At 42.3% G+C, this 72,089-nt stretch overlaps 2 protein-coding genes across 2 annotated transcripts; both read left to right on the top strand.

Moving 5' to 3' along the window:
* Positions 1-44,721: 44,721 nt before the first annotated feature.
* Positions 44,722-70,631, top strand: LOC310870458 (RNA-binding Raly-like protein; the record flags this gene model as incomplete). The annotated part of the gene is made up of 7 exons (XM_083781687.1): positions 44,722-44,977; positions 60,270-60,345; positions 60,986-61,033; positions 65,357-65,550; positions 66,052-66,165; positions 66,421-66,578; positions 70,599-70,631. The coding sequence occupies 7 exons, from the start codon at positions 44,722-44,724 to the stop codon at positions 70,629-70,631; spliced, it is 879 nt and encodes a 292-aa protein (XP_083637813.1).
* LOC310870459 (14 kDa phosphohistidine phosphatase-like) lies at positions 47,297-47,680 on the top strand (the record flags this gene model as incomplete). The annotated part of the gene is made up of 1 exon (XM_083781688.1): positions 47,297-47,680. The coding sequence occupies one exon, from the start codon at positions 47,297-47,299 to the stop codon at positions 47,678-47,680; it is 384 nt and encodes a 127-aa protein (XP_083637814.1).
* Positions 70,632-72,089: the final 1,458 nt, after the last annotated feature.

Genomic DNA, 72,089 nt, shown 5'->3' with positions numbered 1-72,089 from the left:
TGGCCTTCTCCTACCAAAACACAGCGTTTGCACACATCTCCATGCACAACACCAACAGGCGACAGCATGCTGCCTGTCCAGACATAACACACTACCTTGCATCCATGCAACTGTCATATCTACTGTACAATTTGCATTTGCATGAAATACCATGTTATTGCACAACATTTCATGGTGATGCAAATCACATTTTTGGCCACTCCCCTTTCCCCTGTGTGGGCGCACGCGCACACGCACACGCACACGCACACACACACACACACACACACACACACACACACACACACACACACACACGTAAAGGACAGTATTGTATAGTCCAGTCCAGTCCAGTCCAGTCCAGTACAGTACAGAACACTGGCCACCTTACACAATGCTGCTGATGGCTCACCTATATGCACAAAGGTCTATGTTGTTCTACATATATCTGGTGATTTTCTAATGCCGTCTTTAACTTTTACTTTAACTGCACCATTCCATTGCCATTTTGTCTAACCACGCACCGTGTATATATTTGACTCTACTCAGAAATATCTGACCGGTTTTCCTTGTTCTTTTTGGGAGCTTAATTGTACAAAAATCATGTAAACCTGTTACATGACAATACTAAAGTAGTTGAAGTTGAAATGGGGGCTATCTTGTTCGATAAACTGTTTGGGATACTTGTATGGTGTGTTCTTGGTTTAAATTTAACCCAGCATAATTGTATACAGTGCTGACCAGTCTAAGAGCTCTAAAGCAGATGTAACAGATGTTCACCAGATGCCATGAAAACATGCTCGGAGGAATTCACTTTCAGTTTAACAGGCTGTTTGTAACATGCCTTCCAGCTTAGCCTCTGGAACTGACTGTGTGCACACGCGTTCGTGCGTGCGTGCGTGCGTGCGTGCGTGCGTGCGTGCGCATGAACAAGCATGAACATATAGCGGTAATGCATTGTGTGTGCGTATCCTTGTGTATGCACAACGTGTATTACAGAATGCGCTGGTGAGAAGAACTGAGAAACAACAAAAAGCAAAAACTCTCTGTTTTCATGAGGAAAAGGAAAACACATTTCAATATTCTAAACTGTAAAATCCTGTGTGTTCATTTCATTGAGAGTACATAACCTACCTGTCCATGGGGTTAAATTTGCAGTCTCAATCAGAATTACATTAAGTCTCTGATTGAAACTGCAAATTTAACCCCATGGACAGGTAGGTTATGTGATGAAATTAACACTCAGGATTTTACAGTTTATACCCTTGACTGAGATGGTATTCTCCTCTCTACTCTCTAACCTCAATGGAAGGCAGCTGCAAAGAACATCGTTATTCAAGATTTAATTTGAAGACATGGAGAGGAGGAAGAAAGTGATGGGTTTCGGAGGCAGTCTTTTTTTAAGCCATTGGTGCAATCTTTTACAGAATAACAACTTCCATGCCTACTTCAAGCCTTTTCATACCACCGTCTCTGCATATGCCTTTTCATCGCACTGTATATGCAAGATTTTATCGTGGCATCTAAATTCTCTGTTCAAAATGGCATGTTCGAAATTGGCCAGGAAAAGAACAGTGAAAAGGGGAAATTCAAGAGAAATCTGGGCTGAAGAAATGCATTCATCCTCTGTTCACCTTCCAATGAGCACTGGCCTCGGAATGTGCCTAAAATTCCAAGAGAGTAGCTCTGGTGAAGAGTGGCAGTTTGAAACTCCACTACAACACAAATCCCAGCTAGTTTGAAGCAACATTTCCTCAAACTTCAGATAGCTACAAAGATTTATGGCTACAGTGGAGACCTTGTTTGAAAGCAAACAAAAATTGTAAATGACAGGTAACTCAAGAAAATACCCCTCTCAGACTCTCTAGCAACCAGTAACTGAAATACAGCTTTGTGAGGGGCAACTGACACCACTGATAACATTCAGTTCAAGCCAAGGGTCAAGAGTCTTGTGTACAGTAAGAGCAACTTATTTATGGTTTCTTCAGACATTGTAGCAGCATAAGTAATAATAGTAATAGTCTGTTCGGCGGTCCGGCCTGGCAGAGACAAACATAAAAAAGTCAGTACTCTAATAAGAGGAAATACAAATACATACAACATTCAGTATATATACACAACATACTGTATATACAAGTAAGACGCGCAAACGCGGGAAGCGAACGCAGCTCGTAAATTGCAATAACAACAATTAGAATAAATTACATACTTTTTTTTTCTTTTTAGTTAGTAATTTTTTTAAGTTTTCTACTGTGTGTGTGGTTGTTTGTGTGTGTGTGTGTGTGTGTGTGTGCTACAGCTGCACCCTCTGGTGGCGGGCGGGTGGTGTCACAGCGGGACAGACACACAGACGGACACACACACAGACATGATCTGCAGGGTCTCATAGTTAGTGCTCACTGCGTTCGCAACAACAGCATCTGTATGTTAGCTGTAGTTATATAGTTTTGTATGGTTTATGATGACCTTACGAAGCCACCTTGTCTTATTGTGTTCTCCAAGTTCTCCTTCTACCATGCTAAGATTCAATCCTGTGCCTCTAACGCAAGGAAGCTCTTGTCTTTTTCACTTTCTCCTCTCCCCCTTAAACCCCCCCCCCCCCATCCCTCTCAGCTGAAGCTTTTGTCACCTACTTTGAGAAGAAGGTTGATGACATCAGAAGCTCCTATTCCCGTCTTCCCACTAATCAAGTGTTCTACTCACCCAATGCTAACCCCAACATATCTCCCGTCTTCCCACTAATCAAGTGTCTGACTCACCCAATGCTAACCCCAACATATCATGCCTGTCCTCCATCTCTCCTCTCTCTCTCTCCAGATGAGGTCCTAAAACTAGTGACCTCCACTCCACCAACCACTTGAACCCATCCCTTCCCCAATCTTCCAGAGCAGACCATTGCACCTGATCTGCTCACTTTCATTACCTCCATCATCAACACATCTGTAACTTGTAGGCTGTGTCCCATGATCTGCCTTCGAGTCAACCAGAGTCATGGTTGACTCAAGATACCAACCCTTAAGGCCTAAAAAGAAAAAAAAGTGGTTTCCGATTGGCTGTCATTTTTGGGCTGAGTAGGTAGGGAATTTATTTATTTTTTATTTTTTTTCATAGGAAGGATGGGTAGCAAGGATTAAAAAAAAAGAAGAAATCCTACGGCAATGATGGATAGGCTTCTACATATTTCATATTTTGGCTACAGTATGTGAAATAACTGTGGCAGTTTTAATGGTTAATACAACTTTACATTGTTTTCATTACACAGTGACATACCTGGAGTAGAGGCAGCAGGTTTAGAAAATAGGGTTGCTGATATTTTCTGCTGCCCTGCGGTTGGCTTTGGCAATTTTTTTGGTGGCATTTTAATGTGCGGTGGCAGTGGCACCACAACACACACGCAACAGAAACACAACCATATCGGCGTGTGTTATTCAATGTGTGTTTATGTTTCCCATTGAACCGGGTCTGCATGTCACGTTAAAACATGTTCCCCTAAATATTTCTGTCGGAGGCAGCGTGGTTTAGTTGAGAGAGTTGCGACATCTCCGTTCACTGCTTATTCGTGGGGCTGCATGCGTCATTGATCAGTCCATTGTCGTCACTCTCTGTCTTTAAACAGCTCTAGTCTAGAGGCTGCGCTCCGCTCAGGGGGGCAGTCAGCCAGATATTTCGTGAAGCCTCATTTGAAATCGGTAGTTCATATAATGGCCTGTTGTGGCGCTGGACTGGACCCAAAAAGCCCCATAGCTCCATAGAGGCCCATGTATTTTGGCCCAACTTCACCTAGACTGTATTACCTTAATAAACATGGTCATGAATACTTTCTTCTTCCAGTCACTAGTTTAAAGTCTCATTTCTAATGTCATAATATTCTTTTTGGAAAATTATGGTCCCATTAATTAAAATAATGACCATAAAGTCGCGTATGTTCTGAGGGGCGTGGCTACCGTTACCGTCTATGATCGGGATTCCCCTCCCACTCAAGAGTCTTCTCCTCCCACTCGAGTCAAAATAAAAACCAACGGAGAAGAAGGGGGGAAGCCCCGCCTCGTTGTCTGGGCAGCCAATGGCCAGCTGGTCCAAAACGGAGCCAGCCAATGGCCAGCTGGTACCAAACGGATCTAGAAAGATGGCGACTTACAGTGCAGGAATAACAGGCTTCATTTTACGTTCATGTTAGACCCGGTGAACGCTTTGTCCATATTTTTTACAGTCTATGGCTCCGCTCCGCGGTCAGAGCTGAGCAACATGGCGGCGCACAGAGCGCTGTGTTGACAGTGTTGTTACAAACGATAGTGGTTCCTACGTGGATTTTATTTTTTATAACGTAGGATGAGGTTGCTTGTCCCGATGGTCTCATCAAAGAGAATTTTAATGATCAAAGACCTTTTTGGTCTTGACTCGGTCGTATTCTGAGCTTTTTTTTTTTTTTCACCAAATGCCAATAAAATAATATGGGTCGCGCATATTTAATAGAGTCGGGCGGCAACCGGAAACCAAAGTTTTTTTTTTTAGGCCTAACTCCTCAGACGTCAAGAACTACAGACCGGTATCGCTTGACACAGGCCTGTAATAATTACATAACTATAACCATTTCCATAGACAACGCCTTTAAAGCCTTATATGTCCCACTTGGGACGAAGAGGATTAATAGACCCTGGTGACTCAATGGCCAAGAACCTCAAAAGCAACCAAATGTAGCGACGTAGCATCCCAGACTCTTCTCCCTGCTGGCTCTCAAACTGTGTAACAAACTCCCCATTGCATTCAGACTCACTGCCAATCTTCTACTTTAATCTGAAGACTCACCTCTTCAGACTCTACCTTAGCCTGTAGCACTTAGCACTGACAACCATGCATTCTTATGCAAAGGTTTAAATGTCTTTTTCTTTTTTTTGTGACCAACTTTCTTTTTTTTCCTTTTTTTATGTCATTTGTTGACCTGGCATCCTATAGGGGGAAGGGCATAGTGACGCGTTTAGTAGGATTTTGGCTTATTTGGGTCATCACTTTGATTGTTTTGGGGTCTCGCACTTTGTTTTGGGGTCTCGCACTTTGTTTTGGGGTCTCGCACTTTGATTGTTTCAGGGTCTCACACTTTGATTGTTTCGTAGGCCACACCCTACATCATAAGACAAGCCCTAACATGGAACCCACAGGGCAAGCGGAAAAGGGGTCGCCCCAGAAACACCTGGCGCAGAGACCTGGAGGCAGACACCAAGACCATGAAGACGACCTGGAACCAGCTGGAGAGAACAGCTCAAGACAGAGATGCTTGTTGACGGCCTATGCCCCAGAAGGGGCAGTAGGCGTAAGTGTGAAGTGTAAGTGAAGAGCATCTAGTAAATGTCTAAATTGTAATATAGAGTGCACATACAGTAACAACTTGGATTCTGGCTCCCCTGCAGCTATTGGGGTTCTGGGATTTAGGGGAAGCTAATTCTTCTAACCACATGCAAAGAGGGAAAGGTTGACATGTATTGTTGCACCAACATTTCATGCCATGCACACATATACAGTACATACTACATAGTCATTAAGACACAAGACACAGGTGGTGATCAATGAGGGTCTTTCTCGGCCCCACCCCTCTCACATTGTTTATATTGTGTTTAGGATCCAAGATGGCCGCAGCACCAGGAGGGGGTGGGGTGGAGGTGAGCGGTTCGACATATGCCCTTACTGGGCTGCATTCAAGACACTTGCCTTGTGTCTGACACCTGACTTGTGTCTGAACACAGCTTTGATGGATGTGTTCTGCCCCCCTCCCCCCCATCAAACAAAATGTTTTGTCAAACCATATGGGCTTCCATTGTAAATGCATTGGAGCGGGCATTATACACAGACACAAGACAGACACAGTGAACGCAGCTCAGTAAGGCCACCCCCTCCTGGTGGGAGACAGGTGGGGCCGAGAAAGGCACTTATTAACAATCGATCAAGGAGGTGGTAATTTAACAGTCAATAGAAAATGAAATGTACATTTGGGCCGGTGCCCGGACCACTACACCTAGGCTCAATGTAGCCTGACAGCGTGTCGTGGGTTCGAGTCCCGAAGGCCTTTGCTACATGCCACTCCCCAGCTCTCTCTCACCATTTCCTGTCAACCTATCAATAAAGGAAAAGACCCAGAAGAGCTCTTCCAAAATAAATCAATGCAAATGGCAATTTTCTTCAAGCATAGCATTGTAGTCATTGTACTGTATAATATACAGAAAAAGTGACGGCATGACTTACAGGCATGTTGACAGACTTTTTAGTTAGTTGAATGCTACCCGTCTTGTCATGGCATTTGCCCCTCACACCCTGATGAAAGCTTTGACTGTCATAAGCAAAACTTTAAAGTCCCTTTGCTACATGAAGTATTATGAAAGATTACTTCTTATGATCAAACAAATAAGGATATAACACATTCTTTTGCAGAGCTATTTTTGTACAACTCCTGCTCAGTGCAGCGCAGTATTTAAATTGTTTCTGCTGTCAGGCCTTCAACTGCCGTTGACTGAAATGTTTGCCCTTCCTCCTCTCAATGACATCAGCAAGATTAAGCTTCCCCTCGCTTTAAAATAAATAAATAAATATAAACGAACGAACATGGACCTCTCACCTCAACACGGGACAAAATGATCTGCAGTATCTGTGGAAGACTGTTTCCCAGGGATAGTTTTCTCACATGAGGAGCCACGCTAAAAGGAAATAACTGTGTACTCATCCGGATCGACAGGAGACTCCATCACTTTCTGACTTATTTTATGTTTATTTCTAGAACTCTTCTAGTCCTCTGGGTGTAATTCTCTTTTTGGCTGGCTAGCAATACCATTCAGCCACAGCCTTTTTGCAACAAAAGAATATATGTTAATGATGTTTAGAAGATTTATAACACTTTCCTGGGGTCTTTATGTGTGTAATATATTTTAGCAGTGCCCATGATGTCACAGACAATGGGCTCACTTCCTTCCTGGACTACAATTCCCATAATGCTTTGGTGCACTGCTCCTCCTTGTGGATAGGGGGAGGGGCTGTCTTACTGAGACAACATTTAGTCCAGGAAGGAACCAGTGTGTGACATCATGGACGATGATAAAATCAAAAATATCTAAAACCACATACTGTATTACACACATAAAGACCCCAGGAAAGTGTTCTAAATCTTCTAAACATCATTAACATATATGTTTTTGCAAAAAGTGTCCCTTTAAGTTGCTGCTGGGTATCAGACAAGCTCAATCTAAGAGTCTTGATATAATGTTGTGTCCTGGTCCACATATATATGCTGATTTATTTATTTTTGTTATTTATGGGTCCATTCGGTTCCATTTGAACACATTTAAATGAACACTATGGATTTTACTGTGCACTGTAAGGTCACAGAGGTCCTCTAATCAGTTGCACCGAAGCTGTGGAACAGCCTGCCACTCAACATCGGACGTGCCCCTTCCATCTTTGTTTTTACAATTTACAATTAAGGCATTTAGCAGAAGCTCCTATCCAGAGAGACTTGCAATAAGCAAGGTAATTACATACACATGATGCAGAGAGACACAGGTAAACCAAAAACCTATACTTTCAACAATATACTATCAAACATAATAATCTGTACATTGAAACTATATGTCTGCATGATAGTCATCTCTCCATATCTTGGTCAGTCACTAGTATCAATCAAGACTCAAAACACATCTCTTTGCACTAGTGACTAGCATTTAAAACCACACACTGTATGTCTCGATTTATTGTTGTCATGTTGTGTATCGAGTCAATGGTTTATGTCGACTTTTTTGCACATTTTTGCACATTGCTCAACACCTTAACCTTAAATTAAATGTGTCCTCTATTGATGTACTTACTGAGTACCTTCAGTTTGAGTATTAGAAATCAGTGCATATGCCATGCTTGATGTACGTCTGTCCATTTTAATGACAAGGTTGAGGCTTTTTAATCCATTACAACATACTAAGCCAAATGTGAAAAATTGTATATTAGGAAAACATTAGTAACTTATTTTAGCTTCCATAATTTCGGCATCATCTCCACTGCATTTCCTCACATGCATGGGAGTATTCAGCCTTTAGTTCTTGCTCTATTTTCTTCAGTTAAGAAATATCCACTGATTATCTAACTCAAAAAGGTGAACATTATTCCCAGAAGACTGCAAAGAACTGCGATGGTAAACTCACTGGTTACTTCCGTCATCATCTCTGGAGTGGGTTGGACATAAATGTGTTTAAAGTATCGGGCAAGGATTTTACATATTTGATTCACAATGGCATTCCACAGCATCTTTTAGATGTGCTTATGTACTATGTACTTATGAACTAACCAATTAACATTGGCTAGTATGGGTCTGTCTCGGGATGGTTATCCCATAGCTTAGAGGGATTTATCTGCTCTGTTGACCGATTTGAAACATATTTGAGAAATGGGATCCTTGGCATACTGTCAGCAAGCATGAGTAATATGCCACTGTTCTGACTAGTGACTTGTAGCCTATGAGAGATTAGCTGCAGCCTGCGGATCACATAAGCAGGATCACAGGTGGTTTTCTGACGAGGACATATAGTCTTCATTTTGTCTGCCGTTTGAACTCTTCTCTCCTTAATGTTCTTTGCTATTACCAACAAATTCATACCGTAGCTAAGGTTTCTAGCCGACATTAACTGAAAATTATGTCCAGTTGCATTATTTTTGACAATGTTGCACTAGGCGGGAGGAGCAACATGTCTTTCAGGAAGAAATGTTGAGCAAATAGAATAAAACATATTTATCAATGCATGCGTGTACCGTTATTTCTGCCGCAGATCTTACTGTGTACCAGGCTGTTCAAATGCTGCTGTTATGTTGTCTCCAAGCATAGCTGTAATAGCCCACAGAACGTGACATTTAATTTTATCTTTTGACCAACGTTTTAAATCCACAAGTCAGAGGTCAACAGAAGTGGACTCTGACCTGAGAATGCATGCTATCAATCAAGTGAAATAAATGGACTAACTAAGAACTAGGTGTTTCAACTGGATGGATATAGCAGGACGTAGCAATGCACCCTTCTGAACGACAAGGCTGGCTTCTCAACGCGGGCACTGGCTTGTAGCAGCTTGCTCGGGCATGCCCCACTAGCCTCAAGGCCTGGCGCAACCAAGCACGCCGTCCAGGTTTCATACTGATAGGGAGGGAAGTTGTTATAATCCATTTAGAAATGGGATACTAGAATATTTAAATGATTGATTGAAACATAGCTAGCTTAGTTTGACAAGATGAGAACGTGATACAAATATAATAGTTATATATACTAATATACTAGTTTTTAGGAAGCTCCAAATAGACACTTTGCACAGCAGCCATTCTGTTCAACACAGCTGAAGGTAACAACATAAAATGTGAGTGGATGATGGCACACAGTCACACCTACAGTGCAACACACCTTCCTACTCCTACTAATAAAGTATATAGTGACAGTAGAGCACACATGTCTGCCAGGAGGCATGCTCTAATAATGTATGCAGTTCAATTTCTACCTACAGAAATGAAATAGTATCGTGGCATATCAACAGTTGTACACTGTCTCCATCTTCCTCCCTCTCTCATACACATTCATGTCTATCTCCCCAAGGAAGGGATATAATGCGGGATTCTGATTACATTATCACAGTACAGTACAACCAGAGTAGACAGGCCATATGGAGACAAGTCTTTGGACACGTTACTCATCAAAAATAGTGGGGCATATGTTGTCATCACTAGGACAACCAACAACTATAAAGTTAAAATGTTACAACCTAGTTACTACAGTGTAGCATGTGTATGCAATCCTCCCAGCTCCAATGTCAGTAAGATCCCACATGTACTTCTGAACACATTTCTCAGTCATATTTCTCTTTTATCTGCAAAGTCTAATTGTACAATTGTATAATATATATAGCATCAGGCCAAGGTTTTGATTTAAAACATATTAAATAATTTAGGTTAGCCTGCTGCCAGTGTGCGAAAAAAAATATGACAGAAGTATGAGACACACACGGCACTAGTTTTGGATCCAAAATGAGAGCGAGTCAGAAGGATCTTACAGTGTTTAAATGATCCAGTTACAACACTTGGAATGGAATGTTTACATCTGAAACGGTAGTCTGTATGTTTCTGAACCAATCAGAAGGTTCCATGCCCTTGGGCTATGGGAAGGCATCTCATGCACGACGGAGAAAGAGAGGGGCAGTGTTAAGTATGTTTAATTGTTTAGGTTACTGCATTGCTCATTTCTGACCTAAAAATGTTTTCAGATAATTTATGATTAGCACGAGTAAAGCACCGTCTGTCCGTCATCTTGAGTTAGATAGAAGAAAGCAGCAGCCCGGGAGTTTCTCCCTAATTAAAATCAGGTGCTAGTGGAGGAACTATGGGAATCTAACAGGTGAATTAAATCAAGGTTCATTCATATTCATAAAGGTCTATCTGTGTCATCAGTGATGGCACAGATAGACCTTTATGAATATGACTCATCACGCAGCACCTTTGGGTTTACACTAGGATGTCATTAAAATCGAATTTGTTGGCATCTAATGTCTAATGTCCTTAAAATGTCCCTGGGTATGAACTGAGAGAGTGAAAAACATATTTCACCACATCTTTAAAAACACACACCAATAGTGGAGGAAACCATGCAAGGAACCAACCTGCTCATTGTGAGCGGTTAGGGATCAGTGTCTTGCTCAAGGACACTTTGACACACAGCCAGGGGTAGCCAGGGGTCAAACCTGGAACCTTCAGATTCCAAGACGGCTGCTCTACCTCCTGAGCCACTGCCTGCATGATGACTGATATAGGAGATTGACAGGTCAGGGCCAAGACACACAGACAGACAGACAGATAGATAGACAGACAGACAGGCACACACGCACGCAGGCCGAATTAATGTATTTGTGTTCTCTGGTCAAAATGCCATTCCCTCGTTGATACAATTTATTTCATTAGTTTGTCCTAACGTATGTGTATGGGAATTGGGAAATGCAATGTATTTCTGTGTAGGTTTAGTGCTCGTCTTATCCTCCACGCTAATTACCTCCTGTGTAATATTACATATCAAAAAGTATAATTAAATACTGTATAAGGTTTATAAATATTTTTAAATAATAGAAACTTTGTGTCCGACATCTTTGTCACCGTCCTATAGTATTACTAGCAGGCCTAATGTCCAGTGAGTAGAAGGCTGACAATACCACGTATAGCCTTTTCACACATGTGCACAGCGTTGAAACAATGTCATCACATGCACCACACACACAACAATGGAGGGAGGGGAGTTTGGTGGAGATTTGCACTCCAATGATCACCCCATTCTAGTTTGTTTGACAAAGTGATATTTACAGTTACTGTGTTACGAGGCATATTTCATTTAAGCACGGCTGAGGTGTGCTTTATTGTGCTTTGAGCATGACTGCAAAACCTATTGCGACCGAGCACAATGCTTGGCCGGAACTATCCATTGTAGAATTTAAAGACAAATCATCAGTTGTGTGTGGAGTTGAGATTTATGGCAGAAGAGAGGCAGAGGGGAGGTATCGGGCAGCCACTTTCTCATTTTTGACAGCAATGACTTCTCAGCAGAGTGGCATGCGATTAGCACAAGGCCTACCACTATAGTATACAGTAAAGTAGCTGCTTTTACCTTACTGCCAATTTCATATACTAACTAGACCTAGGCCAACGGTTCTCAGCAGGAAACCGGTGGATTGTGCAGTCCGGGTAGGGAATGAGGCATTACCCCAGGTGAAGGAGTTCAAGTATCTCGGTGTCTTGTTCACGAGTGAGGGGAGGACGGAGAAGGAGATCAGCCGGAGAATCGGAGCGGCAGGGGCGGTATTGCAGTCGCTGTACCGCACCGTTGTGACGAAAAGAGTTGAGCCAGAAGGCAAAGCTCTCTGTCTACCGAGCAATCTTCGTTCCTACTCTCACCTATGGTCATGAAGTGTGGGTCATGACCGAAAGAATAAGGTCACGAATACAAGCGGCCGAAATGAGTTTTCTTCGACGGGTGTCTGGCATCTCCCTTAGAGATAGGGTGAGAAGTTCAGTCACACGAGAGAGACTCGGAGTAGAACCGCTGCTCCTTCGCCTGGAAAGGAGTCAGCTGAGGTGGTTCGGGCAACTGGTTAGGATGCCTCTCGGGCGCCTCCCTAGGGAGGTCCTCGATGCACGTCCCACTGGGACGAGACCCCGGGGCAGACCAAGGTACAGTTGGAGGAAATACATCGACTCACTGGCCTTGGAACGTCTCAGAATCCCCCAGGAGGAAGTCACTAATGTTGCTCTGGAGAGGGAAGTCTGGAGCTCTCTGGTGGAGCTGTTGCCCCCACGACCCGACTAAGGATAAGCGGTTGAAGATGGATGGATGGATGGATGGACTAGACCCCAACTGGCCATATTCACACAGGGCACGTTTGCTCTGACGTCATACTTGGGCGATGGGATTTACCCCTGTGTGAATATGGTCAATGTAAGCTATGTATGAGTAAATTGACTTGGTAGGGAATATGGCTTTATCAATGGGATCTGTCAGGTCTTCCACGTGTTACAGATGATTGCTGGCCTTTTGTAACCTTTTTATTTATTTGTTTCCTGTATTGCCTGAGTGCCTGATTATGTTATTTATACGAGTATGCACACAGACATAAGTCATTTCATGAGAAACGAAAATGAAAAATGCAATAGACAGGATGATGCAAAACCATTACCCATCTGCTGATGCTGGCGGTACAGACAAGATAAATGTATGTGTCTCACTCGGTCGCCAGACCTTCAGATTAGACTACAAACTCCTACCCTCAGCCACCTCCACGCATGCAGGGTACAGCTGCTGAGTTATTAATGCGTTTTTAATAATGCTGTCGTCTCCCTCCCCGATCACACTCTTCTGCATGGCAGCCTAGAGGAAGAATGATGCAGTCACCTTCCATCCACATTTCATACAGAGCCGTCACTCTGGGTCTGCATCAGGTCAGTCCAACAGAACACGCTTAATAATTCAAGCCATGGCCGCAGGGCAGGTAGGAGTAGGACTCACCCGTCTTGCGTGCACATATTATGCGTATACACAGTACAGCAGGCCAAGGCCAAGGACCCCTTAACTGAGAGAGAGCTGAAGCAAGGACCCCCACTATATACTTACTGTTTAAACATTTTCATAGATTTCATATAGATGGCTTCATAGACTATTTTGACAGCACAATCATAAGTGACATTTAACCACTTAAACCCATAATAAACTTGACCTTTGGTTATGTACAGTACTTGAAAGTCTGTTCATTTTCACACACAGATCTACTGTGTGTGTATAAATGTATATCTACTATTTTTGGCAAATAATCCCCCTCTATCACACTAAGATTTGGCGAACCCCATGTAATAACTCTGGGACCCCCTTGGAATCACACAAAGAAGAATGTGCCGAATGTAGGAGGTGTGCTAGATCAGCGTTGATCCAAAAATGACCTGACATGGCAACTAAAAGATGAATGAGTTTCTGTGGGACCTAACGAATGTACAAAGAAAACACACTAGTCTCTCCCTAACTGAACTTTACTTCACTTAGAAGGCTGTAGAGAAAGGAGACAGAAGAGTAAAACACCATTAGTATTGGCATAAAGGTGTGCAGTGTGCACGTCTGCATTAAGAGAAGCAAAATGAGCGAGGTACCCTCGCTGGGGGACAAAGTTGTTTCAGAAGTCAAACGTTCATAGACACAGCCGGTGTCTATGAATAACCCTGCCAACAGTTCATGTCATACTTCCACTCAGAATGGATGCGATCATTTGAGATTGTTCTTTCCCCCCCCCCCCCCCCCCAAGTAAGAGCGTTCACTGTGCAGATACCTTTCTTTGAGCAATACAGACATCTTGAAATGGTATGACAGATTGACAGGTATTCCTGTGGGTGCCATTATACACGGGAGAACTTTGCATATCAAGCAAGCAACCTAATAGTTTGACATTTGGATTAAACTGCAGCCCCCTTCTTGTTCTCCCTCTCTCTGGAGTAATAGACATACTGTCATTTAAGAGTCCCAGGGGTGTGGAGAGCGAGTTCCATTCTCCCGACTATATCGATTGACTGACTGCGCCTACCTGATTTACATCGACATGCACGGTGGGATCCAAATGAAAGTAAGCATGTTTACCAAATGCAAACCCAGGGGACACGTTGCTCCAGCCTCCTTAAGACAACTGTGAAATAAAATGCTGATTTCACTGGATTTTGTACTCATTAAAAGGTCTGTAAGGAGGCTTACTTGGCTAGTTTCTTCCTATGCTCCTTTGAGGAAGAGGTCATTAGGAAAAATATTAGATATTCTCCTGTGATTGAATCTAGCCATAGCATCTTCATAAAACGATGTTAGAGGACATTCTCAAAAGATTGAATAATGCTATCTCATTAGCCATAAGATTAAATGCAGTTACAGTATACTCAACACTGCATTCCAACTGAAGTACCATGCGTTTGTTCTTCTTAAGCATTGGGCCATGATATTGAGGGAGCTCTAGCACAGCTATATTGGAACAGAAATGTCATCAAAGTGACATTGAGCAACTTGTATGCTCTATAAAATATTATAGTCTAGTTATGTTACAATTTGAATTGAGGTCTAGGTTGACAGGCCAATGGCCCAACATTATTAATAGGTCTCATTACAGCCATTCTGGGTCACACAATGTCACACCTTACGAAGTGTTTTAAAATAACATACACACACACTAAGCTTAAGAGTCTTCAGGTTAAACAGTTGGCACAGAAAGCTATGTGAGGACGTCAATTTGTTATCACTCCTTTTTTAAAGAATGACTTAGCAACATTGCAAAGTTGAGACAAGGCCATTTGTTAAGGCCTTGATTTCCATTGATTTTCAGCTAACAAGGAGCCCCAGAGCTCTATACAATATAGTTAATATACAAAAGTTGCAAAATGTATAACTGCAGTAGTTTCTTAGGCAAGATCAACTCAAGTTCATCACTCGGACTCTTGAAGAATAGCATTTCATGGCAATAATGACTCAGGCACCATCAGCCATGTGTTAGCACAGAGGATAAAAAAACAAGGTGAGTCACTGAGTTTGCCAGGTTAATTTCACAGTGTGATAGCGAGCCTCACAACATATGGACGGCCATATTGGGTAGCAAAGGGAGCAGATGGACCAAAACCCCACATAGTCAACTCATATTCCAGTCAAATTACCGTCCTCATCTGAAGAGACCAGATGTCTGGATTTAACAGGCCAACCGGGCCATATTATTTGGATAAGGTGCGGTCAGACAGGAAACAACATTCCTAACCATGCCCAGGGTGAAAGAAAACTTTGAATCCATAATGAGATTTACCAAAAGTTAAACAATACATTTCAAATGTGTGTTGTACTTAATCAATTGAAAACCCTACTTGTATATGCTGTTCATGTACATCTACAGTATGTCACACACACACACACACACACACACACACACACACACACACACCTCTCTTCTTCAAAACGATGCACTCCGTTATGGCCAAAGCTGCCTCCATAAAGGGCGTTCTGACTGAGGCAGAGCTTTCAAGCTGGGTGTGCTAAATTCCACATTTCTTCAGTGCCGTTTTGAGTTAGTCTTTGTATCTCCGCTTTTGCCCTCTTGCGGATCGCTGGCCATGATGTAACTGACCATAGAGCAGTTGGCGTGGAAGCCTGTCCTCTGGCATCCAGATGGTGTGGCCAACCCATCGCAATGTGGCCTCCAAAAACAATCAAAATGCATAATATTGAACTTTTGGACAACTGATTATATCGAACGATATCGATACGGCTATTGCAATACCAGTTTCCACAAGTGGGGTTCACCACTGGGGACTACGGATAGAAATTAGCATCTCTGCTAAATCCGGTGTATTTACGCTACATGTTTATGTAATGTTCATTAAATGTGCTCTGTCCCGTCCAAATAAACCAAAAAGGTTAGTACACCCGTTATGCTGGGTGCAGATACAGATTTCTAAAAACAGAACACTGCTTTGTTATGACCTGATTTATAAGGCCTACTGAACATTACGCTCTGTTTCCAAGGGCTGCGTTTAACCCATTGATACCTGGTGCAACCTATACGTTGTTCTACCCTTGATGCCGGCGCGCGCTCTGTGTCTCATCAGCTATTGCTATACATGTAGCAACATAACTATTTAAAAAAAAATCAAAATGTGAAGGTTTTCAGAAACCTTAGGTCAGGCCCTAGAAGTCGTTCCCAGATTCGGCCTCAGGCATCAATGGGTTAAACAAGTGCAGTATGTCAGATTGCAATAGGCTTTTGTGAGCCTTCTCTCAGAAATATAGTGCTTGTCCGACTCCACACTATGTATTTGGGGAGAAGTACAACATTTTGGGACATCCCATCCTCAGGTGGCTTATTAAATTGGTATTAAACAACTGTGTCTTGCTCCCTCCGCGCATGACTGAAGCTCAACAGCCATTGCAAATGGCAAAATCTGTTGTCACTTTCAGAGACATGAAATCATTACACACCGTTGTCTCCCGTTATGTGGTAGGTTAACACAAGCTGTTTTCCATTGTGATTGGCACATAATCAATGCGTCATCATATTGGTGCAAATCATTTTCATATCTGTCCAGTACCGATAATGTATTTGTAACCACAAGAATCTTCGAAAATTATTACAATAATTTGATCAAAATTGGGATGCTATGGTTAAAGTGGTTAAGGAATTAATTACTGGCCCATACTAATATGATGACTGGGTGCTAATCAATAACCTCTTCTGGAGTGATACATTAGAATATGAATTCCTATTGGTCAGGAAATGGATGAGGTGATGGGGCTGATGTGATTACGTTGTTGATGTTTGGGGCACTGTGTGATACGAGAGATGATGGAGCCTAGAATCACTGTCTGACCAGAGGGGAGTCCAGGCTTTAGTTCCACTGTGGAACACAACAGATGCAGGGAAATGTCAGCATGTAACTGCATTAAAAGGATATGCGCTCTCACACACACACGCACACGCACATGCACACGCAAACGCACACGCACACGCGCACACACGCACAAAATGACCATTATTATTTTTAAGTAAGCAGCACAAATGGTGCTTTCATGAATCTCCCAGAAACCCAAATTACATTGGTTTGCAGTTACTTCTGTGAAAAATGGCAGCAGGTATAAAAAGCAGCCTGCGAAATAAGGGATGAGAAACTAGAAACGTGGGAGAGGGAGCGCTCTCAAAAGCTGTAATTTTGATTCCATTAAAATGTACCTACCTAAAAGACTGCCACAGCATTGGCCTCTTTATAGCAACACAAAGCTTTGATGATCGCCATACAAAGTTAGTTTACACACCCCTCAACCACTTTCACAACTTCCCTCATCTAAATAGTATGTAATGGCTGCAATCTGCATACTGTAAGAATCGTGTGCCCCCCCCTGCCTCTAGAGAAAGGGGGACATCGTAGGCGAGTCAACCGCCCCCTTCTCCATTAACATTGCATTACGTGTGCTGTCTCTCCTCTGTATTTATAGCTCCATTCTGACTCAGATCAAAGTTCAGAACACTTCCAGCCAGTCAGATGTGATGAGGAAGTGACTCAGGCCTTCTACCTGCCTACACACACTCCCAACTCCAGCCATACACACACACATACTGTTATAGCCAACCGGTGCCCGCGCACCTGCCCAATTCACCGTGGAGAATGTGCCCTTTTTTTATGCCTACACATTCTCTAGTTTACTTCTCTCTTGCAGAACCAAACCACAGTTGCTCTCATTCAATACAAAGTCTAGGCTAGGTCCAGTGTTTCCCCTATATGCATAATTGTGTGGCGGGCCACCACCCAATTATGACCAGCCACCACAGTGTGATTTTTAGTAAGCGGCTGCAAATAAGCGAAAAGAGGTGAATAACTGCAAAAGACCACAAACAAATGCACGCGTGTGCACGGGTCCGAAACATGCTTGAAAAAAAAAAAAAAAAAGCTCCCCCCCACACAACACTGAGGTTGTTTACCGGTAGTTGTCCAACCATTTCCCTCCCGATAAGTCTGGTTTTAGGATAACAACTATCCCATGTATGCCACTCCCTAAAAGTTTGATCTTGCAAGGTTTTTTTATGATTTTTTAAAGGATTAATCAATAATCATTATTATAGGACTTACTAATCATTATATTTATTTTCAATATTTATAACTAATATATAAAGTGCATCCACCTTGTCTTGCTTAGCTTCTTTGGTTCCCGTTACTGTCCAGCCTAAGGAATAGACTATTTTCTTCTTTCGTTATTTTTTGGTTTTATTCTGGTTTGTAAGTTTGGAGTTCTTTTCGGGAGGTATAGGGCCCTAATGTAACGCCCCACGCATTACATTAGGGAATCCCAAAAGTCTGTGGACTCTATCCCAATACTATCCTTGCTATCATCCATGAATTGACACCTGACCTGAAGATAAGATAAGACAGGACTTAGGGACGATAACCAGGAACCCTCAATGATTGTTTATAGAATTTACAGTATCATGTTCAATATAGGGGTCCTGCGTGATACACACAGAACAATGGTGGTTCTTCAGAGTGAGGTGCTACAGTACTGTGGCACTGCTTTTGATTGATTTAGTTTATTAGTCAGAAATCAGACATTTTTGCAAAAAGAATAACACAAAAAAGTCCTGGGGACTTGTTTCCATTGTGCTGCCATAGAAAGAACCCCTATGTTGATATTTGGGGTTTCTCTATTGGTTCTTATACCTTGAATATCTTGAATTCTATATACATGTAGCATCTTTTGACAAAGGCGCTGTATAGCACCAAGGTGCTATAAAGCATCAAAAGAGGTTCCCCTATCATGTCGAGCCAAAGACCACCATTTACCACCATTTTTCTTTAGGCTGTATGTTGGACCAGAATTACAAGTGATTGCCAAGCATGGGGGAAAAAAATGAACTACAACCACCCTGTAGTACCCAGTCCTCCCCTCCTGGGGTACAAACACATGGCTGGAGCCTGTGGGGAGTCAGATAGTGGGAGCCAAAATGAGCTGTGTGCCAGCTACTGTTTGACCATCCATACGGTGCTCAGGATACCTGCCAAGGAATTATCATGTGCACAGAGCAGAGGGAAGTGGATGGAGATTAATGGATAAGGCAGTGTTTGGTCATATTTGTCTGGAATGGCTACGGCTCTGTGGCGTGCCAGCATAAGTGAGCAAGTATGTGTGTGCATGCGCACGTGCGTGTGTTTGTATATGGGGGTGTGTGTAAGCAAAGATGATTGACTAGATCTCTTTTCAACACTTAGCTGGTATCTCTGCCACGGCTGATGTCTTCCTGGATGAATGGATTGCAACTCATCATTCCACCATGGTTCCAAGAATCGCACACCTCTCCTATAGGGGAGAGGGTTTGTGATTGATTGATTGATTGAATACTTTAACAGATTGCGAACAGTAAAACATGCAAGACATGCAAAATAATACAAATCATCATCAATACCAGGAGCAATACAGAAGGGGGGGGTACTCTCTGGTGGCAAGCTATATCTAGGTGCTGCTGTGAATTGCGGACAGGTGTCCTTTTATGGTGCTTTTGAATGCAGATAGGGAGTTTGATGTCTGGTGGTAGGTCGTTCCACATTTTGGTGGCAGAATAGTAGAATGCAGTCATACCCATGTATGTTTGTGCCAAATTTGGGGGGTCCGAGACCAGTCGAGCTCCGGCTGGCGTTGTGCCCGTGGGTGTCTCTCACTCTAGTGAAGTAGTTTGACAACTACAAATGGGCACTGAGAATATTGAAGACTACTAGACACATTGCAAGTTGCTGTACTCTGTCTGTCTATAGTTATTACATTGAGGTGCTAGAGTACCAAGAGGTGCATGCATCACTGGATGAGAGTGCTCCAGCTAGGGACCTCGGTGCAATCTTATTGATAAACGAGGAGATCCTGTCAAAAATCTTGACTTTCTTGATTACTTTTGTTGCCATTTCTTCACCGGAAAGAAAAAGAAAAAAAGAAAAAGAGAAATACAACCCTGATAGGTTACCTCTTCTTTACTTGTGATTCATTGTCACCTACTCTGACTGTAAAGTCAGGCCTTTACGGTCAGCAACCTTACTGAGGTTAATTCTGGACTCAAAAAGAATAGATTCGGTTTTACCCAGCCATCAGATCAGATAAGAGAGACAGAGAGAAGAGTCAAATGCTGATTTTGTCGAGCTCTGATCTTCAGGCCTAGAGCACAAGCATGACAGGGCAGTTTCATAGCCAAAATAACCACATTACTGACATTAGCCATATAAGCCCTATATTCAAAATTTGGAAATATTTAAAAAAAATATGGTGGGATCTACAAGATCCCACCATGTTACATCGTGACACAGTGTGGATCGGCAATTTTTTAAACCTTTTATAGTTTTCGCCTAAAGGACATGCACAAAATAGGGACGCCAGGGTTATAGTGGTTAAGTTCCAACCAACTGGCAGCTCTGTATTGATCTCCATTTCACCCATTAGTACAACCAAAATATACATTTTACATTTCATTTTGGTGACTTTTTACATCACTTGGACAAAAGGCACTGACGGAAGCAGCCACAGGCTTGATCCCCGTGAGACACAGCCATGCCAGGTGTGAGTGAATGAGTGAGTGAGCGAGGGCTCCGTCCGAGTTGCATACCACATTCAGAATGGCACATTACAGTACTCGACAATGGAAGTAAATGAGACTATGTTGAGTCAACAACAGCATCCACACCTACAAATGTTGACGTGAAAAAGGTATTTTGGGTACCGAACACTTTTTTTAAAGTAGCCGTTGCAATTGTGAAATGATCACATTAATGAACTGCATGGTCTATTTCTCCCTAAAATGTTATCAGCAGATGTCAGGGGCAGCCAGGGTCATGAAACTGCCTGGTCGTGAAACTGCCTGGACCGTATATATAATATATCTGCCTGTGCTCCAGGACTGCAGCCCCGCCTTCTACCAACGTTCAAATCAGCCTCAGCATGCTTTCTCAGGGCCCGCTTTAGAAGCTGTTGCTGATTCAGTTATTATTATTATTTGCCTGTAAGGTCAGAAAACAACAGCATTTTCATTAATCACGCGAGTTCCAGTATCATCTTTCATCTCATGTTGTTGTAGACCTATACTATCGTCTATTAAATTAATAATGAGTGTGTTTGATGTAGGTAAGCCAAAGACCAAGCGCTGCCAATAGTATTGATAATTAGGGATCCCGATACACTTTTTTCTTTCCCCATTCGATCCCGATACCACAATTTCTGTGTTAGCCGATACCAGTGTTGTGATCTCGTGTTGTGATTAGAACTATCTAGCTACTGTATATATATATATATATATATATATCTCGTGTTGTGTTTATAGCAGACTCCTCCTCACTCAAATGTGCACTTTGGGCAACTCGAAAGCAAACTCCACCGATACTTTTCCGATACCGATACAGTATCGGGACATCTCTCTCTGTTGATAATGCTTGATGACTGGACTGGTAAATTTTTGTAGCATGCACCTGGCGGCCCTGGCCATTGAAAATACAAGTGACGCACAGCATCATAGAACTTGCCAATGTATCTAGCAAAACATCCCTGTGAAAGAGAACAGACGGGGCCTCGGTGGTACGTGTATACTGTATAGGCAAGGCAGTAGCCTTGTATCTGTCTGTCAGCTCCTTGAATACTTCACTGATCCATACAGACCCTGTGCATGCCTGACAGACGCTGCAGCAACAACAAAAGACATGTTTTTTTCTTTTCTGACAGAATGTTTTTCTGTCTTACTGGCCGTGATCCCCCACAGCTGTCACCCCCAAGTAACACTGGTAGATCAAATGAAACATAATGATGAGACAGCATATCCCACCGGCTTACAGAGCCATCTTGAACATTTATTTCACCCATTCTGACCTGAGATCAGATTCATAACGAGGTTTCCGCCGGACACACACTGGTCTGATGAACCCATTCTGACCTGAGATCAGATTCTAAAAATGTCAGTCGTTCTTCGATTTTTTTCAAAAATAGCAGACCTACAAGCTCGTATCGCGCCACTCGGTGGCGCGATATGAGCTTGTAGATCTGCTATTTTTCAATAGCTAAAGCATAACATGATGCTGACACCAAAATGGGTGCCCGTTCAGAATGGGTTAAGGGCAGTTGGCCAAATGTTTCAGCCCATATTTGAGCAGTGATAGGGCCATTTACCACTACCACGACCACGTACCTCAATAAGACCTTCATCTTTGGTGAAAATGTTGATATTCACACCAGTTACACTTTTAAATAGATTTAGGCCTTTGCAATGATGATAGTTGTAATTGTGATAGCTTTTAAAGCTATAGGATTTGCAGTACAGTATAGGCCTATGCCCTATGTGTCTTGTCTTAATCTGAAACCAGGTGTTGTTGTATTTAATTTAAATGAGATTTAAATAGAGTGTGAGTAACAGTGTAGGCTACAGTATGACTCAGAGTATGAGGAATAAAATGACAATGAAGAATTTGTGATAGGCCAGTGATTCAAGTGGGGTCATCAGGCTGATTGTTGAATTTGTTGTGAGGAGTTTGGCTATAGCCATTACATGCAGTAACTGCATTGCAGTTAAAATAACTATAGAACGTATCCTACAATAATTGTACTTTGAAAATTGTCGAAATGGGAGGCTGATCCCCTGAAGGTTTGTCCTAAACAGTAAAGGAATTCTAGACCAAATTGGACCATATCAAGTTTTACACTTAATACAGGTTCTTATTTATGGGTCGCATACGCAGATGCACGTACGCCAATGGCGTGATGAGATGATAGGAACGATATGCATTTCGCATTTTCGCCTAATGTCATGTAAAATAGTTGGTTCATTTTATTGTGCGGTGCATTTCCTATCCGCGGGTTATTTGCAACAGTCGCCGGCGTTCACAGATCAGACTCAGCTCATTTCGCCAACTAAAAGGAGCAGCACGGGGCAAAGGAAATCAATAACATTACCAGAAAAGGCTCCTTCCTTCCTGTTCATTTCCATCACAACACAGTGTCGCATGTGCATGTGGTGGTGGCGTTGAAAGCTGAATTCCAAAACTCTGGTCAGTCACATGACTCAAGCACCCGGCAGCAGCGACCGAGAGAGGGACGCAGAGCCTCGATAGACAACAAGCCCATACACCACCACACGCTTTATATACGCCCGATTCATTTTTAATTGAAACCTTTTACTCCCGCGCGGTGAGTACCTTTTCCATGACATTTTCCTATTTTTATTCTCTTTTTCTTTCTTGTCTTGGTGTCCCGACATGGGAAATGTTTTTTTCTCGTTTTCCTGCATGCCATGCAATGATTTGAATCTTGGATGCTGACAGAGTATTGGTGCTCTACACACCGGTCCGGCGACCATCCACACAGACTATTATACGTGCTTGCGGTCGGAGCCACTGTTTTTTTTCTCTGTCCTCGAAGAAGCAGCAGCTTCTCCGGGGCGCTGTGGGCACACTTTGTTATCCACTCTTGCTTGTTTTCTGCTTTTCTTTAATCATGTCTCATTTTTGTGTGATTTTTGTTTCGGTGGGTATCTGGGATGTCAGTGTTTCTCAGCTCCGGTGTTGGAGACTCTCTGTCACTGAGCGCGCAAAGATAACAGTTTTGATTTTCATTCTTGAGGATTTTGTTTTTCTAATAGGTGAGAATTGAACTTTGCATTAAGTTTATGTTGCTCTTGTTTTGTTTCTTTCCTTCTTCCTTTCCCCTTTCCATTCAAGTATTTAGAATCACACATCTTTGACAGAGCAGGATTTGGCACCAAACGCCAAATATTTACATTTTAGACACATATTTAGATTAATTCCAACAATCATAAGCAAATACATAGTCCCTAAATTAAATTAATTTAGTAATTACTAAATTACTTTTCATCGTGGAGTCCTTAAATGACACTTAACTTTTTGTGATTTAGGCATGCTGACCAAGGCTTTGACAAGTTCAAACAAGGCTTTCATGCATTCTGTTCATTGGTATTGTAAAGATAAAAGTACAGTGTCTGCTTATTGAACGGTGTATCCCCTCCCTGTTTCCCTTGCTGTACACGTGTGGTGTATATGTGTGGTTTTGCTTGGGATTGTGGCTGGTGGAGAATTGGAGATAAGGCAGTGCTAGAAAACTTGAATGAAGTGCAGCAGCAAAAGGATATCTCTTTAAGGCCTAACAAATTCTGCAACAATTCAATATGCAAATCGCTCCATGCAGGTCCCTTAATAATAGATTTGATTAATGACGTGACCTTGACCAGCAGAACAGGCAGCCAACACACCCATGGGGCTATCCGCCAGCTGATATCCAACAACAACACCAAAAACTGCCAATAAACATTAGACATTACCCTTTTGAAATGACGTTCCCACACACACGTACATCCATATCCATCACATATCCACAACTTTTTTTAGACCGATTTTAAGATATATTGCACTGATACAGTTTTGATTAACTTTCTCCACCCGCTCCAGGGAAAAAAAAACACACCCTTTCAATCATGCTGGAGAGATATGGATGGGGAGCATTTGAGAGCTATTCCAGCCTTCAGATTTGCAGGTCAGGGAACAGGTGGGAGTAGCAGAGCATGAAATGTGCCTGCTACGCAAACAATACTTATCTCTCACTGGGCATGGTGTGGGAATAATAGCCACCATGCCAAAGTCAGCCTATATAAAAGCATGCACTGATGACCACGGCCCAGAGGGAGAGAGCATCTATATCTGTCTGTGTCCTATCTACTTTAAGGGTTCTGAGCCGGCGTGGTCAGTGGTCACTGACCCACTGATACACCCAGCAGGTGTGTGTGTATGTTGTGAAGCGATCCATGAATTAGACAGTTAATCTTCTGTGAGATATTATTGATGGAGGACAAAGATGTTTTGAGAGCCATTCCACATGTCAGAGTGTGCAGGTCAGGGGAACCGAGTGGAGGACTTCTCCCTCTCGCTGTGGGACAGAGAAGTAGAAGAATACTAGAGAAAGAGAGGATTGAAGATGTATAAAGTATAGGTTTTACTGTGTACTGCATGTTATCTGCAGCATATGAGTTTACTTGCAGAGCAGTTCTACAGGGCTACAGCATCTTGCATTGCATCTAATGAATGTGAATGTGTAATGAAAATGACAACACCCATTGCGTAGAATACTGGTTCTTAACGTTTTAATTTCAAGGACTCCAGTTTGATATTGTCGCTGTCGGGCTAAGTCAAGACCTTGTATGTCCAAAACCGTTACTGTTACATATCAGGAAATGGTAAATAGAAAATATATTATATATTATATATATATATATATAACGTGTGTTCCAGTTGATCCCACTGACAGACCTATTGCAGATCTACAGGCTCACAACGTGTGAAGGGTTGTGCGAGCTTGCAGTTCAGCTGTTCTGCAACACTAATACAACAAATTACTTTATGAAAAGAAATACATTAAATGATTAAATATGGAGATACAAGGTTTCTGTCAAACAGCGATAATGGTATGCATTTAGCCAGGGACCCTAGTTTCAAAATGTTATCTCTTGTACCTCCATCTGCACTTACACTATAACATCTGTGTTCATTTGGTTCCATTTGTACTCTCATCATTACAAAGAGCAGCAAGTAAGTTATACAGTATTAATCCTTTAGTTACGGACCCCCTGCAACCTATAGCCCGGTAGACAATCCCGGTCGCGTGAATTCACATTATCATGTGTCTTCTGCAGACCGGTCTGGCCCCAAGCGCTGAGTGGGCCAATCAGCATCTGCGCTCTCAGGGCCCTGTTGATTGACTGATTGGCTCATCCACTTTTTGGTTTCTGCATAGCGTTCACCCGGCGCTTGGGGCCAGACCGGTCTGCAGAAGACAAAACCTGCAACCCCCTCTAGGACCCCTGGGGGTCCCCGGACTCCTCGTTATGAACAAGTCTCTATAAGATCCCAAATTCGTGAGGCTAGCACACTTATTTTGCCTGCTGCATAAGTGAGGAGGTGAATTAATCAAAACAGTACTTTAGAGGCACAATCCTGACTTGCCAGACAGTCAATAGTAAACCATAGCCTTGATAAACAACAGCATTCATTTTCACCGTATTCTCATTTCTCAGTAATGGTTATGAGACATGCTGTTAGCCTGGCGCAGGAAATGCATCTCAGCACCACGGCCAGCTCCATTTATTCTCTATTCAAAGAGATTTCAGCACCATGGACAGCAGCCAATACTTTATTATTACTCTAGCAGCACCTGGACAGAGTCGTTCTTTGCCTGGAACACCATAGTGGCTTAATGATAATCTACTAAACCAGCTGTTCTCAACCTGTGGGCCAGGGCCCACTGGTGGGCCATGAGGATACTGCAAGTGGGCCCCCAACTAATTGGCAAACACTAAGATTAAAAAATCATCATGACGTCAAATACACACTATGTCTATTTGCTCAGACACTATGACGTAAAATTCTCCATTCATTGTCAATTGGAATTTAATGTTTGTGTAGGACAAAGTTTGTGGACACCAAAAGCTGGATATAGGAGGGGCTAGCGCCCCTCAAAAAGAAAAGCCATGGTATTTATTGTTTACAGCCTAGGAAAAAAGAATTGTTTTCATTGTTATACCGATAAATAGGGACCTGCATTTTCCATTGATCCAAGTCAAATCGTATCTATCTTACCATTAACACGGCAGCTGATTGGCAAACGCTTTTGAGATTTTCAAGTGGGCCCTGATCCAGAAAATAGAACCACTGAAATAGAACCCCCCCCCACACACACACACACACACACACACACACACACACACGCGCGCACGCATACCTTAAGCCTGATTCATGCTTTGCGTCGCTCACTGAAAGTAGCCGGTCTATAAGCTTACTTTAGAGGACTGTAAGTAATTTAATTTGGACAAAGCAATGATATTAAGTGGGTTTAGAGATATTGAATGGAAATAACCTCAACCTTTTATTCAAAACCCTTTTATTCCCTATACGTTGCTATTTAAAAGCTAAAGGGGAAATTTAGATGGATAACATTGTATAGAAAAGTACATGGAGTATATTGTAATTTGTAAAGTCCTGTGTTAACTCCAAGAGTGTACACATGGAACCAAATAGACCTGTAGGTTAATGATCACTGAAGATTTGTAGTATATCAAAAAGAAAATGAATACTGTGACATGTGATCTTACAAAATGACTGAGAACGAGATTGATTTTGGCACAATGAGCAGCCAGCACTTTATTAGTGCAGGAGCTTTATGGAGTAAGCTGATCTTTGCCCTCTCTTCCTCACATGCACTTCCTTATTCACTTCTTTACTCCTCATTAAAAGACCCAAAGTAAGACTTCAATCTAACCAGAATATACTGTATACAGGGTATGTGTTGTGTTCAATTCATTTATACTTCATCATGTGACTGTCACTATGTGGCCACATTAACAGAGGAAAATACATAGTTTTTGAGTGGTGCAACCACTCCAAAGAACAGCAATGTCTGTGTGTCTGTGTTCTCCTATCTATGTGTCCGTGTGTCTGTGTTCTCCTATCTATGTGTCCGTGTGTCTGTGTTCACCTATCTATGTGTCCGTGTGTCTGTGTTCACCTATCTATGTGGCGTTAATGAGCACCAGTATATGACTATTAGTACCAGTAGGGGGCGCTGTTGTTCCATAAAGAGAGAGAGGGATAGTGCGGCACTGTTGCCTGCTAATGAGAAAGAGAGAGGAAGGGGGGGGGGGGGGGGAGTTGCACCAGTTCACATGGGTGTGATTTTTTCAATAAAGTTGACTTTCATGCACGCTTTTTATTTATTTTATAATTTATCATAGTCACTCTGCAAACCTTGAAGAAAACCTTTTCACATGACATAAATTAGTTATGTTATGTTGTTACATTCTGTACATGTTCTGCTGTACCAATACCAGTAAGACGCCCTGAGGGCGGGAAGAAACCTCACCCTTGCGCTGAGTGCAAGGTCGCGCTGAAACTACAAGTCTGGGAATGCCCATATGTGGACCTTTTATTTATTTTATTGACGTTTTCGGGCCGGGTATGCATGGGGAAAATGTGTGCTAATTAGTAAGGCCAGGCAGGGCCTCGGGCCAGCCCGGTGAAAGCTGCTATAAGCAATAATATGTCAAAATATTAATGACCTTTTTACCTGGTCGCAGTGACTAACCAATCAGGAAGCAGACAGGCAAATCGACCAATGACAAAGCTTCTAGGAAAAGAAGCAGATTGCGGCCCCTAGATGTGTCAGAGAGACTACATTTCTTTTTGGGAGCGTAAAAATAAAAAGGTCATTAAAATGTTGACATATGCCCAGGCCGTAGCGTAACGGTCTGGGCACCGGACTGGTAATCCAGTCGCAGTGTGCCGCGGGTTCGACTCCCGGACCCGACACAGCCTTTACTGCATGTCATTCCCCCATCTCTCTCCCGTTTCCTGTCAGCCTACTGTCTGTCCCTTCAAAAATCAATAAAAGGCGTAAGCCGCAAAAAAAAAAAAAAAAAAAAAAAAAAAAATGTTGACATATTATTGCTTATAGCAGCTTTAAGGCTATAGCCAGGATAATAAGCCAGACACGAAGTTGCCTTGGCAAAAAAAAAAGACTTATTAGCCAGGCTAGTTAGGGACTTAGGGCCCAAGTAGGGCCTGTTGAGAACTCTAGTTTTCGCCATTCTGCCGGGAGCTAATAACTTTGGGGCGGGCCCGTCTAGAGTTTAAATGGACTCTAGACATCAAATCTGTGCCTGTGTTGCTGGACCAATGATGACGAAATGACCATATTTCTCACGTCATCATTTAGAGCTAGTCATACACATACACACCACGTACTCTGGTCCCAGCAGATCAGGCACAATTTGCTATTTTATTTTTTACTGATTATGTATATAGTATACGTATGACTAGCTCTAAATGATGACGTAAGAAATATGGTCATTTCGTCATCATTGGTCCAGCAACACAGGCACAGATTTGATGTTTTTCTGCGTAAGCCTCGAATGGCGGAACAGCTGTCACGACGAAGGAGACCGGGCGAAAATATTACTTGCGCGCTCTGCTTGCGCAAGTAATTAAGGTTGTTTTCCACTGCCTGCTACACTAAATGGAAACGAGACACAATTAGTATCACTGGTAACAGAGCATGAAACAGTACAGGATGTAACATTACACCAAATATTTATTTTGTCAGTATTAGGCTGCTATGAAAAAGTTCTATTCAGTCCAAACTTATATTCTGTTGACTTGAGAATAACAAAACAAAAATTCCTGTAGACTGCACAGACTCCCCACACCATGACACCTAATACCCCATATCACTGCACTAAAGTGACATTGTGCCTCAATCTCCAACATTCTGGTGCTGTAAACCCGAGCCATATTTTGTTATCAACTAATTACTCACAGCTCTAGTGACCCAGTTACTTTAGCCTAGTGGAACGGAAGCTATATTTGGCACCCACACAAGAAAGGAATTAAAGAAATGGAGGAATAGGTTTGTGCCAGGAGATATACAGCATGAAAGCATGGCATATGTTCTACTGAATGTCCTAGAGGAAAGGTCTGGTCTCAGCAGTAGGTAGTGGTTCCCCCCCATGGTTTCCTTCAAAGGTAGTTGGCAAGAACTTGTCAGGTATAAATATGTCAGTAAATATAAATATGTTTCCTATGGATTGTGAGTAATGGATTCCGCTTTTTATGCTTTGGGTAACGTTTCATGAACATGCTCATAGAAATATTGTGATACAGTGAGGGGCACAAACTTGACAGTTGACTACAGCCATGTTATTAAAACAATGGGATGAAGCATTTTGTGCTCTCAAAAAAGCCAAAGTAGATTTTTGTGCACTCAAGACAAACAAGCAGCAACATTTTGACCAAAGACAAAATATCTGCTTTAATAGTTAACATTGAAATCAATAAATAAGTATTTTGGTGTTACTATAATACTCCCAACACAGTGAACACATACCTGTAGTGTACACCTTTTGCTCTGTTTTTGTTTTTAATGCTTTATTCAGAGGAAATGCAGACCGAATTTACATGCAACAAATGGTCCAGCCGGCTGGGAGTGGAACCGGGGACTCTCTGTCAGGCATTAGAGATCATGTGGGAACTTCTCGACTAGGGTTGTCCCCCCAAACAATATACTGTAGCTTTAAATTAAAACCATATGAATCCTACAGACAATTCTCTTGGTACATGGTATGGTATTTTAATCGAGGTGGATGATTCTACTGAGCAAAATGCCCTGATCTAAGAGATAGCAAGCCCAGCCATTATTTTAAGATGTAAGATACTACTCAAATAAGAGTAAGCCGCAAGATGAAAATCTCAAACCGATTGAGCTCCATTCTCTCCCATCTCTCCCATCTCTCTCTCTCTCTCTCTCTCTCTCATTCCATCTTCCTGGCATCATCAGCAGTCAGGGCCCGGTATAGGTTCCTAAAATCAGATTTATGGTATAGCTCATTTTAAGGCTGTGAGTATCTGCCCTCTGTCTCTGCGCTTCAGAAAGCCTCCATGAGTTCACACAGGGAAATAGGAGAGATAAGGGCAATGGAAATTGGAATGTATTTTACGGACCGTCTGTATTACTGTAGGCTTTCAAGTTTCCCCCATCCACCCCGCCGTGAGGCACCATGTTACAGCCTTGCCGTTCAAAAAGTTAGTTCATTAAAGGTATGAAAAATATGTAAAATGATAAAAGGATGATAGAACAGTAATATAAAAGGATAAAGCCACAGCAATAATTTATAAGCTAGCACTACCTACCTACCACATAGTGTCTGCATTTTGTAGTCTTTGATATTCTGTCCCAGGCCCAGTTCTAAGCTCCTTGAAGATGATTGGCATTGCAAAGGCCCATCATTCTTTTTTGAAGTTCCCCCATTCCTCCCTCACTCTCTCCTTCTCATCTCCCCCCTCTCTATCTGTCTTCCCCCCCCCCCCCCCCCCATTTCTGCTTTTATAACTTTATCCTTTTGTTGCTATTTTACGCTCTGCTTCTTCAATGCAAACGCTGACAAGTATCATGCCGAAAGTAATGGCATGTAGAGATGGAGGGGAAAATAGGATAAAGGACCTCGACTGTCACCCTTCCTTGTTAACGTACAGCACAATATGATAGTCCACGGCACAATATTCAAAAAAAGAATTGAAGCTGCACCATGAACAGAGCTAAAACTGCAGGACCAGTTCTGCGGGGGACAGCACTCACTGTCTCCCATGCCCCGTTAGGCAGTGTTTACTGTACAAGTCCAGAAGGAGAGATTAGTTCCATTCCATTGGACTGGGAGCAGAATGGCCCAGCAAGGACCTCCTATTCATTAAGACTTAATTGCTAATTGAGGGCCTTGAATGATTCAGCAATAGCTGCTGCTGTTGGGCTTGGGTATTAGCTGAGTAATTTATAGCTCCACGGGAGCTGGGGAAATAAATATTGAGTGGGAAAAAGTGTTATTAAAAAGGACGCTGTTTCCCACAGCTCATGGGCACAAAGCATCGTAAGTTTGAATATTGTTCTCATGGGGAACATTCTGTTGGAAACTTTGAGAGCAGCGAATGTTTCCTCGTTCATTTTCTTGGGTTCCCAAGTTAATTTTAATGTAATGAATTTTAACATTGCAGTCAACTTAATGGGGATTTCCAAAATCATTGCACTTACTGTATGTTTATAAGGTATAGTGTTTATCTGCAACATCTACGTTTGATGATAATGATGGTGCTACAGCAGGTTTAACATGTCTCTTCTGAACGGAGGCTTCTCACTCTCAGTGGCTATAGAGAAGTTGTTCTTGATTTAGTCCAGTGTTGGGGGCCGGGGTTATGCATTTCTATCATGAGTAACATAGTAATAATCATTATTTTACAAAATGAGTAATTCATAATTCAAAATATCACTTGACTTTCAGAAACTGCTATTTGTAGTTTTTAAAGCATATATAATTTGTTCACTATTCGTTCCATTCACTATTTGGGAAAAAACATTCTCAAAATATATCCCCTGTACTGATTGAGGGTGCTGCCGCTTCTGAGTCTGTCTGAGTTTGTCCATCATCATGATATTGAATATATGAGGGTGACTACCTAAGCTACCTTCCATTTAATATCTTTCCTAGTACTTTTGCACTGCATCTGTGGGTGTTTTGTGAGTCACGTAAAAGTACTTAATTAACCCTAACGCTAAATGGTTGTTATGCAGAAATATTGGCTAAATCTGATGTTTTGTTCCGACGTAATTCATGTATCACCACCGTATTCATGTATTTATTACCTATACAGTATATTTACTGTGTGCGTGTCTGTGTTGTCAATCAATGGAAGGTAGAATGCCCCAGAAACCGCCAGATGACACAGAAGGTCATGTGTGTTGATGTCTGATGGCAAACAGCCTCATTTCTCTGATAAGCACAGCTAGAACAATTATGTTATTAAGTGATAGAAATAAAACGCTACATTACAACACATGCAAACAGATCGTGCAAGTGAGTAGAGTGAGTAAAGATGGAGTGCTGTGACTTTTGTATTTTTTCCAGCTTTTCATGTGTTTTCATTATGTGCAACAATGTCTTCCCTTTGTATTTAGGGTTTCTTCCTGGAGGCTGAAACCTTGAAACCTCAAACGTGAAAAAAAACGGTGATATGGTGACATCATCCCAATATCAGCCCCTCCCCTTTATCATACGACAGCTGTAGGTGCTGCTACCAGGCATACTTAATGAACTGGTGGGCGTGTCCACATAAAAACAACATTTTAACAAATACTGTACACCTTTTAGGAAAAAAAATCTTCCTCCTTATAATACCTGATGATCATGTTTTAGTGTGGAAAAAAATCACGGCACTTCATCTTTAAGCACTGAACACTCTACAAACTCGGAACACATTGCATCGCGACATGTTGTGAGCTATTTGTCGTCATTATGTAAGAATCTTTTTTTTTGTTTTTAAGGCCATTGTCTATTTATTATTCTTTACAGTATGCTGTAGTAGTCACTGAAGAGATTTTTTTTTTTACTGTGGGGTATTCCGACAGTCATCTGTGAAAGCCCCTGTGAAAGAGGATGTGAGAAACACTCTCTTGCCACCACAGCAAAAACCCCAAGAAGCCCCACCGAAAATCCCTCCTGTCATGCATTAGAGTATAGACTATCCCTGGGAAAGGCAACCGTCAGTGAGAGAGAGCACTTACTATTTCAGAGGTAAACAAAAGCATTCACATGAGAAAACATGCCAGTGATGAGTTGGATGCATTTACAGATTTCGCTGATGCATGAATACGCTGTTTAGCATTCATCTCTGGAGCAAGAGTGTGCTGGGATGCACCCCCTGCCGGGATGCAACCCCACCCCCAGAGTGTGTGTGTGTGTGTGTGTGTGTGTGTGTGTGTGTGTGTGTGTGTGTGTGTGCGCGTGTGTGCGTGCGTGCTGGACTGGGACGTTTCCACCAGCATTTTGCCAGCAGTCACGCTACACACTGCTTAAAAGGCTTTGAGGATCTCAAAGACTCATGAATATTGGAGGAGAATCTCCTTTGATGTCTCTTCAGCTCAGCTACCACTGTGCAGTCACAGAATACACTCTTGAGTATCTTTATTTACAAACAAACAAACATGCACTAATTAAGCGTAATTGGGGGTGGGAACGAAAAGTGATGCTGACTAGCACTGCCAGACTGTGATTGAAAGTTTTGGAAATTCATCAGGCCAACGGATATCCTGTAGTTTATCCTAGTTGTGGCATTCTACTGAGGTTTTGCATATTGGTTTCTTTTTTTTATTTTTTTTTATTGATGAATAAATGAAAAAACATGTGTACATTTTGTTGTATCCGACATGTAAATATCCCCCCCTCCCCCCCCAATCAAGGTCAGAACAAGACAAATAAAACAAAGACAGACAGTACAAGACAGTAAAAGTAATTAGTAAGCTAGTTTTGAAAGTACTAATGAACATAGTAAGAAGAAAAATAAATAAATAATAAAAATAAATAAATAAAATAAACAGCATTTTCCATCAGGGTATGGTATCTAGGTTACATACGTTGTATCCATCTTTCAGTTTAAATAGTAAATTGCTCTATATCCAACTGTCTACTTACTGAGGGCCTCCAACCAGAGGTCGCCCAATGTCAGGTTTAGTGTGAGGTATCAGATTGTACAAGGGAATATGGGTTTAAGTGAAAGGTATACTTTCTACAAACTCTATGAAAGGGGTCCAAGTCATAATGAATCTATCTTTAGAACCACTACGGTTGTACCTTAGTTTCTCTAGGGGAATCATGGAGAGGACCTCTTTGACCCACTGTTTGAACGAGGGAGGTTTCCCCGACTTCCATTGTCGAAGTATCAATCTACGAGCCAAAAGCGTTGTGAATGCCACAGCGTTTGCCTGAAGACCCGTGAGCCGTTCCTCGATTGGAGACACCCCAAAAACAGCAATCACCGGGCATGGGTCCACCGTTCCACCACATACATACGACACCGCCTCGAAAATTTCCTCCCAAAACCTGACTAGTGATTGGCATGACCAAAACATATGACCCAGCGTAGCAGGCTTGTGCTGGCATCTCGGACAGCCAGCATCAAAACCAGGGTAAATCTTGGCTAGTTTTTCATTAGAGTAGTGGAGCCTATGTACAACCTTGAATTGGATGAGGCCGTGTCTTATACACAAGGAGGTGGTGTGAATTCTACTTAGACAGTTAAGCCAAGACTCGTCCGATAACGTGATGTCCAGATCTGTTTCCCAAGCCAATTTAGTGTTATCAAATGAAGGGGGTTTGATATTTTGTAGTACTTCGTACATTTTTGATATATTCTTTTTCCTCAAGGGATGGAGTTCAAGTATTGTGTTTATAGCAGTCTTAGACGGCGGGGATGGGAAAGGGAAGTGTTTTTGAGCGAAACTGCGCACCTGCAGGTATCTAAAGAAATGGTTATTCGGGATGTCATTGTCTTGTTTCAGGAATTCAAACGAGGCAAATGAGCCCTCAGTGAAGAGGTCTTCAAAGTAGACCAGACCAGATCTGTGCCAAACCTTAAAGGCTGCGTCGTTCTGTGATGGGGGGAATAGGTGGTTACCAACCAATGGAAGGAGTGTGTTTGCCTCCTTGAGGCCAAAATGTTTTCTAAATTGGAACCAAATTTGTATGGAGTTTTTGACCACTGGGTTCAGATTTTGCAGGTCAGAGCCAAAGGGCAAGGGGCAGCTCAGGGCAGAAATCAAGGGAACCTGTGGATTGGAGTTAAGCTCCATTGAGACCCAAGTTGGACCCTCCCCCGTCTCGTGCATGGAGAGCCAATATGTCAACTTGGACATGTTAGCTGCCCAGTAATAAAATAAAACGTTTGGCAGGCCCATCCCCCCATCACACTTGGGCATCTCTAGGCTAGCCCTTTTTATCCTTGGAGTTGACTTGTTCCAGATAAAAGTAGTGATGTTGCTGTCTAATTTTTTAAACCAGGCTTTAGTAAGTAGAATGGGTATCATTTGAAATAAATACAAGAGGCGCGGCAGCACTGTCATTTTAATCGTATTCACCCGACCAGCCAGTGTAATAGGAAGGAGTGACCACCGTTGAGGATCCTGTTTAGTTCGTTCTAGCATCAACTTAAAATTGAGATCATATAGATCCTTGAATGATTGGGTGACTTTGACACCTAGATAGGTGAAGGATTGATGCTCAACTTTAAAGGGGAAGTTGCTATAGTCCAAGGGCGCTGCCAATACGTTTATAGGGAAGAGCAGGCTTTTAGAGAAGTTTAATTTGTAGCCCGACAATCTCCCGAAGTGTTGTAGGAGATGTATGAGTTCCGGGATAGACGTTGAGGGATTCGATATGTATAGTAGGAGGTCATCCGCATACAGAGATACCTTATGTGATGAGGGACCTCTTGTGATGCCTGTTATGTTGTTTTGTTTTCGTAAAGCCACAGCTAAAGGCTCAATAGCTAAATCAAATAAATATGGGGAAAGGCTGCATCCCTGTCGGGTCCCCCTGTGCAGTGCGAAGTAATCCGACCTAAGGGAATTGGTGCGCACTGAGGCTGTGGGTGATGCGTACAATATTTTAATCCATTTGATAAACGACGGCCCAAACCCCATTTTGCCCAGGACTTTAAATAGGTAGCTCCACTCGACACGGTCGAAGGCCTTCTCCGCGTCGAGGGAGAGCACGACCTCTGGCTCACGGGTTGAGTGGTCTGAATAGAGCACATTAACAGTTTGACTGTTTTTTACGATTAACCCGCATTTTAATCAACCCCCCTTCACTGCCGAGATTGTTGTATTACCTTTAGAGCATACGCTGAATTATTTGGGCTTTTAATCCGCGAAAATCCATCAAAAAAAGCTCCCGTGGTTTGTTATGATCTGTGTGTAGCATCCACCATCTTGGTGCACCCGGAAGACGCACACAAGATTGGTTTCAATGAGGCGTTGCAACCAATGCATTTCCATTGGCCTCAATTTCCCAGAAGCCCTAGCAGCCCACAGCATGTGACGATTTCCGGTTTCGTCATCAAAGCGAAGCCATCCAGTCTCATACTCCGCGACGAAGACGGATTTTCTTTTGATTCATTACATTACGGCGGATTAAACACATAAAACAAAAGGCGGGTATGTCCGATACGGCAGCGACATTAACCTGGAGTAATCCATTCGCGGCACGGAAACTGTTAAATAACCTACGCATATTATAAAATGATTGTCTCCCAGGAACAAAGCCTGTCTGATCTGGGTCAATAATTTTGGGTATTACATCATCCAGACGACGGGATAGGATTTTAGTAAGGATTTTATAGTCACAACACAAAAGGCTGATAGGACGATAGGAGCCACAGTCCAATGGGTCTCTATCTTTCTTGGGCAGAACTGTTATTGTTGCCTGGGTCATAGTGGGAGGAAGTTTTCCTTCTGTTATAATTTCCTTGAATAACGAGCATAGGAAGGGGGCCAACTTGAGTGAAAATGATTTATAAAATTCGGTAGGGAATCCGTCAGGACCAGGCGCCTTCCCGCTCTGCATAGAACCGATTGCCTCCATAATTTCATCTTTCGTTATGGGGGCGTCAAGAATGGCCTTGTCCCTCTTTCCGACCCCAGTTAGTTCTAGGTCGTCTAAAAATGTTTCAATTTCTGCAGCATCGGTGGAATTTTGAGAAGTGTATAACTTAGTATAATATGCCTTAAATTGGTCATTTATAATCTGGGGGTGTGTGGAGGTTGCACCTGGCGTAAGCCGGATTTCAGGTATCGCACTGTGTGCCGCAGATTGTTTAAGTTGGTGGCATAGTAACCTCCCGGCCTTCTCTCCATGCTCATAGTATGTTTGTTTGGTTTTGAATAGTAGGCGTTCTGTTTGCTTTATAGATAGGTTGTCAAATTCGGCTAGTGCCAGCAGTCGTTCCTTGCTGAGTTCGGGTGTGGGATCCTTGGCTAATCTAGTGTCGATGCTAGAAATCTGTTGAGACAGCTCTGTGAGGCGCTTTGTTCTCTCTTTTTTCTTGTGGCTTGCGTAAGAAATGATCTGGCCCCTAAGATATGCCTTCAGTGACTCCCAAATAGTAGCATATGGCATTCCCGGCGTACTATTAAGTTCCAAAAATAAGTCAATTTGCTCGGAGATAAGTTTTTTGAATGAACTATTTGCCAATAGAAATGTGTCGAGCTGCCATGATCGTTGGTGTATTGGGCAGTTTGGGAAAGACATATCCAGTTGGACTGGACAGTGGTCGGAGATCACTATACTATGATATTGACTTTTACTGACAAAGGATATGGCCCTGTGATCGATCAGATAAAAATCGATCCTGCTAAAGGACTGATGTACTGGCGAGAAATATGAATATTGTTGGGAGGTGGGGTTGGAGTGTCTCCAAGGGTCGAACAATCTGTAAGACTCCATAAATGACAGAACTGTTGCACCTGATTTGGAAGTGCTCTTATTGGTTCTTGGATTGGATTTGTCAATTGGCTGAAGAGATAAATTGAAATCACCTGCCATAAGAAGCAGATGTGTATTTAAGTCAGGAAGCTTTTCTATTAATTGTGCGAAGAATTGCGGATTATCCCAATTAGGACCATAAACATTAACTAATAGAACTAGGTTGCCATACAATTTTCCTGATACAATAATAAATCTGCCATTTTTATCCGGTATTATATTAATTGGTGTAAATGGGACACCCTTCCTGATTAATATCGCTGCCCCCCTGGACCTGTCATCATACTTAGAATGAAATATTTGTTCAATCCAACCTGTTTTCAATTTAGCATGTTCGGTGTCTCGGAGATGTGTCTCCTGTAGATACATAATGTCAGGACCCAGTGATTTTAAGTGTGTAAAAATTCTATTGCGTTTGATAGGGTGTTGGATTCCCTTGATATTCCAACAAATAAATCTGACTGAGCCTAATCCCGGAGCAGAAGCCATTATTTCAGTATGATGTGTAGACAGGTAATTGTTTGTGTAGACAGTTGGATACTTACAGATGGCATATTGAACCTTGTAGTGGAAAACCTTATACTCAACCCAAGGCATAACTGTTTAACATTGAATAACCATACAAACAAAAAATACACAGAAAAACAAAACCTTGATCCCCTAAGCTGACCTGATCTAAACTTCCAGGTCGCTCCAGTCTCGCTGAACACGAGACCAAATCCCCTAACAAACATGGTTGGGTCAAAGCTCAGCTATTCGCTATAGCTAACTCTCTGAACTTTTTAATATAGGAAACAAACTAAGGCATGCAGAATTAAATTGTACCTGACTGCCATTTATATGCATCAAATAGTAAAGACAAAGTAATATATATATTTTTAAATGAAACAGTCCAGTGTGAACCCACTGTATATAAAACAAGAAGAAAAGTACACTGTACTATGACATATATATCGTATTCGTATTACACACAGCATCAGTATACCACCCTCCCCACAATATATGCCACACCGTTTACGTGGCCGTGATTGTTATACAAAGTATATCGGCTGGAAAAAGTAAATAAAATAAAATTAAATGGAGAGGATGAATTCTAAATATTGATAAAATACTCTATCTATATAGTACACGCAGCCGCAGTGCACTATTTCTGGCTCAGTCTCTGTCAAACCGCTTAAGTACCCGAGCTATTATACAAGCAACCTATCGAAAACAGAAAAAGTAAAGTAGAACTATTGCTGCATCTGTAGTGTAGATCAGCAGCAACAGATTGGGTAGAGTTAATACTAGTAACAATGGTAATAATAGTAAGCACAAACCCCCCCCCACGCACACACACACAAACGAGAAAATAGTAAAAAACAAAAAGTAGAAACAGAAGAAGAAATTTGTAATTAAATCAGAGTGGAGTTGAATTCACACGCACACCCACACACCCGCACGCACGCACGCACGCACTCACGCACACACGCACGTACCCACAAACCAATGAGCTGGCAAAGTGAAAATGGTAGTCAGACTAGAGACAGCATATTCATGGTCTCATTCAATAGTCCTTTGGCGCCCTCTCTTGGCTGACATCTAGACATCAGCCAACCTCTAAGAGGGTGTTTTTCTTTCTCTATTCCTTTTTTTTATTTTTATTTTAATGCCACATAATTGGTCATTCATACTACCACTCACACATCCATTCCAGGTGCATTTGTTTTCACAGAAACAATAATAAAAAACTGCATGATATAAACCACATTTGGCAAGAAAGGGAGATAAAAGATAATTAAATTTTTTTATAATAGTAATAAAGAAAAGAGGAAAGAGAAAGAAAGAAATTAGTTGTACAGGAAAAGCAAACAGATGTGATTATAATTATAATACTGATATTACTTTAAATAGGTAAAATATGTATGTAAAAAAAAAAAAGAAGAAAAAAAGAAAGAAAGAGGGAATAGATGATCTAAGGCCATAGTATGTGTATGAGAGAAGGGAAGAGAGAAAGAGATAGAAACATTACAGCCACCGTTACAACTACTCACATTCTGTATTCAAGAGGTCTGAGATTGTCTGTAAAGTACCTTATTGAGGCTCAACTCATTATTTTTGTTGATCGACCACTTGCGTGGGCATGTTTTTGGAGATATAAGCCTGTACCTCTGCGGGTGTTGAGAACCACCTTTCCTGGTTGTTGTGGGTCAGTCTGAACCGGGATGGAAAAATGACACCGTACCGTACTCCTTCCATGGGACGTAGCTGTTCTTTCACACCGGAATAAGCCGCACATGCCTTGGCCACTTCAGCTGAAAAATCTGGGAATATAGAAATTGTCATACCATCGATTTTGATCCGTTGCTTCTCTCTGGCCTGGCGGAGGATGTCGACACATTCTTGGTAGTAATGTAGACGAGCAATGATGACGCGTGGTCGACCATCCCGGGCCTGGCTTGCTGGTTGTAAGGTACGGTGCGATCTGTCGACAGTCGGGGTCTGTGGCAAACTGAAGGCCTTCTGTAGTAATGCTGCCACCGCAGCTGGGTTGCTAGGATGTGGTTCTGGCACGCCTACGATTCTGACATTCTGCCTTCTGGACCTTGATTCTAAGTCCCCACATTTGTTCTGAAGAGAAACCACCAAAGTCTTGAGCTCTGCCACCTCGCGTTGCAAGGTAGTGATGTCATCTGAGCATGTAGACAGGCTCCCTTCCATCTCAGTGGTAGTGCTTCTTAGCGTGGCTAGCTCTGTAGCAACAGAGCTCTTGTGGGACTGCAGACCTGTTTCCACCACAGCAACATTAGCTCTGAGTGCCGAAATCTCTTTATCCAGTACTTTCCTGATCTCTGATGTGATGATTTTTGCAATGTCCCCACGTAGTGACTCAAGTAGCTCCTGTCTAAAAGTGACTGAAGCCAGGGCTGTAGCTTCCTCCTCACCAGCAGAGTCAGAGTGACAGGCTGGGGATGTGTCGGTTGTACTAGGCCTCAGTTTAGCTTCTTGCCCAGAACGGTTCTTATTTGACTTCTTCATTGTATATATCCAGTGGAATGGTTCTCAAACAAGTATTAACACTTATAACTTTAAGTAGAAGTGGGTTTTAGACGGATTTGCCTCTTTTAAAACAGTTTTAGATAGAAAGTTCTAGAGAGCTCAACTAACACACGTCTACTCCATAGCCTGCTCTCTGGCGCCCCCCCTGCATATTGGTTTCTAACGGTTCCATCGGTGGTTATATACCAATTAGAGCAGCATTAGATCTGTTCCATTATAACAGTGGAAATTCACTGTCGTATTATGAAATAAATAATGTTTTGTGTCCACAAACTTCAGCATGATCACAGGTTTTTAAAAGATAGAGGTGCCATTAAAAACACTGAATTATTTTGCCGATCACAAATATAAAACTTCAAATCTAAAATGCAATAGCCTATATCTAAAAAAAATCCAAATGGTGTAAAACTCTAATCTAAAATCCACTATCATTTAAAAGGCTGCACATATATGGGATTGGTGATTTTCTGTATCTCTCAGTTCTGCATGATGGGGTGTCCAGGTCGTCTCCATTTCTAGTTTGACGCCCAGAGATCTCTTTCCTGAGGGGAGGTAGCCAGTTCCTGAAGTTAGATTTGAGCAGCTTCCTGGCGAAGTCGAGGCATAGGTGGGCGCGCCTCTCTGATAGGGTGCATAATGTAAGGCTCCTGTGTATCCTGAGTACCTCCGGCCATGAATGATTCTGCAAGCCAAGTTTTTGAGAATTATTCTTGGCCGGTGGTATGCCTCTGCTCTGTTAAACCGCTTTTGGGCCCCTCAAAGAATCGGAGGTAAGAAACTGAACAAAATAAACACTTCTCCATATACAGTATAGCGGTACAGTATAACTGTGAAGAGAGCTAACGATAACACTCCTTATAAATATGGTGTGTGTGAGACTACATTAACAGCAAAACTCCAGTCTTTTGCCTTGCCTCTCCAAGTCCATTACTCCTCTTGTGACCTTCATTCATACACGTCAGTCGCTATTTAATGAATGGTGCTTTCAAATGCTTAACGGCACTAGATATTCCCAGTTGCATTGTGAGCCAAGGTAAGCAGGCTCTCTTTTTCTCCTTTTAAACCCACTTAACATGTGCCCCCACCTGCTTAGTTATCCTACTAATGGCATCACCCCACTCCCCTTGCCTTAAAGATGACTCCTCAGTGGCTGCAGTCAGACATACTCAATGTACTTCAAAATACATCAGTCACTAAGAGGGAGACGAGGGAGCAGTGTTGGGGATGTGGGGTCGGAGGAGGTATTATGCATTCGAAGGTAGAGATCGCTGAATGTGATTTAATTGGAGCAACTGGTGGGCTTTTAGTGCGCCTGCTTGGTCGATGATGGATTGCATTAGCCACACAAAAAATGTAATATAATAAAATAAAACACAATCATTGTGTTCCTGGCACCTGAAGCACAATCAAAATATCCCATGGACTGTCTACAACCTACTGAACCATGTAGGCAGCACAGGAGAAACATAATGAGTATGAGTGTGTAAGAGTAAGAAAGGAAGAAATAGAACACAAAGTGTGTTGTGTGTGTGTGTGTGTGTGTGTGTGTGTGTGTGTGTGTGTGTGTGTGTGTGTGTGTGACGTGCGTGCGTGTGATGTATACTGTGTATAGTATGCCGATAAGTGCAAGTGCAACATGAAGAGAGATAATTTCTGCTTGTTAGGTTGTGTGTGTGTGTGTGTGTGTGTGTGTGTGTGTGTGTGTGTGTGTGTGTGTGTGTGTGCGCTCAGGCGTTTGCAATTGCTTCTGAGTGTCAAACTATCACCTTCAGATTCACAGCTGCCTTCCCTCTTCATTCTGCCTTTCCTCTTCATCCTCTATCTACACAGGAAAAAAGGTAGATACGTGTTATTACTGTTATATTACAGCCTCATAAGAGCTCCTCCTGAGTCCATGTGTCTACATTCTGCAGAGTCTCGTCGAAAAATACTACATTATAACTACATTAGTAGCACAAACAATGTGGCCTCCACAGGAGAGAGAAAAGCACATGAGGGGCTTCTGATGTTTAGAGAGGTTTGAGATGATCTGTGGGGCTTGTCCCCGGAGACACATGCAATCTGAAGGGTCCAACTGAACTGATGTCCATGTGTTCTACAGTATTTCAAAACCAGGCGCCCTAAAGGGCGAGGTCGTGTGCACGCATCCGCCTGGGTGACGGCAGATGGCAGACTGCTGGGCGAGCGCTGGTGCTTTGGCATGGGGGCATCAACATATGGAATGAATTCTGTACTGGCCATATATAGAGAGTGTCTTGAGGGTATCCAGAGAACTCGCCAGTTTATCCAACTCGCCGCAATTTAGTGCATTTTTGTTTTAATTCACCTTAATTTAAATTGCATTGAATTGAAAGATAGAGAGGATAGTTGTTAACAGAGAAAGTAGGAATGCTAAAAGTACCGAAACAATGTAATTCATTAGTAAACAATTCCTGAAATGGTAGGCATACTTATCATTGGTATTCACATACCACCTTTTTTATCATCATCTAGCTGACCATTTAATTGCACAAAATAATTTGATCACTTTGGAAATGAACTATAACATCTGTGAGTTTGACATACTACACTGAGGAAGACAGCATGTTAGCATAACGATGAAGACATTGATGAAGAATTTTCGCCGTGGCGACTTGGTAAAATGGCGAGTTCTCCGGTATTCGTCTTGAGTGTACAGGGTTTGATGAGGTAAGATCAACAGATGGTCATATATGGTGGTGTGACGTGTCACGAGGCGTGACCATATATGGAGCCTGACCATCTGGCGGGAGATGCAGATTTTCATAGTAAATGCGACCTACCGTCGCAATAATGAAGCCGTCTTTGGAGCACTCCCGCTTCTCCCCAGTGCACACAAGGTTCTGCCAATTTTGCTCAAGTGATTCTTTACATGAATGATTGTGAGAATTATTGCAGTGGAGTCTAGTCTAGCCTAGTTTCATACATTGTTAAATGTCACACCAGTAATCCACAGTTCAACTCAGGATTCCACTGTTATGTTCAGGTACGCTAATTAAATGTGCTACTTGGAGGCATATGGTTCTCGTATGAAGTGAGATTTGTCAGATTGACACTTTTCGATTGTTAACTTCTCCTCCTTGCAGATAAGGGCCTGCAAGAGCCTATCCCACTTATAACATACTGTACTAATATACTCTGTTCCTCTAGTAGAGGAGCGGATCCTCTCATAAGTTACGATGAAACGGGACGTTACGAAACTTACACTGTATTAGAAGGACGGTCAAGCAGGACTTAGTGAATGGGACCCTGCATTTGTCAGACTGTATAAACGACCATCTGGTGAAATATGCACATGCTGTGTATGTGTATCTACAGTTTGATATTGTCATTCATTTGTCTTGTGTAAGCAATAGTTTTTAGGTTGTATGGAAGTGCATTTCTATGGCTGAGAGATAGGGAGAGCAGGAGAGTGGAAGAGAGAGAACATGCAGACTTGAGTGACATGATTACTGTATTCATGGGTATATAATAATATGTGTCAGTTAAGTTGTTTTCATGACCAATATTATTGCTATGAGCAATTCCAACCACACATGTCAAATCCTCAGTGTTAAGTGTAAAATGGTTGTTACACTTTCTGCGAGTCTGCTATGATCAATATAATGTATTCTCAAGTCTTTCTGATCCGATCACAACATATTATGTGTTCACCCTCTTAATGTAGCTGTCTAAACCAGTGTCTGTCATGTCTTCTCCCAGCAGGCAGTGAAGTAGGATGACTGGGAAGAACCTGACCAGCAACGTGACCAACAAAAATGACCCGCGGTCCCTCAACTCTCGTGTCTTTATCGGCAACCTCAACACTGCTGTCGTCACCAAGGGCGACATCGAGGCCATCTTCGCCAAGTATGGAAAGATCGTCGGCTGCTCACTCCACAAGGGTTTTGCCTTCGTCCAGTATGTCAGCACGAGGAACGCCCGTGCCGCCGTGACTGGGGAGAATACCAGGGTCATCGCTGGACAATCACTAGGTAATATAAATTCTTGGGTGTGTATATTGGTGGTATATATTGGCTGGAGACTAGACAAGTTTAATTTAAGTTGTGAAAATAGGACTTGTGATTGTGAATTGATTTGGGCTCCTCTGCTGTGAGACTTGACTTGCTCGTGACTTGACTGAAGACTCTACAGGGTCTACATGACTCAAGACTTTTTTCTTATTTAAAAAACCATCACCAGCCTTGGGAACCAAACAGCTGAGATGCAAATTCACATCTGCACAATGCTGGGTGAACGCATTTTTCTTACTGATACACATATTGGCTAGTGGCACTGGCAACACAATCAAAATCTCAGTTGTTGAACAAAACTGTACACTGTAATAGAAATAACCTGTCAGGAGACTAAGAAAGTATCAAGGTGAGGATGACGAGACTGAGGAGACAGTGAGTGGAGGGAATAGACGACAATATGTGGAAGGAATCAGTGGTGGACAGTAATGTAGTACAGTGCATTTACTTTAGTAGGCTACTGTACTTAAGTACATGTTTTCAGTGTCTGTACTTTTGTATTTTTGGATACTTAAGACTGTGACTCACACAATTATATTTCAGGGACAAATTTCAAGGACGACTCCACTACATTTCTAGACTAGGAAGTGAAAAGTACCTTATTAACCACAAAGACCTATAAACCAAGTCCTATTTCAGATATAGTGAAAATAGTCAGCTCACAATGTGTCACAATGTGATGCATTGTGAGCTTGTAGATCGGCTATTTTCACTATAATTTATATTCTTTGAATCTTTGGGGAAAATGTCAAATTTTTAATACATCAATGCAAGCTTGTACAATTTACAAGTACAATTTTGACTGAGCAACTTTCACTTGTAGTCGGGTAATCTTTGTCCACTACTGGAAGGAATAGACGAGACAGGTGAGCAGAGGCGGATAAATTAAAAGCAATAGGCACATTCCATGAGCTGGACTCAAACGGGGCGGTCAGCTGCAGATCCCTGTAAATCTTTCTTATATTACTTATTGATCAGTTCTCTGCCTCCTCTGTAGAAAATACAAGTCCTCTCTCTCTGGCCTACGCTCTCATTAAATATGAATAAGAGTCCTGCAGGGTCACATCTGAAATTCTCACCATTCCATTTTCATGCATTTTGGGCTCCGGCCATTCTGTAAGGCTTTAGCAAAGCTGCAAGGCTGAGCCATGTCCACGGCACTGTGCTATATAATTAGGGGGCTTGAGGGCCATCATTGTAGGGACTGCATGATTGATATCCATTTTGTGCACCTGGGGGGCGAAACCACGGGTGGAATTGTACTGGAAGTCAAGTGAATTGACAGTTCTGGGACCTCTCTCATTGTGTTAGTGCTGTCTCTCCATTTTGTGCCCAGAATGCTCAGACATTTTCAGCAAAGAATGTTTGAAAGGAGGCTCTTTCCAATAGAATAATCTACAGTTGATACACTGTGTGGTTATTTCTCACTGTTGCAGCTTCCCGCTACAGTATTATCCCATTGGTAGTAGCTTGCTGCTCTTAGGCTTTACTTCAAGAGTGACTAGTCAGGAGAAAAATCACCCCTGTGTGAAGTGAGGGGCACTCTTATCATCGTACATCACCCATTCATTGTCAATTTGTGTAGGACAAAAATTGCTGATTTGTTCGTCTACATATGACGTAGTCATAGATTCTCCATTCATTGTCAATGGGAATTTTATGTTTGTGTAAGACAAAAATCTACACCATAGCTGAATAAAAATAATCATGTGCTTTCATTGGCCTGTGTGTGTGTGTGTGTGTGTGTGTGTGTGTGTGTGTGTGTGTGTGTGTGTGTGTGTGTGTGTGTGTGTGTGCGTGCGTGCGTGCGTGCGTGTCAGTATGAATAAACAAAAGTCCTATTTATGTAGATTTTATGTAGACTGGTGGTAGATTGAGTGAGCGGGTCCATCACACCCTCCCCTATGAAACCAGCCTTCATAATAAACCAAACAAGTAATAATCAGAACTATCTATATATGCTCTGAATCTGTGTCTTATCTGTCCTCCGCATAGCTTTCAGGCTTCAGTGTGAGGTTGGTCGGATCAGCATGTGAAAATGGTGGGAATGGCATCGGACATACAGTATCTAGGTGTCTGCCTGTCTGTGCCCAGATATGCCCAAATATGGATCCGTCTGATGTCATGTTGATGACATGAGTGTGAAACCATAAAAGTGAAGGTCGAAGAGCTGATTGAGGTGTATAGTAGCTAGCTAGTGCCTGTTGAGTTACAGATCAGCAACAAGTGGTTATCGGTGTCATGTCATTTCAGGCATGTGGTTTTTACTGTAAGCACAGAATGTGCACTCAAACAAAAGATGCAGCAGTGATGGCCAACATTCAGCAAGCAGACATCGATCCATCAGGCGTTTTTAAATATGTTCTCATACGAGTTCGCAGTAAAGAGGAAGACGACTCGGAGATAGATGTCGTACGAGGATATGCCTGGGCAGAATATCACGCTGACATCTATGAGAAGGTGTCAGCGGAGCTGGAGAGAGGGGGACTACTGGACTGTGAGTGTGTTGGTGGAGGGAGGATCCGTCATGAGGCGCAGGGAAAGAAGATTCATGTCTATGGCTACTCTGTGGGATTTGGAAGAGCAAATCATGCAGTGTCTACGGAGAAACTGAAGGCCCGGTATCCAGACTATGAGGTGACGTGGGATAATGAAGGATACTGACCGTCATTATACTTTACCATCCTCTATTGACCTCTTTTAAAGTGTCACCATTTGCCTCATGAGTCAAGATCAAAACTGATAGCCAGTGTGACTAGGTTAGCACTGCTAATGATTTTTTGTTGTCATTTTGTTTGTCTCTTTGGCTGATGATATCGATAATATGTTAAAGTAAAACTAGAAAATACTGTGTGCCGGCTCGAGTAGCTCGCCAAGTGCATTATGGTATTGAGCGAATAAGATGTAACCCACCCTCCCTCGGTCTTCCTATTGGTTGACCCGCATGATGTCACAACGGGCACTGGCAGACTATAAAACAGAAATAAAGAGCTTGAGTACCAAGCCCACTATAAAGAGGAAAGATACAGGTGGGTAGACAATGTTGTGTCTTGTGGGAGAAATGGGAAAGAGCTTTTATTTGGTTGGAAGCTATAGTACACTACAACAGCCAAGTTGGTGTTTTCTCAACTTTGCACTGAAACTTGATGCTCAATCAGAACATGTCAGTGTTGCTGGTGTCATGTGAATTGGTCGGAAAACGAGTGCGGGGGAGACACCGGAGAATCAGTTAAGCAGTGCTGCCTGACTTGTGTTCAGTTGAGTGTGAGGACGATGATGATAAGATGGCCAGAACCACCGGTTCCAAAAAGGCATGCATTCCATAACACAAATACTATAGGCAGTATAGGGCATACTAGCTAGGCCTAGGTAGGGCATTGATCACGCTATGAAATAATGTTGACCACAGATAGTGTACATCAGGCTAATATAAATGTGCCACCATTGCGTCCTTCTTTTCTGCTAGCATCACCATCCTCCAGCACCCATCCTCAACGATCTCGTGACTAGGAAGCAGATTAAGAGGAGAGGGGGTGTATGACAAAGAGGTAGTTGGCAGCAGAAGAGTAAATAGGATGCAGGTGCATTTCACAAAGGTGCCTTAAAAATATAATCAACGTGTTGGACCAGAATAACTATAGCGGGGCCACAGTCAGTTGTCCTTGATTATACACAGGTCTGATGCTGCCAACCTACAGGTTGAAGTATGTCATGACAGGTATACACAGGACATAGCCGACAGTTTCTGAGTATTATATTATATATTATATAATTCCTGTGCCAAACGGTACCACAGCCAGAACAGGCTGGAGCTATGATGCCATACAGTATACTGTATAGGCTACGTAACAAGTGTCTCTGTGTCCCACTAGGCAAGTCCCAAAAGAGACACCACACTTAAGCGCCCAAATCAAACAAATTCAGACTAAACCCAATGCTAAACGTTATCCTATTCTGTAACTTACCATACTGTAGCTCGCCTAATACTGTAACTTTGCTCAACATATAGTCCTAGCAAACAATTGCAGTTCTAGGGCTATATAATTATGCCACCCCTTACCCCTACACTTAGTTGCCATTTTTTACTAGTTTGAAAAACATTAAAATAGATCTACACGTTGTGAGCTTGTAGATCGACTATATGAACTATTTTTAAAAGGTTTTTCATCACATCCGTGTGAAGTGAGCGGCGCTCTTATCATCATACATCATCATGACGTAAAATAGACACCATGGTGTAAAATTGTCCATTCATTGTCAATGGGAATGTAATGTTTGTGTAGGACAAAGTTTGTGAACATACACTAAAAGCTGGACATAGGAGGGGCTGGCGCCTGGCGCAAGGGTGCAAGATATAGCCCCGGCCCCCTACTATAAGAACTGCATCCACATTCCACAGCAAACTATAATAGACCATATATTAATATAACACTATGCAAGCTGGGCAAGGAACAGCCAGGTACAGTGTCAATGCCAGGAAAACAAAAGTGTCAATGCACATGTAAAAGTGCCTACAGGAAATAAAGCTTTTCCACTAACTAAGCTGCCTAAATATACTGACCTATATAACACCACCCTAGTCTTCATGTGGCTTTATAGGGCCGGTACTTGTGTACCAAAGCCCAATTTCCATGACCAGTGAACCAGTAACTTTCCCAAAGCATGCTCCCAAGCTTGGCTTTAACCAAGTATGCCATAACAAAGATTTCAGACAAATCCCACAGGCAAGACACTGCTAAAAACACAGGTACCTTACTGTATCTCCAGTCAGCAATAAAGACAAACTGGCTGTTGCACACAAATAATGAACATGTACCCTGCATGCAGGGTACATGTTGGAAAAAACTCTAGCTAAAAACAATAGCTGGAAACCAAACAAAGTCTTTCCCTAACACAACTCTCCTAAACAGAAAACAATTACCGTAAATGTCAAAATAAGGTAGAGGTTAAACGTAAAAGCAAAAGCTAAATTGTGCTTTCCAGAAACCTTTACCAAACAATAGCCACAGGCCACAAACAAAAGCCTCTGATTGAAATGTGATGATGATGATCAGACCAAATGAAATCAACTTGTGTCCGCCACATGGCCTGCACGTCTAATGACCAGGGCACCAGGCAGGAAGGCAATATTATAATAAAAGCTCTAGGCCAAATTACACAGTACACGAATGCTTGGAGAGAAACACCAGGTTATAAGAAATCTATGATTAAAAAAATCACATGTATAATGGTGACAAACGGTGCCAAAACAAACATTAAATTCTCTTTATTGTTAATGGCATTTAATGTTTGTGTTAGGGACAAGACGATGTAAATCCCTTCATTGTCAATGGCAATTGACAATGTGTTTACTTTGTTTTTATTCCTTTTCAGGTTATTACAGATAAGCCTTTCAGTCAAAACAGTTCAATTGTTTTTGTACCCTGCCCCCCTCCCCAGTCCAGAAACAGCAAACATAGATCCAAAGATAGAGTATATATACACATAAAAATGGATATAGACAATAAGATAGCACACACAATTCACAGAAGACATGTGTGCATGCGTGCCGTGTACCATTGGGGCAGTGGACCAGGGGCCCTCAGGGGCCCTTCAGGGAAATTGGACCGCACGGTACTGTGTTTGACGCCCTGAAAAGGGCTCCTGGGGCCCTTCATTGGCCATTGATTTTGTTAAATTTAGGTAAGAAATATGATAAAAACACGGAAAAACACAAAAATGTCGCGCACACGCGCCCTATGAGGGCCCTGCAAACATTACCGGACCAGGGGCCCTCAGGGTTAATCCATCCCTGATGATCATGTGCGTGCAGACAGGTGTATCCTATCCCATCAGGCCTGCTGGACCCTCCCACCTCCACCCACCCAGTTGCCTGTGAAATGTGAAACGAAAGGGAGAGAGAGCCTATTTCACCCACGCAATAACCAGAAGTACCTAAACCCAAACAAGCTGAACGATGTGTCGCAAAACAACACATTTACTCAGCGCAATTACCCTGGCAATGCGGAACATAGTGCTTTCACAAAACACAAATGGCAGACATAGTGGGAGGGCCATCACAATATAGCCTACACACTCTACTACCGGGTTAGAATATATATTTAGACAGTAATTTAATCACATTTTACTAATTGTAATTTAAATAATTACAGTAGACTATAATTTATTACAAATTAAGGAGGGTAATCTGAAACTGATTACATGCATGCCTGTCCAGAGTCAGACACACGCAAGCACGCACACAAGCATTCACACGCGCACACACAGTGAAAGAACTGGTGGTGCCAAGCTGGGTGACACTCTGTCTGGAACTCCCACTACCATCAAAACTCTGCCCTTGCCGTTCCCATACCTTATCTTTTAAACATAAGCCTTCTATTTAATTACATTGTATGCCAAAATGTCAGAAGTACTGCATGCCACCACAGGTGAGGAGGCTTGTGAATGCATGGAATTTCCTTTTTAAGGACCTAAGACATTCATGATTTATTAGATATATGCAGTGGAGAGTGACAGGAATGAGCCGGGATAGAGCAGGTACGACACGCGCCAAAGGTCACAAGATGATATTGTCACCTGTAAAGTCACAAGAACATGGCACTGGTCTGGTCTTAACCTGCTGAGCAATCAGGATGCCCCATGCTTGTAAATGTTATTGCAGAGAGATACGGTACTAACACACCGGCTATTACTGGATTGCTGCCACAACTTTAAATAGCTCAAGCAAATAGATGTGACACTCCATCATAATGGTGGTCGGGATGAGACAGGATCTATTTGGGTCCTGATGAAGATCTCAGACAGTGATGATGAACAGTGGGGGTACAGGTTTCAGGGCCCATTTGACAATGTCAGCACACTTTTCCGCTTCTGTTATTATTACACAGGCAGATAAATTAGACTTGAACTTATTTTAATTGCTGAATGGTATGCATGATTATGTGTCTGCGTTGTAGTCTCTCTCCACTTGTTATTACCTAGGACAGGGGTAGGCAACCTTTATTATCAAAAGAGCCATTTTTGGCCCCAAAAGGTATTACAATTCTATCTGGAGCCGCAAAAATATGTTTGCTTTAATAAAGCAAACTTTATTTGTGTATACAGTATACTGGTATACAAGTATACCAGTAAGCCAGCATGCAGCATTGGTGGTGAAAACAAACAAAGATGTCTTGGCATTCATACATTTCTTATTTTTATCTTGTGTATAGGCAACATTGTTTTGCAATATAAAAATGAAAGAATAACTTTATGCATACTACAATAATAAATTATGATTGAAATGTAAACAATAAAATAAAATAAAGGAAAAGAAAACCTCTTATTCCTTTTCATACTTCTTTGCCCTAGCAACTGGGAGCCACGGGAGAGGGCCTAAGAGCCACATGCGGCTCTAGAGCAGCAGGTTGCCTACCCCTGACCTAGGAGTAGCCTGGCTAATAAGCCAGACCATCAATTTGGCAAAAAGAATGCCTGCCCTGTTGTGTGATATTAGTCTGGCTTATTAGCCAGGCTAACCTACTGTAGGAGTACTGACTGACTGATGGAGTATGAGTGCCTCCCTGTGGGGATAAATAGTTACTGCACATTATAATAGATAAATAGCCCGCTGGAGGGAAGACCTTCTGTCTAGTCCCACAGGGGATATTCAGTTTCAGCTACACCCACACATTCATACACCGATGGCGGCGGAAACCATGCAAGGCACCAACTTGCACATCAGGAGCAATTAGGGGTTCAGTGTCTTGCTCAAGGACACTTCGACACTAACTCTGTGGGAGACCGGGTTCGAGCTGGCAACCTTGCGGTTACCATCCGCCCACTCTACCCCTGAGCTACCCCTGAGCCACATTATTACTAGTAATGTGCACAATGCACATACTACACAACTATGGTTAATGTATACAGACTAACATCAGTGGACATGATTTGAGGCTGAACACTTGTACAGTGTCAGCCAACCTACACAGTGAGAATATGGGTTAATATCAATCTAATGTCAATCTACAGAATATAATTAGCAAGATACAAGAATGAGAGCTGGTTTGTGTATTCCTTTTGTGTACTGTCTTGTTTTACTTTGCAATTCAATAAATATATATTAAATAAATAAGAAAGGAAGAAATCCAATAGTATTGTAAAGTCCACTTTCTTTCAGGGGTAGACTGTTGTTCCTACGTTGGAATCATGAAATAATCGGCTTTTCATTCATATTTTCTGGGCTCCTAACTAGTAGCTAACTAGTGAGAGCAGGATCTGTCTCAGCATGACCCATGGCTGTATATGGACTCATTAGCAGTTGTAGAAATCAAACCTGTATCCACATTTTCCACAGTCTGAAGCATCAAGATCAAGTGTTCTGTGAGCATAATAGATTTGTATTGCGTTTCAAATGGAAGTGCTTTTGAATTGAAAGTTTGACTAGGCTATTTCCACTGAGTTATAGGCTCTCTCAGTTTTGCCTTCACTGCTCATGGAGTCTTGTCTATTGTTTCTGTCCACCTGAATGAACACTAGGTGGTGCTGCTGCATCACAGCAAATGCAGGAACAGAATATCACTGAACAGAACAACTGTCTGTCGGTCTGTGTTTGCAAACTTTGCATAGCACTGACCCTGAAACATGACTGTCAATGTCATAATTGCGAACGCAGTGAGCCACTTACTATGAGACCCTGCTGCTCATGTCTGTCTGTGTGTCTGTGTGTGTGTCTGTCTGTCCCGCTGTGACACCACCCGCCCGCCACCAGAGGGCGCAGCTGTAGCACACACACACACACACACACACACACACACACACACACACACACACACACACACACACACACACACACACACACACACACACACACACACACACACACAGGGCGCAGCTGTAGCACGCACACACACACACACACACACACACACACACACACACACAACCACACACACACGAGCTGCGTTCGCTTCCCGCGTTTGCGCGTCTTACTTGTAGTCATGACAAGTACGAGCGTCATGTGAACCGTGGCTAGTGTTTGCATAATTAGCATTGATTAACATTACACGTGGTGTGCACTGTCTCTCGTCGTTATCGCTGACGACAATGCCACATTTTGTTTGGTGACAGGCTGACAGCTCACAGGTCACAGCTTCCCTGGTCCAGTGCTTATGAGTGAGAGACTCGCTAACACGCTGGACCTGGGCGGGCTACTGTAGATCTATGTTATTAGAAAAGCTTGCAGGTGGACCGTGGCGTGGATTAGCCCATTTTGCATTGAAAGATGCTGGTTATTATGGGGCAGAGCCATAGAGTAAGACACTGGGCAGGGGTGGTGACTGCCTGGTGAGGGACTGAGTCTGAGGGCTTTTTATTTCTTTCTTTTTTTAATGGGGCTACAATAACGTTTGCCTTGCCGATATAAGCACCAAACATCTTATTTCACACTTTCTTCACAATAGGCTGCCGCTACTGAAAAGTCAGGAGACAGTAAAAAACTGCTTCTTTATCTGTAGGCTACGAGTCTTTCTGTTGCAGTTTATCGCGGGGAACAAAATAAGCTGGAAGACAGAGTCGCCGCACGCCGGTCAGGCTACAGTGAACAGCTGTGCACTGAGTCAACGTAATTTAGATATAACAATTAGCCTACACTACAATTAAGGCTTTTCTTATCCGCAGGCGCAGCACAAATAAGACTGTAGCCCATCAACTTTCAATTTAAAGGAGGTCAAAATATTCCATTTTGGTTTATATAAAGGAGAAAGCATAACATTGCCTCGATCAGACTGTGGGAATTAACTAATGAATTAAGTATTCGGTTAAGTGTGAGGGCGAGAGTATAGCAGCCATACACCATGGTCCATGACATTCTAAAAGTTGGCTAATTATCACAATTATCCCCCCCCCCCCACTGACTGTAAACCTTAATCAATATATTAGTCATGAAAAAACCAAAGCTGATGCGACAGCTCCCCCTGGAGTAGTTGAACAGATGGTACAGTCTGTGTGTGTAGATTAGAAGTACACCGGCTGTCTATTTTTGGCAGAGAATAGGCAGCAAGAGAAAAGTCGACACGCGAGCGCGGCATCAGCAGATTCAGCACCCCACCGTGTGTCTCTCGTCAGTCATGGCCACGTACAAAGGCAGGCGCCGCAATCAGAGATGTAAGTATGAGACGTCAATCATCATCCGCTTCGTTACCAATAGTTTAGGTAATTAGTGTTGTATGTGCTATATTAAAATAATTAAATAAATTATGCTCGTTTTGATAAAGCCGATGGGTGCAGGGGTGATGTTAGATGAGATCTCTCATGTTTGCCTTCGGATTCATATTGCTAATCTAAATTTATTTCCAGATTCATCTTTTGATTACTCTTTTTGACTATTATTATTATTATGGACATTAAATATATTATTTATTTTAGTTTCCCCTCAACATCGTTCTGTTTTATATCTGTTTTTTTTTTATCCAAAAATCGAATTAGTAGTGTAATAAGGCTATATGGATTTATGTCGATTAAAGTGTTGGTGCATTAATGGTTCACCCTTTGTTTCATATTAAGTTATTGCTTTTTATTGATAAATAGAAGTTTCTGAAGAAGAATTTGTTTTCAGCATAAAACTGATAAAAGAGAACGATCGAGAGCAGAGAGGAAGGACATCACTACTTTATCAATCAGGCCTAAGACAAACTCATGACATTTGGACCAGTCTATTTGTGCAGTTCAGTGTGCACAGTGCACTGAGATAATTATGTAGCTGTTGTCCCACCTCCTGTGCTCCACTTCTGAATTCAGGTTGTCCTCTTTTCTTTTCTTTTTTTTTAGTTTTATTATAGAAATTATTTCAATTGATTAAATAGAATGCTTGGGGACACACCAGCTTGCCCTGAAAATTGTATGGGAAAGACAGTCTGAAGGAACAATCTTGTGCAGGAGAGGCAAGATATGTATGTGTATGATTATGGGATCATGGCACAAGCCAATTTGCTCTAGATGAGTAGCACCTGCTACTGTAAATGCTTAAATTGTAGTAATTTAATTTCTACTGTACTTACTTGTACTAGCTACATACTGCTTAACAGTCCGCATCTTCGAAGAATAGGCTTTGGAAGGATAGTTTCTGAGATTAATGTTTATAATAACCACTTAAGCCCTAATGGTATTTATTTTTGCTAGCCCCCAGCTTTTAGTTACCATCCACAAACTTTGTCTTAAACAAACATTAAATTCCCATTGAAAATTAATGGAGAATTTTACGTCATAGCGTCTGAGCAAATAGACATAAGTGTCTATTTTACGTCATGATGATGTACAATGATAAGAGCGCCCATCACTTCACACGGGTGTGATTTTTAACAACTCATAATATCACAGGAAATATATTTTTATGAATAGCAAAAATAGCAGATCTACAAATCACAATTCACAATTCAGGCATTTAGCAGACGCTCTTAATCCAGAGCGATTTACAGTAAGCAAGAACAACACATCATAAGCAAACTAAGAAACTAACATCCGTCTAACAGTAGAATATCTATCAATAAAACTATGAGTATACACTATAGAGTGCTATGTCTACATAATATGCTATCTAAGTTGCATACGTTTAGCCTTTGTATACACCTGTAAGGTCGTTGAGGCTATAGTGTAAGTGGAGTCTGAAGAGGTTAGTTTTCAGACACAGTGGACGATTGGGAGTGAGTCTGCATGTTCAGATTGCAATGGGACGTTCATTACGGTACATAGTTTTGGAGCAAGGAGGGAGAATAGTCTGGGACGTGTGGAGCGCTGGTTGGCTGGTTGAAGACCAAGCGTGCTGCGGCATTCTGGATCAATCAGAAAGGCTTAAGTGCACATGCCGGTAGGCCAGTAAGGAGAGAGTTACTTACAATAGTCAAGTTATGTTTTGAGATGACTGATATCTGGATAATGAGCTGGGCTGACTCCTGGGTGAGGAAGGGTCTAATCCTTCGAATCACAACATGTTGCATCACATTCACAATGCGTTGTGAGCTTGTAGATCAGTGTTTCGTTTGATATGTTTTTTGACCATTTCCACCAATAGTGGCATGCCCAAAACTGGAACACCATGTTAAAAGTGGTTAAATGGGCTCAGCAGGGAGCCCTGCACAGTGTTCATTATCCATTCACGCTCTCGGGGTTGGAACATGGACACTGAGGAGGCTTTTACTCTGCAGCTGTGTGCCTATTTGGCCGGCTGGTAACGCAGCGGGACAACAAGTGTGTCTCAGAGGGAACTATACCCCACAGGGGTCAGACTGTTGCACGTACCCATCATGCGGTCATCATGAAACATCGCCAAAACAGAGAGGAAGGAAACAACATAACACTCCAGCAGCGATCAAAGAGACAGTCATCTTCACCCTTGGCTATATGCCAGTATGCCCATTATGATTTAATATGAACATCAAACAACACATGACAACGCTGAGACATATGGTGTTGTGATAACAGCATGCTTGAGTGCTTGAGCTTAATTGCAGTTTCAGCTGTAATGTGCTGAACACAATCAGTGAGAAATATTAGCAAACTCACATACAGTTCTCTTTAATGGAACATTGCTCAGCACGTCTAATATAATACTTTTATTAGATGCTCATGAGGTTGGGAGGGGGGGGGGGTTGCCAAATGTATGCAAGTGCCAGATAATCATTTTCCCCATTCTGGGCGGGAACCCCTTGGCTTTTGGTGTTGTAACCCTTCTGGACGGGAACCCCTTCAGGGGTTCTGTAAGTAGGATGAAAACAAATGATGCTGTTATATATAAAAAATAACTTTAGGATTTAGAAGGCATTTCTAGAATTGGCCTCAGTCCAAAATGGGTTAAAACGGTGAAGATCAAAGTACAGGGATTTCATTATAGAACGACAAGCTGTAAGACAAATGAATCATATTCATATTAACCTTAAGGTTCTCTAGCCATGATTAGACATGATTCTTTGTGTGTTTGCGTGCGTGTGTGCTGTGCTGTGCACATGCATACAATTTACAAGTAAGTGTGTGAGAGGTGAATAGGTGAATATAGTCTTTAGTTTCTGATATCTAGAAGCTGACAGGGTGGCAGCTTGTTCCTTTGTGTGAACCAGAGGTCACTCTCTTTCTCTCTCTCTCTCTCTCTCTCTCTCACACACATAGCCTATGCACGCACGCGCACACGCAGACACACACACACACACACACACACACACACACACACACGAAAACTTGTTCTCAGATCTAACAGAGAGGCCACTCATGTCCTTGAGATGAGATAAAAGCAGAAAACTGGCACAGATCCAATCTGCAGCCTCTGTCATGCTGCACATCTCTCACAAGCACACACACACACACACGTACACGCACGCACGCACGCACAGACATTGCTGTTCCTTGGAGTGGTTGCACCACTCAAAAATCTAAGAGAAGAGAGACTACTACTAATTAGCTATCACCGTGAGACTAATTACGCCTGCCAGTGAGACTAATTACAGTAAGTTACAGTAACTATCAACTGACAGTGAGACTATTTTAGCTATCACCTAGTCTCGCGTTGCAAGACTGTTGCATCTTGCAATTTTCAAATGCTTCCATCATACAGTCTGGAGCAACGGAAGAGCTGTCATGAGTAAACTAAAGCGGAAGTGGAGCCTCCTCGCCACTTCCCTTTCATCTTTACAGTCGTGCAAATGTATCCTGTTATAAATATAAATCATCTAAGCTAAGATTGTTGTTTGGCTAAGATTGTCTAAGATTGTCTAAGATTGTTGTTTAGCGAAAATGGAAAAAATAAATGAATGATAAAGATATTTTAAAATATATTTTGGAGGTGTAGTTCCAGATTGTGGAATAGTTGTTTGGTTACACGAGACTAGCTATCACCTGATAGTGAAACTAATTAGCTATCACCTGCAAGAGTGAGACTAATGAAATATTCCCTGACCAAGTAAGACTAATTCATTATCGCCAGAGAGAGTGAGAGTAATTCACATTATCAGCTGACAGTTATACTAACAAACTATCATCTGACGGTGGAGGTGAGTGAGACTAATGAGATGACTGAAGAATGAAAAAATTGGGTTTCTCAACCTCGTACAAAACATCCTGCTAATTTTACTCTGAGGAAAGTTTGTACACATTTGTACACTTTCGGAGTTACTATGTGAATGGTGCCACTTAAGCATTTGTGGGTTATGTTATGTGCCTTTCTGGGCCGCACAAATGGTAATTATTAAGAGTGGGGAAAATGACTATGACTTCACCAGCCTGGCCTATATACTGTAATAATAATATAGTCATGCACAAGTACAGCACACCAGGTGCTGTATATCGGGCATGATCTCCTTGTACACTCAATGAAGCTGCTGTTTTGGTGCAACCTATTTATTTATAATGACGTCTGCGAAAAAGTTACTTTACTTCTTATGTTCACTCGCAATGCGGCACAACATATACATTATCAATCAAACTCTTCGTGGCTATCACGTAGCAACACATTATCCTCCATCTCCCGGCATTTTCTGGACACGCAGGAATATCCATATAGTCACCCGCACGCGGGCACACACTCACGCAATGTCTTGTATACGATTTGCGTAATGACTGTAATTAATCAGCCGTACAGTATGTCCCTGTCGGGGTGGAATGACATTAATTTCGAGTGCTTTTCAGTGCTCTACTCTCTCATTAGTGACCTCAGCAGGGGACTGGAACAGAACCCACTCTACAGCACACTAACCATTCCTCACGTCCTACTGGCCGCTAATGGCCACCGTCGGAGGACACACTGTGATACTACTGTCTGTATCTATGTACCAGAGAGCCTCCACACAGATCTTGTCCATTAGAGAGACAGATCACAGATGGGTGTGTGGCGCAGCGGCGGGGTGGGCTTAAGAGCGAGAGACATGGAGAGGGAGTTGGAGAGACAAAGCAAGCGTCTATTTTGTTCTTTGTTCCATTTTCAAGCCAATAATCTCTAAACCATTCGAGCCTATCTCCTGTTTCTGCTTCACCTGCGATGCCCTCATCAGTGTCAAGCAGGGAGACACTGGGTCCCATTTCTATAGTCTTGGGTATGACCCGACACGGAGATTGAACCCCAAATCTCCCTGATTCATTGGGGAGATTCCGTCTAACCACAAGGCCACTGAGCTGGTAATAACTTGACTAATGTAACTATGAATTGACATTATGGGATTGACGGTATAGGCGGGGTGCAGGGAATTTCACACAGAATTAGTAGAATTATTATTTTTATATTTTCTTTTTGCAGACATCAACATGGCAGGAGAACCCAAACCCTACAGACCAAAGGTGGGCTCCAAGAGGCCTCTCTCTTCTCTCTACAGGTTGGTTACTTCAGTCTGATTTTATTATCCTGCTCTATTTTTCTTGCTGTACTAATTTCTATTTTACTTGAAGATCTGTTACAAACAGGCTATCTGAGTCCCTAGGGTGCAGTTTTAGATTTATACTTTAGCGTTATACTCATGCCGCTTTTAGATCTGCTACTTTTGAAAAATCATGAACATATCATTATGCAAATGTTTTAATTTATATATTTTTAAAGCGAACATTTTTAACTGAAATCTTTGCTTCTGGGGGGTCAAATACATACAGTATACATATAATTCTGGGGATCCATGACATGAAAATGTTTGAGCACCAGCTTTTCAGAGAACTGTTAGGATTTAGTAGACAATTAATGGGTTAACTTGTGTGTGAGATGCCAAGCATTAGAATACTTTTTTTTTTACTATTCCACAATCTCCTAACAGCTACTGCAGACAAATGCTTAAAAATGTAAATCGTTTCTATTTATAATCAATATCAAGACAGATACTGTTGTATAGGTATTTATGGGCAGGCGGCGAGTGTGGTCCGTGCTAGCATTATGTTCTTCTATTGCATGCTTAGTCGTGCTTGACCAGGCGCGACAGCATTAACGCAAACCTCAATAGTGAAACGTACTTATTGTTGTCTTCACAGTGGCTATGAGTTTGATTACGACTACTACAGGGATGACTTCTACACCAGGTACGTTATCTGAGGGGTGAATCGGTCAATTGAATAATTGTTTAATTGATTGACAGAAAATTGATTGAATAAAATGTTTTTATTTTTCAACTTACATTTTATTCATTTTTCATGAACAGAAATAGACAAGGACATACAGAAAGCAAAAAGACAAACAATTGAACATTACAGTATGTGTTGCCAACTCAGTAAATAAAACTAGACAAAGTGCCAATCGGCACAGGTCTCCACCAGGGCAGGTCAGGTTGTGGCCTCATGGTGGCGCTATAACAGGCTGTTGAGGAAGATTTGGGCCGGAGGTTCGTGTTGGAGGGATGCAGGTACAATGTTTTTCCATGTGTGCATACATAAGTTGTATACAGATCGATGCAGTTATAGCTAAAAACAGGAATTGGCCTGTTATAGCGCCACCGTGAGGCTGATTTTGAGGAAAAAATTGTGGCATGTCGTCCTCGGCCTAGTGAAAATGTGCGTGTATAATTTAACGGAAATTGCACACTGTGTTTGTGATTTGTGGCCTTTTTTCGAAATGGACGAATCGTGTGAGCTTTGGAAGCCAATCTTAGCCAATCAGGATGGAAGATGGGAAATGGTGCCGCTCCATGTTGATCACATGACTATGGAGATAGTGTATACCGATTTGCGTGAAATTTGGATAAAATCTGAAGGAGTAATAATAGAAAATGTGTTTTACATATGTCTGCCTCCTGGTGGCGCTATAAAGAGCAGATGTGAAAAATTCCAGGCAAAGGTTTTTCCTTGGCCTCTAGGGAGTTGGCATACAAAGTTATCCACAGATCCGTGCAGTTAGAGGTAAAAACACTTTTCGGCCAGTTATAGCGCCACCTTGAGTCTGAGTTGAAATTGTTCATGTGGCATTTCGTCCTCGGCCTAGTGGGAATGTGGGTGCACAATTTCACGGAAATCACGCACAATTCACTCCTGTGAACTTTGGAAGCCAATCTTAACCAATCAGGATGGAGTGTGAGAAATCTGAAAGACCGGTTTCGTTGAATGGCTCTAGAGAGACTGTGTACCAATTTGCGTGATGTTTGGACAAAATCTGTAGGTGTACTGTGCAAAAACTTGTTTTGCACAAAGCGGCCTCCTGGTGGCGCTATAACAGGCCGTTGTGGAAAGTTTGGGGCATCGTTGGCATCCAGGGAGTGTGTTTGCAAAATTTGGCATCGACCGGGTTAACGGTGGCCGAGATTAGCTGCTCACGGACACACGGACGGACGGACGGACACACACACGGACGGACGGACGGACGGACGGACGGACACACGGACGGACGGAGTGCAAAACATACTCTCCCCACATGCCTTCGGCCTGGTGGAGACAAACAGTAGATAAATGCTATAAGTGTAGGAGATCACACACAGACAGGATAATAATAAAATGCAAACAATATGTGAGCGTACGCGTGTACACACACACACACACACACACACACACACACACACACACACACACACACACACACACACACACACACACACACACACACACACACAATAATATTGGACAGTAAAGTACTGTATATAAAGAAGCCAGAAGCCTGCAGCCAGAAAGATTTTCATCAGATATATTCCAAGCTGTTTTGATTTAAGTTTTGGAGTGATAAAAAAGCGGGAGGTGTTTTTCCAGCAGAATTCACGGCAGGTGTTGGAACTTGAAGTTGTGTGTTGTGTTCTGCAAATATTTAACCATTGTTCACTTGCGATTTGGGCATTCAGTTCTTTCTCCCATTTCTCTTTGATGTAATCGGTTTTATGTTTTCTGGAGTCTGAAATACTTTTATATCATTTTGATACTATTCTCTTTATTGAATAAAATGTTTGGGGGGGACCGCATGTAATTCCGACATTAGTCCAACATGCGTCCGGATGTCGGACATGCGCTGCTCCCGTGCTTGCGATTATTGTTAGGTTAGGAAAACCAAGACAATTTTTTTTTATTCGTTTTGTCAGTGTGGTATCTTTTCAGCGTACGGCGGTGGACAAAGAGAAGAACAGGATATCGATGTGATGAGGTTACGAAGTGGCAGCTTTATTTTGTATTAAAAAGCAGTCCAACAGTCAAAGCAAAGACAAAGGAAATCCTTCGTGGTCCCCTGGATTAACAACACACAGTATACTCGAGCCGAAAAATGAGTTAACCGGATCCAGAACCCCCTTTCGGCCACAGCGTTTGTTTATATCCCGTGCCTAGTCCCACCCCTCCCCAACATTAAGGCAGGCGTTTCCTGACTTTTGACCAATGATAAAACTCTTTCCGGTTTGGAGAGGCGGGACTTAGGACAAAAGTCTGTGACGTTCCAGCTCAGACAATAACCTTTAGGTGATAGTAGTTATAATGAAATTAAACGTAAACTGTAAACTTATGAACATGGTTAATCATACCTTAAAAGTATATAAACATGGGAACACTTGTAGTTAGGAAATGTTACGGAACTATAAAGTAAAACTGAACACTAATGGAATATAACAGAACTGAAAGAGTGAATTAAGAACAGTTTAAACCTAGTGACGAACACTATAATTCTTATAGTCTCATAGTACCTTTTAAGAGTAAAAACCAACATGGTGACGCGAAACCCTATGTTTTTATCGTACCTTTTAACATATAAACATATAGTCTTACCCTTGTGGAATTAAACGACAAGTTAGCAAATGGCTCCGCCCGCCAGGGGACCGTGCTTCAAAGGGTTGTAAACAATGACCCTTTGTTTTCACGTGTGAAATGTAAATGCTCCCTGTCTCTTATATTTTGAGAGAGAGAGAGAGCATTTACGCTCTAGTTAAAAAATAGCTTATCTTGACTTAGTGGCATATTGATTTAGTTAGTAAGTTCACTTATAGAAATTATACGACATCAGTTATATAATCACACACAGAATTGTTGATCTAGAAACGTCAAACTTAGAAAAGGAAAGGAAATTAAATCCCAGCTAGCCTGTTTTCAAAACCGTTGCAATCCCCCTACCATGGAATTTGGAGGATTCACAGTATTGTACCTCTCAGGCCTCCTCCATAAATAAATGCAAATAATTTGTTGCAGCCCCACGAAGTATTTGATGTCAACACTACACAACAGCACAGATACCCTATACTTTCTGCACTACCCTTTTCTTACTCTGAGTTACTTGTCCCAGAGAATGTGTCCTCAGCTGCCCCCCTTTACAGAAAGGGACATTTACAGACAGTTCTGGGCATCTTTGTAATGAAATCAGTCACTTTTCCATTCACTGTAGTAGAAGGAGGTGCGGGGAAATCGCAGACATGTCCATGAGACCCGTTTCTGAATCGGCCTATAGTGGTGATTTTTCTCATTTCAAGGACCCCCAGTTTGATATGCATTAGGCCACGGATTTGTATCTCTTGACACTACATTAACACGGCACAATCCTGTGTTAATTTAACTCTGAGAGTGTAGAAATGATGGGTTCATTTGTTTCCATTTTGTACAGTCTCTCAGTTACATTTAGCTGGGGACACCGAACCCCTTCAAGGATGCAGGTTTATGTCTCAAACTGTGTGCATGATTTATGAACTCCATTCTCACATATCCGAGAGTGGAAGTGTTGTGTTCAACCTTGACAAAGTACTTGTTATGTTGTGTTCTGTGGTATTCAGAAACTCTAGTTTTTAAAGATCTTATGGTCTGCCAGGATGAGGGTGTCTGGACGGCGAACAACTGTTCCCTACACTACTACTATGTAGTCTATTGGGGGATTGTATAGGCTCTAATATTCGCTACACAGTACAGTACATTTCTATCTATCTTCTGAAAAAGACAATTAGAATGCAATTTAATAATTAGCTTATTGTGCATGTTTATAATGCATCATAGAAATGGGGTGCATAGCAAGTGTTACCAGCAAGGTAATAACTATAACTTTTTAATATTAGAAATGTCAAAATATGCCATATTTGGCTGCTTAAATTCAAACAAATTGTATTGTAAAGTTGGACATTTATCTGCCAGGATATCTCCCTTTGGATTCGTGGTCTGGGACAGAGGAATTGGGAGCCGAAGGAACGGGGGGAGCTATATACGCAAAGTAGTGTAGGTAATTGACTCGTTTGCGTCGGGACGACATGTTGAGAACAGAGTGACATCGCAAAGGGCTTCCTTTCTAAAGCAAAATCTCCAGAATAGGGAAAAATATCAGCTGTCATACACTTTTTTCCCCGCAACATTAGAACAAATTAGTTTGTTCACTTTTTTATAATTCAGAAATAGATAAACCCCAGGTAAGTTAATATTGATTGTGTTTTGGATCATCTAAGATACCTTTCCCTCCCCATGTCCCTCCAGACTCTTTGAGTACCATGGTCGCGTGGTGCCCCCGACTCGGGCAGTGATACCCGTCAAGCGCTCCCGACTTGTTGTGCCCTCCACACGCCGTGCCAAATCCTCCTTTCCCATCAGGATCTGTTCTTCCTCCTCCTCTTCCTCCTCTTCCTCTCCCAGAGCGCTCAGTGCTGGGTCCCCTGTGACAGGCCCTAAGCGTATGTTTTTCTTCTCCTGTTCGTTCATTCTTTCCATCTCTTTTTGCCTCTTTCATCTTGCTTTAAGCCATTGCCTTTTCTCAGTTAGTAGTCTGACTGATATCAAAGAATCTTACCAATGTCAACACTAGCTCTGGTCCATAGTGTTAGAAGGAGTTCTCCTCAACACTATGGGACTTTCGATTCCTTGCGCATGAACCACAGGGTGTGCAGTCTGCTTGTTTTTAGTAAAAATTTACAATTCACTTTCGCTACTCACCTTCTAACGCTATGGACCAGAGCTATGGCAATACATGTCATGTCATGTCATGTCAATACACGCCATGCCTATCCACAATAATATACCTTATCTTCTGCTTGGTCAACAATTATGTTTGCTGTTTCTTTTGTTAAGCCATATTAAGTAGTAATATACGGTATATCCCAAATTCCCAACATGCGCAGTGTATAATAAGCGCAGTGTTTTTATGCTCTTTCACCTTCATCCACATGTGCTCACAGTGAAGACGGACCAAGTTCTGACCATAAAGAAAGAGCTGTTGCAGATCAAGACCAGGATTGACTCTCTGCTGGGACGTCTGGAGAAGATAGAGAGACAACATCGCTGTGATGCTGGTGAGATGAGAGCAGGGGAGGGGTGTCGGGGTGTAGAAAACATGAAAGAGTGCATAATGGGTATGGAAAAGAAACCCATCCAATGAATAAAAGTCTTTATCTTCTTTGGAGTAGCGAAGACTGAGGTCACCGACCGTGCTGTGACACCGAGTAAAAATCTATCCCTCTCTCTTGCATGCGCGCGCACACACACACACACACGCACACGCACGCGTACGTCATCCTCTCCCTTGTTTCTTTCCTTTTTTTTCTCAGAGGTGCAAAGAAAACAGGAGGAGGCGTACGAGTGTCTCCATGGCGATGAAGCAAATCTCTCTGTGGAGGATGAAGGGGAGGGGGTGGCTGAGGTGGAGGCGGGCGAAATGACGGATGGTGGCGACGATGAGTTTGAAGATGAAGGTGCCACTGACATGGTGAATTGGCCAAGTAGCCATTTACAGCGGTGCTCTCGCTGAAGCGTGCTTGCGTGCGTGCGTGAAACGCTGTTTCTTTAACCCATTTTGACCTCAGATCAGATTCTAAAAATGTCTTCTACTGTACATCCTGACAGTTTTCTGAAAAAGCTGTTTCTATGTCAGTCGTTCTATAAATAGCAGACCTACAAGCTCGGAGCGCGCCACTTGGTGGCGCGCTATGAGCTTGTAGATCTGCTATTTTTCAATAGCTAATTAAAGCATAACATAATGCTAACACCAAAAGGGGTTCCCGCCCAGGAAAAAGAACTTTTTTAAAACTATACTTTTATGCTTTACTCAGTTATTTCGGTGCTCTACACACCCTTTATTGATTATTTGGTTCATTATTGCACCCCTAGTGACAATGAAAAGTGAATGTGTGACTCATTCCTTAATCCCCCACCCCCTCTGGTCTAAAATGAACATGCTATGACTGTACAAGATTATTTTTCGTTGTCAGGGCATCAGTCTAATGGTACAAACTCATCTTTTGTTGTTGCCTCCTGCACTTAATCCTTGTAACCAATGGTTTTGTGTCATTCTTTTACTGCAAATGTCCCAGCACAGCAGAGATCAGAATTTAAGAACTGTCACGACTGCATTTGACAAACTATGCATTCTGGATATGTAACAGCTGTTAACAAAAGGCTCGTAAATGTCACTACGCACTTAAATCCTACAGTATATCCAGGGCTGCACATAAGTGGTGCGCAGGTGCGCATGCGCGGTAAAAATTAAAAATGCGCTGTCAATCAAGCGCCGGGAAGCGCTTCTGCGTACCAACAGCTGGGGCCGCCCAGAATGATTATTATGGCCAGAATAATAGAAAATGTTGTGGCGAGAGCATTTCCCACCGACTGCCACTCAAAGTGGCTACTGGCCAATCACAGCAGTGACAGCACGTCTTGCGAGAGTGCACTGGCCATTGTGGCCAATCACAGCGCGTCCTTACTCAAACGAGGGAGGATTCCAAATCCATGCATGCTGCTTTGCTACTGGGAGAGTGGGAGGAGGAGGACAGGAGTTTAGAGTTTACCACGGAGAAAAAGTTACCTGGGCTGGCAGTATTACAGCCAAACTCTCGTCAAAATGTCCAAGAAGCAAGCGCCATTAAGTAACTATTTTGGTGTTCCAGCACCACCACCTCCAAAGAGACGCCAAACGGAACCACCAAAACGTGTTTTTGCGGAAAAGTGGTTGGATGATGTCGGCTGGCTCCAAACTAATGCTGAGCGCAGTGAGATGTGGTGCAAAATATGCCGTGAGCATCCCAATCTGGCCGATAAAAACTGCACCTTTTATACAGGGACAAAGAATTTCAGTCACCCAGCTTTTGATAAGCATGATAAAAGCAAAGAGCACGTCAACATAGTTGAAACAATTAACAAGGATCCAAGTCGCCCACTTGACAAGTGGCAGGGAAAATATAATGAAGAACAGCGTCAAGCACTGTGCAACATATTTCTGTTGGCCTTTCACAAAGCGAAACATGCACGGCCCATGAGTTCATTTGAAGAGGACATTCCACTGTTCAAGAGGCTCGGAGTTAACGTTGGAAGTGCCTATCATTCACGCGAAGGGGGGTCCCGCATCATGCAAACCATTGCACAGATAATCAGCTCAGAACTGTGTGAAAAGTTAAAAGCAGCTGAATTTTGGGGTTTGCTCTTTGACGGATCAGAAGACATCAACAAAACGGAGCAGGAGATTGTGTACATTGTGTCGGTGTCTAGCAGTGGAGAGTTTAACTCAGATTTCCTTGGATTAATTCATCTGGGGGAAAAGCGATCGGCACAGGACATCGTGGATGGACTTGTGCAGCTATTCCAGGAATGTGGTTTAGCGGATGAGTGGAAGACGAAGTTGGTCTCGGTGTGCACAGACGGGGCAGCTGTCAACGTGGGAGTATACAACGGCGTCATTCCTAAACTACGTCAGAAGGTGGTCATCGGGGATTCCCTTGTGCACATTCTGTGTACAGCACACACCCTGGAGAACTGCGCCAAATCAGCTGATCGTATGATACTGTACTGTGAGTCTTTTAATCGTTCCGTTGTCAGGCTGCTAAGCTTTTATTTGCAGAAGGGGGGTGCAAAACGAACCGCAGCACTACAGAAATTATGTGATGAGAATGGCATTGTCTGTGTAAAACTAGGAAAGTTTCACAACATTAGATGGTCTGCATGGAGACAGGGGACTCTGTTGAAAATATGGAGAATGTTGCCTGCCATTAAAATCCAACTGGCTACTAGTGATGACAGTGACCTAAAACATGTATGCACAGAGCGTTTTCACTGTTTCCTAGCCAACATGCTTGATACTGGGGAGATCTTACAGTCCCTCTCCCTCAAGTTCCAGCAAGATAGATTGTGTATTGGAGAATGCAAAGATGAGCTGATGGTAGCTGTTGGACAGCTGACACTTATGCGTGACAGTGAGGGCAAGTACAGGAAAGAGGCTGTTGCACATGCTGATGCTGACAGGGACAAGATTGGTGTACTGAATGGTCTAATTCAGGAGTTTGAAGCCAGATATGAAGCCCTCAAGGCATGTGACCAATTTCTCATTTTTGATCCTTCAACTTGGCCTCAGGAAATTAAAGACCTCCACAGTTTTGGAAATGCAACACTCAGTAGCATCCTCCAGAATTATGAGGCCAGCATGTCTGTTGACAAAGACTCCACTCTAAGAGAATGGATGCGTTTAAAGCAAGCAGGGAAACGTTTAGCAGCCTCCTCTGTGTATGACTTGGTCAAAATAGTGAAAACAAACAATCCAGAGAATTACTCCAACATTCAGAAAGTCATTGTGTTGTCCCTTACACTGCCCTTGAGCAGTGCTGCATGTGAGAGAGGATTTTCACACCTCAACATAATAAAAAACAAGTACAGATCCAGCCTGTCAGATTCTCGCCTGTCATCCCTGATGCACATCCACCTGTCTAAGATGACATCAGAGACTTTTGACCCAAAACCAGCTGTTGACTTGTGGATGCAAACAGCTGATCGCAGGCTCAACCAGGGGAAGAGTACTAGGCCTGCATCATCATCTGCCATGGTTGAAATTGAGGACAGTGATGACAGCAGTCAAGAGAGCAGTGATGATGATGATGGCCAGCTTGTAGCATAAATGTTTAGGTTGTAGCTTTAAGCAAACTGAGCTCAAAGAGCAGTCAGTGTACAGTGTTTACAGAATATTGTATAGGTTGGTGGAGGGTGTGTAGAGCCCAGGATCACATTAGATGATTGACACAGGGGTGAAAAATGGGTTACAAAATCGTGGGATAAAAAATATATATTAAAAAAAAAAAATCAGTGCCCAAAGAGCAGTCAGTTTACAGTGTTTACAGAATATTCAGTGCTCAAGTTGATTTCAAGTTGATTTCAGTGTGTTTAAAAAACAGACTTTCATGCTTAAAGAGAAAAGCAGTAATTTGATTTTTCACTTGTTTCTTTTGTTTTGCATCCAACACCCTCACACTATATTTGCACACATCCACTCACCTACACTACTGATTCTACAGACTAACACACACCATCATTTGTTAATTCATCTTTATTTATGAATAAATATAGTTTTGCTATAAGTTATTCATGCATCCCTCTTTTATCCATCCGGCGAGACGGGTCGCCGCATTTTAGGAGCACCAAGTAACTCCTCCAGGTGCTCTTCTGAGTACTAGACCAAAAAAGTTGTGTGCAGCCCTGAGTATATCATTAATTGTATGATGTTGTGAGCTTGACCCTTTTTGCTTATAATGACATGCCCAAAATAGGGACATAGTGGTCAATTACGCATTCTTAATTCTAGATACTATTCTATTAGGTATTCTATTCAGTGATCAGCAACATGTTAGATGTACTATCAAACAGAACAGAAGCACACAATTCATGTTTAGATTAGAGGAACAATTAACACAGCCCCTTTGTGAGAAACTGATGACACCTTCATAATCTTTCGTTTACTTTTTCATTTCAGATAGAGAACCACATATCGGACATAGACAACTGAACAAGGTCAGTGTTGAATTGAAGCTCAACATGAGATGAACACATAACACATAAATGCTGCTGTGAATGCACGGTCATTAGACTATATTGTATGTAGTGCATATAACATTACATGAACAGAACACACTAACCATCAGAAAAGGAAAACTACCTTTACCATTATGAATGCAAACATACCGTTTACCAAACAAGCGTACAAAGAAAAACATGACACACTGCTACTCCCTGTGGTGTCTGGGGTTTCACAGTCTATTGGGAATGAAAAAAAGGTGCTGAGGCTTATGTTCTCCACTATCAGAGAGAGAGAGAGAGAGAGAGAGAGCAACAGCTATCATCATCTTTCAGTCTAATCCGCTACAGAGTTCTTCAAAATGACCTGTCTGCGAGTGCACGGAAGAGGCAGCTTTCATGCACTTATCACTGATGACTGTCTGAGCAGCCAGGAAATAGGAGTTTGTCACATCCACACTTTCCATCAAATTACATTTAAATGTCCCTTGACTTTTTTGTTATCCTGTGGATGAACAAACAACATTGTGACGAAATGGGTTCCTTGGATGTAATTTCTTCCCTGTCCTGTCCCCCTGTCCGATATCACCACTAAAAAGAAAAATTACCAGAATGATGACAAACACGAATGACTTGTCCTGGCTGGGTCTGTAAAGTACACAGAGGTTTTGCAGGTAGTATTGATAATCACGTGAAACCTGCACACCAAATAACTATAGCTCCCATTAATAGGCTTTTAAAATTTCAAGCAACACAGCTCTAAGGCCTTTATGGGCCAGAGAGTCCAATGTCTAGTGTGACATTGTTTTTCGCCATTATTTAACATTATTTATAGAGGGACAGACAGTAGGCTGACAGGAAATGGGGGAGAGAGATGGGGGGGTGACATGCAGTAAAGGCCGTCGGGATCGAGAGTCGAACCCGCAGCACATTGCCAGACTCGGGCTACCGGCCACGGTGCCTGGACCGCTGAGCCACGGCCCAGGCCCAGTGTGACATTTATGTCTCAAACTGTGTGCATGATTTATGAACTCCATTCTCACATATCCGAGAGTGGAAGTGTTGTGTTCAACCTTGACAAAGTACTTGTTATGCTGTGTACTGTGGTATTCAGAAATTCTAGTTTTTAAAGATATTATGGTCTTGCAGCTCTTGCCAATGTTTGCCAGCATAATGTTGTATTTTCTTCCTGTGTTGTTGGATCAGATGAGTAGTTTTGTGTGTAAATATAGTATTGTTTCTGATGACCACATGAGTCATTTCCAGAGGACAGAGCTAATGCAATGTTCTTAACAGCATACAGCAGTGATGGTTTTCAACCCTTTTCATATCAGGGCCAACAAGGGGCCAAGGGCCATTATTTATTCAGCATTTGAGCCACGGACCACCATTTGATGAGAAATGTAGCCTCTCAGACTTAAGAATAATTTGTTATCGTTGGATAAGATTG

Source organism: Protomyctophum parallelum (genome assembly GCF_964188405.1).
Source record: "Protomyctophum parallelum genome assembly, chromosome: 14".
Lineage (NCBI taxonomy): Eukaryota > Metazoa > Chordata > Actinopteri > Myctophiformes > Myctophidae > Protomyctophum > Protomyctophum parallelum.
This window is presented reverse-complemented; position numbering and strand designations above follow the sequence as displayed.